We start from the raw sequence: 59,593 nt of genomic DNA, 5'->3' as shown, positions 1-59,593 counted from the left end.
TACTACAGCTAATAAACAAGACATGCGACACAAAGTCAAACAACGCAGTTGCCTCAATGCCAAAAGGAAAAAAAGGACAGGAGTAAAAAGCTATTAACTTACTATTACCAACTTAGGCATGCATACCGTGTGCGCCAAACATAAAGAATGCAAGGACAAAAGTCAAGAATGAATCAACATCAACATCAAAGTCTTTCAGTCCCGAGCAGTTTGGGTTAGGCTAGAGTTCCCAACAGGAACCACTTAAAAGTCAAGAATGAATATGGTACAAAGAATCACAGAAGTAAATTAAAAGTTGAATCCAAGTTATAAGGCACCATCCAGTCAATGAAGCATAATGAGTAGTGGAACTGATTTTACAAGATTCTCTCGGTGATCGAACATTAGCATCAAATTTCAATTTTGCATATTTAAAAAATTACAGGATAAAGTTCAGTCCTAACGGAAAATTGCCAAGAAACAGCCAATTTAATTGACATCTTATCAACTCATATTGGTCGCTACACACCTATTCAACTAAGGTCTTCACCATGAGTCACGAGAGCAACACGATTGACTCAAAGAACATATAACAAATATTGGGTCAACAACTTAAACACGCTTCCTCATATGGAGACTTTTGACTTAGCAGATTCCAGGGGAATGGAGTGGTACCAGCAAAGCACCTTATCGGAAGGTCATGCTTGGAATGAAATCGATGACTGATGAAACTATAACCAAGCAGCAGGGAGCTGATAATCATCAGAGGATAAGACTGTGACACAATATTCTGCTGGGATTCAGAAAGAAAAAAAATGACTGGGACAAATCGGCTGGATTGAATTAATGCAGCAGGCAACAAACTCAACCAGTCATGATCGCATCGACCACCGAAGCCTCAAATACTGACCATTGCGGGAATAAAGCGCACGGCCTTGCCACTTTTCTATGGGGACAACACGACACGACTAACAGAAAGGGATTCAAGCAACTTGACTACTTGAGTCGACGAGCAGGAGCTAGCTACCAAACGTGCCTGTAACCATCGAGGGGCAGGAGATCAGGACCGGAGCGCGGGGATGAGAAAATTGAAGGTACCGCGAGGAACAAGACCATCGAGCTTGACCAGGACCGCCGCCGCCGCAACGACCCCCGAGCGCGTCCACGCGAGCCCTTCCGAGCGCTCGGTGTGCAGATGGAATGATGAGGGGACGGGAATAATAGTCACTCGGTTCAGCGGACGAACCGCGAGGAGGTAGTGATGTGTGATGGTTACTGACCGGAGCGGGCGGCCTCCGCAACTCGCGCCGCCGAACTGCCGTTCCATTGCCGAGGGCGTTGCCTTCAAGGTGTTCGTGTTGGTAGTTGCGGCTCGAGCGGCGGCAGCGGGCTAGCCGGCAACGGCAACAGAACTTCCGTGCAGAGTGAGAACTCAACTGAGAAGGAGATGGTGGTCCTCCTGAAAACGGTCAGCGTAGGCTGTCATGGGCTGCTCCCGTACATGTTGGCACGAGCCAGCCCATGAAAAAATTGGAACGACCAGGCGCGCCCACGGCCCACCGGCGTGAAAATTGGTTCTCCATCTTCGATTATTACAGTGAAGCTCTGCAATCTGCACTCTGTACACACCCAACCCAACCAATAATTTTTTTAAAATTTGCTTAAGCATCCGCCAAAGATTTTAACCCATAAGAAAGGCTATATCTCTGTAATTAACATCCTTTTCATCACATACTTATGCTAATATTTGCCCTTCCCTATCCCCCCTCTTTTATGATGCAAGTGCAACCAGGGTCAAGTAACAGAGTTAAGAAAAAATATCGTTAAGCCTGCAGCGTGCTAACCTGTAACGCACCCTTTGGTCATCAGGTTATTTTTTTGACAAATTACAATAGCTCATGTGCTAAATTATTGCTAGGAGCTGCAGGAAGCTGATGGACTACTGTCCAAAAAAATCGAGCGAAACATTTAAAAGGAAAGAAAATAAAAGCCAAATCTTCTTACTGATTTTGTCAAAAACTCAAAAGTCAACAACAATGGGCTTGCCTGGGTAATCACCTCGAAATATCGACCTGGATGACCTCAGCTCCACATTGATCTTGCCCTGGTGGCCAATATTGTTGTGGATCATGCTCCCAGATTTGGAATTGAGGTCAGACGTTCACACCCAGGGAGATTCAAAATTAATAAACTTAAAATAAACAATATTCTATCTAATACAGCAGATTTATATAGAAATTATAGACAAATCCTTATGGCTTGCATTGCTATTTGCTAGTTGATGACTAACTTACATGGTATCCCTAATGATTTTCAGAATTTTATAAGAGGCATCAACAGTTTCCTATAAGATCACAATTACAGTCGCAAATGGTTTCTACATGATTAACATCATCTTATAACTGTGTAGATAGCATACTGACAGAAAAATTAAACCATGTGCTTTCAGTATTTAGACAAAGCATACCTTAAAGATTTTGAGAACTTCAGCCATTTCATGAAACAACTAGATGACATTTAACAAATCCTATCCAGGGTTGGTATTATGCGTACTATAAGCTTGGCCTTTTCCTCAATAATCTCACTGCTAATGTTCCAAAATCCAGAAGCAGGAAGATCAAAATAACCTACATGACAGGACTGTGCACAGAGAAGATTAGAAGATTTTTAAGCTGCAAGGGCAATATGCACCTTAGAGTTAGTTATTCAAAAGGAACTTATCCTCAAGAGCCAAGAAATTGTTTGATAAATCAAACCTGATGCCAGGGTTTAAATCAATCTGTGCATTATAAGGGCTAAATTATTGAAGTGCAGAAGAATTGCTTCTAGCTAAATTGAAGACATGAACTGTGTACTCAGTTAACGAAACCACGGTGCAGAACGAAATAGAGAGCACTCGTAACTGATCATTTCAATTCATCATCAGGGGCGATTGCATCACTGATCAAGCAAAACAACAATCTTGCCATCTTTGTGCAATTTCGTGTCAAATAAACAGTTGGTTTCAAAAATAAAAGAACAAAGGAGAATGTCTCACAACAAAACATGTTGGGGGTCTTTTTTGGACTTTCATGTGCACTCGTCAGGTCTGCAAAACATTTAGGGGGACAGCCAACAAACAGGTCAATGTAGTTATCAGCAAATTCAGGGTTGCCAGAATTTTAGCTGACAAGCAAATTATCAAGAGTTATAGGAGTAAAAAAACAAGGAACCAAAACTTTTATGTATCAATAGTATTACTCTTAAGACAATGCAATGATTTTGGCCTCTATATGAAATGAATGTCCCACAGATGCCCCAGATCATGAGCACTATTGAACCCTAGATTTCTAGGATCAAATATGTGCCCCGATAGTCATCAGATCCATGTGGAATTTGATATTAAGCAAGAAGAAACACAAAACACATCTCCTGTCTTGATTCCTGAGCCTTGCTCTTGGGCACTCCGACATCACGGCACCTCCCAAGTTCAAGAGCCCATTTCCTTGCCTGCACCCATCTCACCACTTCATCCGATCCCTTCTCCCCTTCACACCAGCCATGAATGTATGTTGTTGTCTGAAATAATCAAAGCCATATAAGCTTTCTGATAAGCATTTTATCTGTCATGTGTATCTCTATGCACAGGAGGAAATTCTTTTTGCAAATTTAACCTTATTAGAATGTGCAATATTTGAAGCTCCACTGCCCATTTTCACAATTTCTGAGCAAATTTCTTTGGAAACATACTCACAAATTCACAATATAAACAATGCCCAAATATACTGCTAGCCTTCACAAAGCACTAGAGCAGTATAGCTGCAGCCTGCAAAGATAAGAATTTCTCCTGGCCAGGCAATGCATGGAGGCATTCTAGGATCCAAGAAGAAATACCGTATGCTATGAACCTACAAATGCAAAAGACATGACAATTGACAACCATGCAACAGAAACCATAATTACTCCAGAAATTTCACATTTCACCGCACTACAGAAATCTCACAGTATTCAATTATGCAACTAGCAACCACTCCACTTGTGTCAGAATTGTCATTCAGTTCATCACCACATAAAGTAGCCAAAAAGCACAGCAAAATCAAAGTAACAATACAATTGAACAGAGGAACATATTAATAGAACAGGCACCATTGCCGTTCCAGATCCATTAGGGGGCAGCATATCGAAAGCACTAGCACAATTAACCCAACTACATACTAGCCATCCATTTCCATTTCCATCCAACAGTTCTGATGACAATATAATACTGCTACCAGATAAACTGTGAGCGAGCCAGTACTAGCACCACCACACCCAACCAAACTAGCACTAGCACCACCAAGCACGGCAACCTATCTAAGATGAGGTGAACTTGGTGACAGCCTTGGTGCCCTCGGAGACGGCGTGCTTGGCGAGCTCCCCGGGGAGAACGAGGCGGACGGAGGTCTGGATCTCGCGGGAGGTGATGGTGGGTTTCTTGTTGTAGCGGGCGAGCTTGGCGGCCTCGCCGGCGAGCTTCTCGAAGATGTCGTTGATGAAGGAGTTCATGATGGACATGGCCTTGGAGGAGATGCCGATGTCCGGGTGCACCTGCTTGAGCACCTTGAAGATGTAGATCTTGTAGGTCTCGACGCTCTTCTTGGCCTTCTTCTTGCCCTTCTTGCCCTCGCCGTCCTTGCCGGCGCTGGACTTGCCCGCGGGGAGGCGCTTCTCCGCCTTGGGCTTCTTCCCCGCCGGGGCCTTCTCGGCCGCGGGCTCCTCCTCCGCTGGCTTCTTCGCCGCCGGCTTCTTCTCCGCCTTAGGCGCCATCGATGCTGCGGCTGATTTGGGGGCGCGGCGCGGTGGGGCCTTTTTGGGGAAGGGGATGATGATTCGATTCGCTCGCAGAGGTGTGAGTGAGGGGGGGAGGAGAGGGGTGCGATCGGTTTATATGGGAGGAACAGGCGGGCGTTGATTGGTCTAGGGTAGGAGCCACGGATCGGTGACGCGGACGGGTGTGAGGCGTTGGTGCCGCTGCTAGTGGACGGCTGCGATGGATTTCTACGCGGATCGCTGACGTGGTCACAGTGTGGGCGGGTGGCTTGGCGCGGATTGCTGATGGATCACAAAGAACCTTTTGTTCCAAGTCTGAATCAGAATCAATCTTTCATGAGAGCGGCAAGAGGAAAAGGAAGAGAGGGAAGAGGACTTCGTGCAGGTCCATGCCTCCATTGCGTTTATAAGATTTTAGCTGCCATATTCATAGTAGTGGTAGCGTAGCTGGTGTCGTATCTTGCGATCATGCGCCATGTGTTGCGATCTTTTTACATGCTATGTAATGTGATAAATCTAGACATTTCATCGAGTTGTCATGTGGTGTTCTAAAGCTAGGTGTTGACATTTGGTACAGGCATTCACTACAAAATCTGAGAAATTTTTTCTCAAATGTGCAAAAAAGCGGTGTGTCATTGTATTAAGATAAAATAAATGCACACATCATCGTTTGTGCACGCTAAATAGATATCACAGTGACTAACTTTTTTCCACGAATAGGGGCGCCAATGTTCGTTAGAAAGTTTAGTCATTTAGAACATGATTCAAATTAGAACTTTCTTTACTACCCTGAGCAATCTACTTTGCCTACTTAACTCTATGAACGAAATTTAGTCTCAATTTGCTCTCCTCAAGTTGTTTTGAGGCTTGTTGCCAGTATTTTTGTTGCATACATTCGCAATGAAATCTAGGGATTTTTCCTCAAACGCGTATAAGAGTTGTATGTTATTGTATTACGAGAGAATAAATAGTACTGACTTACTAGGCCGGCTCCTCATGCAAAACAAATACCATGGTCCGCACAACCGACTCGTAATTTCTCATGATCAAGGGGTTTTATTAGAAAGTTCAGATCTTTTATCAGGACATAATTCAATTTTTTTTAAAAAAAACTACCTTCGAACAATCCACCTTATTTGCCTCAACCCTTTGAAGAATTTTCTCCCCTCAAAAGCTGTTAAGTTGGTCCAATTTTATCCCTAGCGAGACTTTACCTTTTTTTCATTTCTCTACATACGAGTTGGGTTTTGAGTTTAAGTTTTATATGAGTGGCAGAGAATATGATGTCCTTAAAGGATTTTTCATGATTACTTTTTCATGCAATGCCTCTAATCCCGAACATCCACAAAGGGCTCGTCCATAAAACATTAGGAGCTTACTGTTAACTCCAAAGTCCAAACACGAAATTAAAAGGCTAGGTTGAAATTGCAAATTTGAAAAATAACACGAAAAGTGGTTAAAGGAACGCTGATCACCGCGGTCTTCCAACGCGCAGCAGCCTGTTCCAGCCTTCCAGGCCACCTCCATGCCACGCCATGGCTGTCCACCCATCCAAACGAGAAACGACCAAACCCAAACTGCTCGCCCAACGCGGCAACGCCAACCTTGGGCATCCCATGGAACCAGGGCGCCGTGCCTTCCGCACATTCGCCAGCAGCCGGCGCACGGCCGCTTAATCCATCCTCCGCCCCGCTCGCAGCCGGCGTCGATCGGCATTCTGCCCGTCTCCGATCGACCGGCGATCGAGCGGAGGAGCCGTCCGGCGGCATGGCGCGATCCACCGATTGCGGCAGCACCCTGCAGAACGTGGCGCTGGACACGCTGTTCCTCATCATCCTCCAGACCGCCGTCGTCATCGCGCTCGGCAAGTTCATCCACCTCGGCCTCCGCCGCCACAACCTGCCCAGCGCCACCTCCCAGATCCTCGTACGTACGCGCATTCGCTTCTCGAATTGACCAAATAAATGCGAATGAGAATGCTAATAATCCGATCGCGTTCGAGTTTTTGCAGGCGGGGATCATCGTGGGCAGCATGGGCCTGCACGACGTGATCGTGCACGTGGACGTGCAGAACGCGGAGGACACCTACGGCGGCTACGTGTCAAAGGCGCGCATCTTCTACATGTTCTACGTCGGCCTGGAGGCGGACGTCGCGGCGCTGTGGAACGACATGCGCCGGGCCACCATCCTCACGTACGCGAGCGTCGCCACCTGCCTCCTCCTGGCCGCCTTCGTCTCCGGCGGCATGTACGGCAGCATGATGCACACCCCGGTGAGGTCGCCGGAGCTGCTGGCCGCGGTGCTCATGCTGTCCATCGCCGACACCGCCTCCGTCGACGTCGCGCGGATGGCCGGCGAGATGGGGCTCACCGCCACGCCCAGCGGCCGGCTCCTCGTCGGCTCGGCGATCGCCACCAACATCATCTGCATCGTCGGCGAGGGGGTCTTCTCGTGCATGAAGCTCGCCTCCGGCCGGACCCCCGGGTACAGCGCCCCGCAGCGGCTGGGGCTGGGCATCCTCACGCTCGTCAAGGTGGGCGTCGCGGTGCTGCTGCTCCGGCCGGCGGTGGCGTTCATCAACCGGCGCAACGCGGGGCGGCACCGCGTCGGGAACTGGGAGCTGGTGCTGCTGCTCGTCGCCGTCTACAACATCGGCAGCTTCCCGCAGCAGGTGGGGTTCGACGGGATGCCGGTGAGCCTTCTGCTGGGGCTGGCGTTCCCGCGGGAAGGGCCCGTGGCGAGGAGCGTCATGGACGCGCTCGCGTACCCGCTGCACGCCCTGGCGCTGCCCTTCTACTTCGGCGCCATGGGGATGCGGCTCAACTTCAGCGCCATGTCGGGCGCCATCCTGGTCCCCGCGGTCCTCCTCACCCTGCTCGGCCTGATCGGCAAGTGCACCGGCACCGTGGCCGCCGCCAGGTTCCTCAAGATCCCGGCCGCCGACGCCCTTCGCTTCGGCGTAATGCTCAACATCAAAGGCCACGTCAACATGATCAACATGAGCTTCGCCACCTCCGAAGGGGTAATGCATTTCTCATGTTTCGTGCACGTGTAAGATTGACGCAGCAACACGAAGACTGAGCAAGATTGCTATGGCCGTGCACGTGTGCAGATCTGGGCGCAGCAGGCGCTGATGGCGATGGTCGTCGGCAGCATGATCAGCACCATCATCGCGGGGCCGGTGTTCGCCGTGGTGTTCCGAAAGGAGAAGGAGGCGTACGACTGCAGCCACCAGACGCTGGAGCACATGGCCGACCCGGACCAGGAGCTGCGCATGCTCGCCTGCGTGCACGGCGCGCGGGGGACGCCGGGCATGCTCACCCTGCTGGAGCTGCTGGCGAGCAAGCCGCGCGCGCAGCCCGCCATCCACATCCTCCGCTTCTTCGACGTCGCGCGCAAGGACGCCGGCCCCAGTCGGTACCACAGCCGGTCCCAGGACAGAGAGCACAAGCTCATGGACCGCCGCAGGGACGCCACCACGCAGGTGAACTGGGCCATCGACGTGTTCACCTGCGCCACCGGCCTCGTCATCCGCCAGGCCGACGCCGGCGACCGCGGCAGCGCGGCAAACGCCAAGGCCGTCCGCCGCTGGACGGAGGACGTCCGGCCGGGCCTCCTGCTGCTCCCCTACCACAAAGAACAGCACTACGACGGCACCATGGTCTGCCGGCGCGAGGATCGCCGCGAGCTCAACATCAGGGTGCTCGAGCGCGCGCCGTGCACCACGGCCATCCTCGCCGACCGCCCGTTCCGGAGATGCGGCACCAGCTTCCAGCTGCCGACCAAGATATCCACGAGCACGGAGGCCGCGGGGAACCAGGGCGACGAGAAGGTCACGACCCACGTCGCCGCCGTTTTCCTCGGGGGCCCGGACGACCGCGAGGCCGTGGCCCTCGCCTGCCGCGTCGCCAAGAACGAGTCCGTCCGCCTGGCAGTCGTCCGCTTCGTGCTCTGCGAGAGCACGCACAAGCACGACCGCGTGGCGTCGGCGAGCGCGGACGTCGACGGGGAGGTGTCGGTGGTCGTTCAGGACCCGGATGAGGAGTGCATGTCGGTGTTCCAGCGCGAGTACGTGGCGAAGGAGCGCGCGGCGTACGTGGAGAAAGCGGTGACGGGGCCCATGGACGTGGTGGAGGCGCTGCGCGGGATGGCCGGCGCGTACGCGCTGGTGGTGGTGGGGCGCGGCGGGCGGCAACCGGCGGAGCTGGTGGTGGGGCTGGAAGGGTGGGCGGAGTGCGCGGAAGTGGGCCCGGTCGGGGAGATCCTGGCCTCGGACCAGTCGCTGGAGATGGGCTCCGTGCTTGTCGTGCAGCAGAAGACAGCGCCCCCGTTACACCACATGGACCTGCCGGCGCCGGCGCCGCCGCCGACGCCGGCGACCTGACACGGCGCGAAATGCAGAACGGGTGTCACAAAGAAAACTCAGAGAAAATTAGCTGTGTATACGTAGATGATTGCTAGAAAACTAGATCAACTTTTTGCATGTAACAAGAACAGTGTAAAATTTAACAAAAAGAAAAAATCGGCCGCTGACTAAAACATACTCTACAGTACTATTCTCTTGCGCGCGCTCGTCTCCTTTCAGGCGATGCCTCCTCCTCCTGTCTTGTCTCCTAGCTCAACCCGCCATCTGACGTCTCGCGCCGCCGGAATTAACAACGGCATTGTTCAGCCGCTCGACCTCCATTGTGCAGGTCACATTCGGGTATGACGCGAGGTTACCACCGCTCACCATCTGCTCGACCGAATGTCCCAGTGCCTGTCCCCTCCTGGCCTGAATTTCTGATGCGTTTATGTGTTCGTTTGGCTGGTGCAGGGATGTGGCCCTGTACTCACTGGTTGTGGGAGCTTGTAGCGCAGATGCAGAGGATGAAAAGGAGCTTCAGCTGGTGTACCAAAGGAATGGCCAATCTTCCATAAAGGTGCTCACAGAGGGTTATTGTGGCGAACTGGTGATATCCTTTTATTCTTTTAATCATATATCATGTATCCTAATCCTAGTGTCAACTAGAGTGCTCAGATCAGTATTTAATGATCGTCATATATAATAATCCACAGTAGTCAGTACCCTTGCAAACTGATCATCTGTTGGATCCTTGCTTGTTTGCTGTTTGTCAAATTGAGCTTATCACGGAACTCTAATGCATGAGCTTGGTCAGGTCAAGTTGTACTACTCCTGGAATTCTGTATGCTAGATGGTGCTCAACTAACCGAACTTGACTATTTCTATTTCAGCTCAAGATTTCTTATTAGAATGGATCCTTAAGTTATAGGATGGTGTCCTTTTCAGCTGGTTTATTTCCTTTGATGCCAACAAGGCAGGAGTTTTCACCATTTCAGATAATTGTCTGAAGGCATTCAGCACATAATTTTGTCAACAGCCGCAACTGACAAAAACTTAGCTTTCATAGTTGCTCATGCTACCATGGATACATATATAATATCTTTCTTGCTGTGGAGTAATTTCATATCTTGCTATGAACTAAATTTTGCATTTTTAGCGTTTATTTATACTGGTATGCTTCTATATGTGACATATGTCAGCTATTTTTCTTAACTGTCCCTTGTATGCTGCAGGTTTTACCTACTTTTGTTTCTTCATTTATTCTCAAAAGTGGCAATGGACCCTGCTTGGATGTGCCTGGGCTTAAGTAAGAATTTATTGTAGCACATATTTACCCAAGCTCTCCTGTTTTGTGTTACTGTGATTTCATGACACTTGCACATGTATTCACTTGCTTATGTTGGCATTTGCTTGATAGGGTACTACTGATATTCTTACCCTTTGAATAATTTGGCCTGTTTCTGTTCTCCAGCTATGACCCAAAACTTTTACTGCACGGCCAACATTACATAGAAATATATGGACCAATTCCTTCACGAGCCAATGTAAGTTGAGTTGCACAACAACAGTGTTAATTTCGAAAGAATGATGATCTAAGAGCCCTGAGTTAAGATATGGTGTTTGATAGTGGATGTTCTAATAAACCAGGACCTTTCATGCTCTCTAAACTCTCATAAATTGACACACAGGAGGCTCGATGCCTTCAAATTCTGAGCAAACCAATCATATTTCCTTTTTTTTTAATTTAGCATATTTCAAATTATGTCTATTGTTAACCCCAGGGGGATTGACATTTTTCTTCTTCTTTATCGTCAGGTTACTAACAAATTAAAATAGCTGGCTTGCATGACCGAGGTATCCTCCAATGATATTTGATCACTGAATTTTTATTATTGTTCCTATATTTAATTTGCTATGTTGTTTTCCATCGTAATGGTAACAAGAGCTCTTTTACAGTGCACAATACCACCAGGTGCTAGTATAGAGTATAGGCTATTTTTTGTATGTGTAAAATTGTAATTAGCACGACATATATTATTCAGGGATTTTTTTCCGCACACTATTTTCCCGCACGATCTCACAGCGCTAGGCCGCCTCCAGCTTCTCCAGATGCCGCCGCCAACTCTTCCTCCCTTTCCAGTCTGCCGTCGCCGCCGCCGCCTCCTCCTCCTCCCTTCCTAGCCCGCTGCTGCCACCTCTGGCTTCTCTAGGACACCGCCGCCGGCTCCTCCTCCCTTTTCAGTCCGCCGCTGCCTCCTCCTCCTCCTCCCTTCCCAGCCCGCCACCTCCGGCTTCTCCAGGACGTCACCGCCAGCTCCTCCTCCCTTTCCAGTCCGCCACCGCTACTGCCTCCTCCTCCACCTCCCCCCTTCCCAGCCTGACACTGCCGCCTTCGGCTTCTCTAGGACGCCACCGCCGGCTCCTCCTCCCTTTCCAGTCCGTCGCCGCTGCCGCCGCCTCCTCCTCCTCCCTTCCCAGCCCGCCGCCGCCGCCTCTAGCTTCTAGGATGTCGCCGTTGGCTTCTCCTCCCTTTCTAGTCCGCCGCTGTTGGCGCCTCCTCCTCCCTTTCCAGGACCCATCCTCATCCTGGTGAAGATAGGAGCCCTTCCATTGCAGCTGTAAGTTGAGCTACCAAACGCATATTTTGTGACTGATTATTTAAATATTAATCTGCAATTACAGATGTCGTAACCTTTGTTAGTTAGGTTGGGATGAAGAACTTCAGTTCTGTCGGTATGCTTTGAAATGGTTGTGATACATTTATTTTTTTTCTTGCAGGTTCCGTAATGGACATTAGCTTGGAGGAAATTAAGGAATATAAGAGTATTGTAGATCAGACTTTTATATGGGAGGAAGATTTCTATAAGTTTTACAATAATTATGCATACCATAAAGGGTTCAGTATCAGAAAGGATAGAGTTAGGTACAAGATAGGCACCAAAGAGATGATACGGAGAAGATTCATGTGCTCATGTGAAGGATATAGGTCGGTTAAGTACTTTGAAAGGATGATCAAAAAAGACAGCCGCATGCCCTCACCCATTGTGGATGCACGGCTAGGCTTGATGTGGAGTGGAGTGAAAGTAATGGCATCTGGTATATGAAGCATTTTGTGGATGTCCATACACATGCCCTTGCAAAACCAGAGCATGCTTTTGTTTGCGGTCTCATCGAGGGCTGAATGATCCTCAGAAAGTGGAGGCAATCGAGCTGGGCTAGGTGGGTTGCGTCCATTTCAGATCATGGACGTAATGGAGACGAGCCATGGTGGTCCAGGCGAGACTGGATTTTTTTTGCAGGACTCGTACAATTTCTTTTGAAGAAAGCGACATAGAATTTGTGTTGAATCATATGCGTCATATGCAAGAGAAAGACCCGGAGTTCTTTTTCACATATAGTGTGGATGTACAAGGCAGGTTGAAGAAACTATTTTGGTCGGATGCACAGTCGCAGATAGACTATGGTGTTTTTGGAGACGTCACTGTATTCGACAACACTTACCGCGTGAACTGGTACAATCTTCCGTTTGTCCTTTTATAGGAGTTAACAATCATCGAAGTACAATTATCTTTGGGTGCGGTATATTATTGGATGAAACTATCTTGTCATATGTCTGGCTGCTTGAGGCTTTACTGGAGGCGATGCACCAGAAGCATCCAAAATCCTTAATCACTGATAGGGACACAACGATGGTGAGAGCTATTGTCATGCCCAATGTAGATCACAGATTGTGCAGTTGGCACATAGAACAGAACATGCTGAAACGATTCCGTGGTTCGAAGCTCAAGAATTTTAGAAAGTTCATATACCATGCAATGGAGGAGGGTGAATTTGATAGGCTTTGGAGAGAGTTCAGAGGTACCCATAATATCAAAGAAGATAACCTATGGGTAAATAGGATGTACGAACTTAGAAGGAATTGGGCTGTGACATTCACAAAAGGGAGACATTTCTTGGGCATGCAAAGTAATCAGAGGAGCGAGAATCTGAACTCAAGACTTCACAGCCATTTAGACCGAAAGATGTCCCTGGTTGATTTAATGGAGCATTACGAGTTCTGCCTATCACGCATTCATCGAAATGAGATTGAGCTTGATGCGAAGGTGCTGTGTTCTATCCCATTCACTAAGATTTTTGCTGATGTTCTTGGGAAAAGTGTTGCGCAAATCTTCACACCAAATATTTTTCAGAAAGTGAGCTTCCAGATTAAAAAATCAAGTAATTGGTCGGTGACAGAGGTGACATTGCAGAATGGGTGTTTGAGGTATGAGGTTTCATTGCAAGGCAACAACAAGCGTTGTTTTCACGTGACTTGTACCTGGGTCATCATTGGTTGATGCTAGATGCCATTGCCAGAAGCTGGAGCGGGAAGGAATTCCATGTGCGCATACTTTCTGCGTCATGAAGTATGCTCGTATAGAGAGCATCCCTCCTTGTTGTGTTTACGTGAGGTGCAGTATGAATACCAAGAGTGCTTTCCCAATGGAGATGCGTACCAACACGCATGTTTGGACAGAACAAATGGATCGTTACCATTCCCTTCGCTCAAAGAGCAATCGTGCTTTATTCAAAGTTTCTAGGAGCCAAGGAGAGACGTAGAGGGTAATGAAGTTACTTGATGATATTTTGAAAGAAGACACGCAGGAGCACGGGATGGAAGAGGAGACGTCATTTGGGCCATTGTTGGCTCATTTCTCAGTAGCCAACCAGCCTTGTGGCACCAAAGTACTTGATCCAATGAAGATTGTTTCGAAAGGTGCTCCTTGATCCAACAAGAGGTGGAAGGCAAGCCATGAATTCTGAGGAACTGTTTGAAAATTTGCAGGTTAGATAGTTAAAATTTGTATTTATGCACTGCTTGTTTCTAAGTTTTTAAATCCATGTGCCTAATGCATTCCATAGTTCTTGTGAAGTACTGTTTGAAAATTTTGCTGCAAAGTTCCAGTATCCTGATGGCACGTCCTACAGCTCAGTAGGTCCAACTCCTATCCATCTTAACACAGATCATATTGAGCTTTCTTTAGTGGTGCCTAGATCCATGAAGTCTATTGCAGCTTCAGGAAAACTTTCCAGTGCATAAGAAGTGAGCTTTCTTAACTCCTGTCCATCTTAACACAGATGATATTGATAAAAACTAGAGCAGCCTGGTTCTTAATTTCTTGATCAGAAGCATACAGGAATATAGGGAGGTAAAGGTAGCTAATCTTAAAGGGAATCTAGCTCTTTTGCAGGTATGTACATTGCATATATGGAACAAAGATTCATAACACTATATTTATATTCACAACAAACACAATTGCAATTTTTTTAACTACAGGTCTGGTACTGGGAGAAGCTGTCTATGTCTTATATGTACCCTACATTAGAACACCCTGGAGAGGACAAACCACTTATGCAATATTGGGATGAAAAGAGAGCCAAAGAATGATGCAAACTAGCATGCAACCATCATTTTGGGGAAGGCAAGGTAAAAGTAGATCGAACATTAGTAATCATCTCGTTACTTTATAGATACCCCACCAGCTACTAACAAAATCCTACTTTCTATTTTATATCAGATTGTATATGACATTACAAGTCGTAAACATAACAACTCATGCGAGATGAAGACGGGGCAGGGAGTCCTGGCCGCCGCCGGCACCGATGCGGGATGAAGACGGCGTGGGGAGTCGTGGCCGTCGCCGGCGCCGATGTGGGGAGTCGTGGCTGCCGCCAGCGCCAATGCGGGATGAAGATGGGGCGCGGAGTCTCCGGCAGCTCGGATGGATCTTGCGTGGACGACGACGCCATCGCCCCCCCGCCGCGCAATCGCAGCCGCCACCCCAGTGCGCGTGCGAGAGATGTGGAAATGAAGAGATGAGGAGGAAAAGGAAACAAGATAGGTAATTAAGACAGATTTGATATATTTCAACAATGCTATTTTACATATTTCCAATTATATCTCTATACTACCCATACTACTCATACATACTACCTATACTACAGCTTTATACTACCCATACTACTCATACATACTACCTATACTACAGCTTAAGGTTTTACGTACGAGTCCTTTTCGAACAACGTAAAATTTCCCAAAATTTATTCTGATAACACTGCTCCCTCGGCCAGTACTAGCTTGCCAGTTTCAAAATTTTCTGTTGTTTGAGTGTTATTAAAAATACCTTCCACAAATGCAATATGAGGTTTATCATACTTTTTAGCATCAACCATAATTCCATGCATATGCCCCTTGACTAAGATACTTTTCCTTTCATTATTGTATTCACAATTCTGCCTGTACTTATATGCACAGATACCATTTTTCCAGTACTGAAGAACAAAAGTACATTTGATATGCAGGGAAGACAGCTGTTCTTGAACTTGAAACACTAACCTGCCTTGAACGTTCTGATGGCGTCTTGTGTATGAATAGGTTAGCATGGCTTGTTGAACGTTTGAGCTGTATAGCATGATTGCAATAGGCGAATAAGGCATCGATGCCATACGTGGTGCAGGAGTACTATCTACTTACGTGGTGCTGGAGGCTTCTCCGACTCTTCCCAGCCGTTCTCATATGCAACTTACGCTGCCAATGAGGTTTCCAATGTTACATTTCCAGATTCCACGCCTTCTGCAGTATATGAAGACCGCACGCAGAATTCCCAGGCATGACACTTCATTCTATGCGTAAATTCTTTTTGCAGTTTTTTAAGTTGCCCTTTTTAGTTAACATTCAGGAGCGCTTAATATCTTTATATTTCCATTGCTTGTGTACACTTGTTTGAACACGGCCCTGCTTCTTTGTAGTTGATTTTTTTGGTCATGGTTGTTTCGTTTGTCCTACATAGAAGACATCTCAAGTACTAATAACTTACTGTATTAGGCATTTAGCAGTACCATTTCGTTCTGGACACAATTAACAAGGCTAGTCCAATTAGGAAATCTTGAAAGAGGTATTATCAACCTGTTCTACTTTAAGTCTCCATTGTTTCGCTCTTTTGGTTCAGACACTACTGTGTGGCTTATCAGGCTATTTTGATCCCTTGCATTCAGATCCTACTTTTGCAGAAGCTGCAGGGTATGCTTCTAGTCACAACTTACAGTTACAGCTCATTTTAGGTGTTTGTTTATTTAGATAAACTGACTTCCCAGCTCACTTTAAGCTGAGGATATTATTACAGTTTTGATGTTATTTGAAATGCTTAAGACAAACTTTCTTTTCATAATCTTCCTCTTACTTACCCAAATACCAAATCTATTGAAATGAAACTAAACTCTAACCTTTCATAACTTTAATTCCTTATCTAATCTTATTCAACTTAATCAATGGTGAAGTGGTGGTGAAGCTGTTGGCTGTTGATAACCACTAACCACTAACCACTGGTGCTGTTCACGTGCTCAGCACGCGTGAACAGTCAGTACAGCATATCCTCCTGCGACCTTAGCCCATGGCAAAAGTACAACATTTTTCTTGTGATGAAGCAATGTCAATTTCATGTTGTTTGGTTGGTAGCAGGTACTACTGTGCCAATTATGCTACCGCGTGCAATTTCTTTGTTTCTTAGGGGCCTTTGTGCTAATAGGTCGGAACGGCTGTCCTCTGCATCCTACTTTAACGTATCTGTATTTGTACGGGTCTTTGTACGGTATCCTTAACTATCAATACAGGTATGTTTGATAAAAAAAAAATTATGCTACCGCCTACCAGTTTCAGTTTCATGCTCTTTTTTCCAATGATCTGTTATACGTACAATTTTTCATTGCTGTCTATATGTGCTCTTGAGCTCGCACCATCATCTGACGCCTTGGGCTCAAGTCCAATCCAACGTACTCTGCATCAACTACTCCACCTTCCGTGCACGCCAATTGTGTTCTTTAGGCAGATTAACCTGAATCCAATCAAAATTTCCTTAGGTTTTCGCACCCAATGCCCGGCCTGTCCACGCTCGGGTTTGCCGTTCGAGCTGTCATGAGGTCGTTCTGCAGCATGCAGCCAGCAGCCGTGAGACGCATCTCCTGCCGGTCCCTTCACCAGGTTTACCCGGGAGAGACTCTGGTCACCGAGCAACTTCACGAACAGAGGTGCTGCAGCTTTTTTTTTCCTGAGCATGTTTCGATTTGAACCTCTTGCTCGGTGATTTCATTCCACGTTTTCTTTTTCAGTCGGAGTGTGTACTACAGAACTAGGGTGAAGGAGCGCGGTCTCTCTGGATACGTGCTGCTCGAGCACATCACTTCGCCACTGTAAAGGTGGATATAAACTGTGCTCTTGTTTACTTCACTCCCAACTCCCAACTTTGGCACTATGTAAAAAGAAGATTCTCCATCACATCAAACTTGCGGTGCATGCATGGAGTAATAAATGTAGACGAAATGAAAAACTAATTGCACAGTTTTGTTGTACTTTGCGAGACGAATCTTTTGAGCCTAATTAGTCAATGTTTGGACAATAATTCACAAATACAAACGAAACGCTACAGTGTGCTACAGTGCTGTAACAGTAATTTGGCACCTCCCAACTTTAACAACTAAACAAGGCCTGTATCGTGTGTGCTCTCAAGTCTCAAGTCACACGGCAGCGTCATCTCAAGAAAGGAAAACTGCATCAACGTCGTCTCACAGGAGTGAAGAGAAAAATGGGCACATCAACTCCTTTCAGCTGTTCGCTCTCGAAAACTTCTTTTCAGCTGACTTATGGATCGTGAATTTTGTAACAAAATTCCTGGGTAGGCATGCACGCATTCCTCGTGCAGCACGCTATTAACATCAGTGTGTGCTGCCGTTTATGTGCATCCCCAGACATTGGCAGTGTCCTTGTCTCGTGCCATGAAATCGTTTGGTTGCTCTTAGGACACCAGTGTGTGCTTTTTTTTAGCGAGACCCTATTTACCGTGACAAGGGTAACAATAAAAAGAATGCTGAAGAGAAGACATTAATCCACCCATTTCAAAATTTAGGTCATTTTAAATTTCTAAATTGATTTTGTTACGCAACTGGATATAACAAAAATTATATAAGCTAAAATAATCTACATTTTGAAACAGAGTGATATAAGCTAAAATAATCTACATTTTGAAACAGAGGGATATAAGTTAAAATAATCTATATTTTGAAACGGAGTGAGGGAGTAAGATCGAGCATGGATCCAACCAGCGAAAAATCAGGTGCTAGCCGCCGCCATCTTTTTTTTTGTTTTTGTTGCAGTACGACCGAGCCAAGTCAAGGAAAATCAGCGGTGCCGCGACTATTTAATTGACGTACAATTTTGAAAAGAGTGATAATTGAACTACGAAATTCTCTTCTCAAAGTCGATTCCGTTGACTCGAACAGGCAACCGGAAGATCTAAAAAAAAAGAAGGCAGCCGGACGTGGCGTGAAGCAACGAAACAGTAAACATGCCAACGTAGAGTAGGGTACGTGTGGTACTCTCCTGTCATTCGGATCGGGATCACTGATAGCTCGGCGTGCCCCACCTGTCAGTTACACGGAAAGCGACACGTATGACGTATCTACTCGGCGGCTGCTCCCATCCCATCCCTCCCCTGATCCCCTCCCCGTCGCCGTGACGCCGTCGACGTCGACGACTTGGTCTCTCCCTTTCGGTTCCCCTCCCACGTCACCTCACGGCCGCCACTCCTCTCTGCTTCTCCTCTCCGTCTCCTACAAGTAGCCTAGCTGCGGGGCTCCCGGATCGCCGGCGACCGTTGAGAGTGACGGGGCGCAGCGGACGACGAGCGCAGCGGCCATGGCGACGAGCTCCAAACCCGCCGCGGCTGTGGACCCCGAGGTCGCGCTCGCCCACAAGTTCCCCGAGGTAGCACAGCAGCCCCGCCCCGCCTCCGCCCCTCTTCCTCGCACGCCTTCCCCGTCCGCCTCCGCGTTCTCACGCCCCCCCTCTCCTATCCTCTCCTGTGCTTGCGCTGCAGGTCTCCTTCGACTACGACGAGAGGTTCGGGCCCGTTGCGTCCACGACCTGCTCGACGGAGCGCCTCATCACCCGCGCAGCCGGGCCTCCCGATTGATGCGTGTTTGCTTGATGATGCAGGGATGTCGCGCTGTACGCGCTCGGGGTCGGGGCCTGCGGCGATGACGCCGTCGACGACAAGGAGCTCCACTTCGTGTACCACAGGGACGGGCAGCCACACATTAAGGTCCAATTCCCCTTCGGTGAATCCCCTCCCGTCTCGGTGGCGATTGGTTGTTGCTGTCGTGCTCCAGACTCCAGTTTTGGCCCTTCTGTTGTTGAATTTGCATTGCAGTTATATGGTTTTGGTGTCTTATGCATACTCTATGCAGCATTATAGCCTCTTGGAGTTTCTGTTGTCCATATTCAGATTATACTGTGCCATGACGTTGAGTTTAGATTCTAAAGTCATATTAAACTGGATCCTGCAAACATATAGAGGTATTCTACAATTTCTAGATAGATACCTTGTTGCCAATGAGCAACCTTGTCTTACTAGCTGCTTTAGGTTGGAGTTTAGTCCTTGACTGACGTATCCATCTTATGTTAACTTCTGCAAGTTAGGTGGCTTAAGGTACCCCCTAGTAAACTAGATGAACAAGGAGACAACAGACAAGGAATTGTGTGCTCATTTTTTATGATCCGTGAGAATTACTAGATAAATCTGTTGTCTTATTTCTGCATGAGAACCAACAATCTGTTGTTTATGATTAATACATCAGCAAATGTTTACAAGGAACCTTTAGAGCTTCCGGTGATGAGAAAATGTTGAATTCATGTAAGGTGTGGTTGAAATCAATGAGGTCCGATCGTGTATGGATGAGAACAATAAGATGATTTTTAGCTTGTACAACACGCCTTTATTCTGGTTCTAGGACATTGTAATCCATAGAAAACAAAATTGTTTTGGTAACTTTCCGTGAATGTAAATGACCTGGGAATGAATTTAAGCAGCTATACACAAGAACTATGTTGAGCCATGCATGGAGTTTGTGTGACTCTCATCTGGAGAATATGTATCCTCAAAGAAGCAAAAGATGAATTTTTGTGTCCTTTATCTCTTTCATTCATATGTTCTCAGTCATCCATAAATTGTGGAGACATTTGAAAGGTTAAGTCCTAAGCCCTGTTTGAATCCACAAAGATTGTAGAATCCAGCTTTTAACAATCTACAAGCTCTGGGGTGTATCCAAATAGGTCCTTAATCACTACACTGGATAACGGTACAAGACTAATACATTTGTTTTTTAATTGAAATGCAGGTTCTTCCTACTTTTGTTTCTTTATTTCCCAACAAGAACAGCAATGGGCTTGGATTTTTTGATGTGCCTGGCCTTAAGTAAGAGTTACATAAAGCAATAGCTGTTGAGTCACTTTTTATTCTGTGTTCTCTTGCAATTCTTTCGGCTCTTGTTTTTATACATTTAATATTATGAGTAATTTCCCTTATTTTCTGTTCTCCAGCATCGATGCAAGGCTTCTATTGCACGGTCAACAATACATAGAGATCTACAGGCCAATTCCTTCTCATGCCAGTGTAAGTAGCTTCTCAGTTTTTCTCCAAAGTTTGTGTTAATGCCTTTGCGCTGGGAGATTATACATGACATAGGTATTTGGTGATTAAAAACATTATTTATGAGAGTTCAAGGCTTCTTGTCCAGAAAAGGCTAGATCAATTCCCTTGTATGTGTATTGACCAAGTGGAGTTTCAATATTTCATCTCATCTAAACTGGAGCTCTCGTGTTCAATTATTTGCGCATGCTCATCTGTTACGACTATGGATAGGTCAATAGGATAGCTTAATTTTGACATCATCCTCAAAATAGGATGATTAACGTTATGTTCAATTTCCTTGATTTATCCAGCTTTTCCGGGTCATGTGTAAATTATTGCTGTTAGGATGAAACATTCTTGAGAGCCTCCATCTTTGGTATCAGCTTAGAGAAACAATTGACTCCTGTCTTTATTGTTTAGGTTGTAAACAAGGTTAAAGTAGCTGGTTTGCACGATAAAGGTACTTACTCCCCACCCAACCGAATTAATATGTGATTACTTTTATTATTCACGCTCCTCGCTTTTTTTCATCCTTAAATAATGTGCATGTTTGCCCTATTTCAACTCTGTATCTAGATATGAAATATTTGACATATGGTTGAACTAGAGGGGCAACAAGGATGTTCCACCATTTTGTTATAGACCAACAACTGCCCAGCTTGAGATAAAAAGAACCGCATTTATTTTTTACTCCAATGGATGGCGGCACATATCATAAAGCTACAAACCATTTCCATAAAGTAATAATGAAGAACAATATACCATAATCCTGCCTGTGAAGCTCCTCAAATAACACCTAGTAATCATCATCTGATAATTTTGTGCCTCTTGCAGTTGAAAATTTCTTTCTAAGTGGAATGAAGGTTGCATTCTTTGCCCACTACATCATGTGTAACTATTTAATTGACCCTTCCATTTTATCCCTGGGCTTCCACCCATTCCTGCAGGAGTATTTGCTCAAACCACCAAAGTACTACTAAATACTGGAGTTTTAATAATCATAAATGGCATCCTTTGAACCATGTCACCACAGATATGACATCCTTTGTACTATTTTATCATAACTGCCAAAGTCCTCAGAGGGATTATATCGAATTTCATGAATTGGTTTCACAGTGCCACTGTTTTAATGTGCAGGGAAAGCAACTATTCTTGAGATCGAAACCACCACAAGTCTCAGAGAGTCTGGGGAAATTTTATGCATGAACAGGTCAGTAAGATGCCCATATTATTTCAGACTCCCAACTGATCACCATAACCTACAAAAGAGCAGTTCAGTTGTTTTACTATGTAATGCAGGAGTACTATCTACTTGCGTGGTGCTGGAGGGTTTTCAGACTCTTCACGACCATATACTTATGCTACTTATCCTGCTAATCAAGTTCATCGCATATCTATTCCAAATTCGGCACCTTCTGCTGTATATGACGATCAAACAAAGCAATCCCAGGCACGTTACTTTATTTGCTTTTGCAATACTGCAATAGCCGGTCTTTGTTGCTAATAAGGCACATTTCGTGTCTCACACTGTGATAACAATTTCTGTATGGTCTGTTATGATGAATTAATGTGTTCATCCTACTGGTTTCATGCATAGTACAATTCAGTGTCTTCATGCTTTCGAGTGTTCTGAGTTAACTCTTTGGTCAAGAATAGAAGCTACATTTTTGCTGATGGAATCAGTTTCTCAGTTTGTTAAGATGAATATTGTTCTGTGAAGGCTGATTTTTTTTCTTTGATGATTTGATCCAGGCATTATTATACAGGTTATCTGGGGATTACAATCCTTTGCATTCTGATCCTGATATTGCACAGGTTGCAGGGTATGCCCCTTAAATATGCAATTTCTTTTTGTATTTATAGTTCTGTTTGACATTGAAGAAATATTTGTGTTAGGGTTAGATGTTGGACTGAGATCTAAGAAGCTTTCAGTTTCAGCCTATTCTTTCTTAGTACTTGACCGAATTAAAATTTTACAACATATAGATGACTTAAAGAACCAGGCAACTTACTTTAAGAAATGCTATTAACAGTAGGTCTCTTGCTGTATTACTTTACCTCTGGAAAGAAGTGGCAACCCGTTTTCTAATACTCGTCCATGGTTACTTGGTTAGGACTTGCAAACGAAAACCAAGGAATCCTTGATGCCAGAATGCTAGCTTGGGCTTTTTAGGTCCCGAGTCATTTTCCTTCGTTCTGAGATGAACTACATTTCATTCCGATGCCCCACTAAAAATTTCTCCGTGCTCCTTATGCTCGATACGATGACATGATCTCCCCAGTGAAATCTTTCTGTTCTGTTTATTCACATGATCTGACAAAAGTGCTGCAAGATCCCCCACTTTACCTGGACTCAGCTTTCCATGCATGGAGCTTTGGTTCTTTTGCGAAGATTTTGTCTGATAGGTGCTTTTGCGCAGGTTCACTCGCCCAATCCTGCACGGCCTCTGCACCCTAGGATTCGCTGCCCGCGCTGTCATCAAATCTTTCTGCAACGGTGAGCCAGCGGCGGTGAAGAGCATCTTCGGCAGGTTCCTTCTTCACGTCTACCCCGGGGAAACGTTGTCCACCGAAATGTGGCTGGACGGCCAGAAGTAATTCCCCTGTCCCGGTCACAAGTTCACAACTGGACCCCCTGAGCCTGCTGATCTGATTTCTTGCTCACGAAAACGATTGGGTTTTGCAGGGTGCACTACCAAACGAAGGTCAAGGAGCGGAATCGTGCCGTGCTCTCTGGATATGTGTTGCTCCAACACATCCCCTCATCATTGTAAGTGCTGTATCATATTCGTTCGTGACAGATTTTATTTATTAATTGGTGCCCACTGAATGCAATAGTAGTGATGAGTTGAGAGCTACTACTCGAGGTGGGTTGCCACTGTAATGATACTAGCAAAGAATGTTGTACGGATCGGCACATAATACATTCGTACTGTACTGATAAGATACCCCTTATAAAGACCCAAATCCAAAAACATATTGATTTTGCTGTGTCCATTTTGGCGAGGAAGTTGATTTTACTGGTAAGTCTTTTTTTTTTAACGAACTCAGTGTGAAGGACCTTTGCTTGTTATTCTGTTTGCCTGTTCGGTACCAATATTCAAACTTCTACCCATATAGTATAAAAGAAAACGATATTGTTATAGCTACTGTCAGCTCGTGACCAATCAGCACCAAGATCGGCACTGTCATCATACAAGTTGCAACCTGTCACGTCGAAGGCAAAGCAAGACGTTGCTAGCAGGGTGTTGGTTTATCTCGGCTCGGCGATGCCTGAGACCTTTGTACGTCATACTCCAGCCTGCCTGCCGCCGCTGCTGCGAGTCGAGGGAATACGTGATCATGCTCTCTGAAAAGGCCTGGCCGTAAAACGAAGAGAATCTGGAGAAAGAATCTGACAGGCCACAGGTTTGCTCCAAAAGATAAAGCTTCTCTCACGCTCTGACCAGGTATCACGAGTCAGGACTCGAGCTCGAGTAGCAGCAGAGGCGAGAGGCTGGCTTCTTTTTTCCCGTTTAGGCTACTGGCATCACCGCATCAAGAGTAGCAGCTCATCTAATAAATAATAATAGGTACCAACTCACAGATGATATATTTGGAGAAAGAAAATGTATTAAATCTGTAGTCGGATTCGTCTTAAGCTTAGAGTAAGGTAACGGTAACTAAGAAAAACACATGGTCATTCAACCTGAACTTCGCGTGTGACGTTACATGCCCGTTTCTCACTTGAGTAAGATCAGCGTCATGCATAGCCTCGTCATCATAACTCATACTCCATCCCAAATTACTATTCGATTTGATTTTTCTATATAGCTTTTGATATGCATCTAGATATATACTATGTATAGTTATGTACTATGTAGAAAAGTCAATTCGGAACGGATGGAATAAGTCATAAGCATGTGGTGTCATCAGCAAGGGAGGTTTCTCATAAACTTTAAAGAGATTTTGTACGAGGGGAAGTACTGTGAGTGAGGTATTCGCAAAAGTGCCTTATGTCAAATGGAGCCTAATAACAATGCAGAATAAGGACTGTGATATGGGACCACCAAAAACAGTAAGGACCACTGTCACAAAAATATTCCAAGGATCGTTATTGACCTGATTCAGGGGTCGCAATTTTTCTGGTCTCTGTTAGTAAGTTTGGCCTTTTTTCCTAGTCTCATCTTGGGTGCCCTTTTTGTAGAGAGCAAAGATGACCCCGGTGCTGGGTTTTGTTTGGTTGATCCCAAAGAAAAAGAAAAGGAGACCTAGTTAGCTACAGGCCTACACGTACATCCCGCCTCAAAAGGAGAAGAATCAAGTTTATATAGGTTTGCTTGGAGCACTCGAGGTCAAATTTTGGGTATAGTGCTTTACTAAGGAGTACGTAGGGTGTGTGTATATACATATATGTCAAAGTCCTCCCCAAAGCCCAAAGCACCAGGGCTAACGTAAAAGTGTCGATGGCTCGATGCAAACAAGAGTACCGATCACTAACTTGCGGACTGATTCCCACAATGAGCAAGGAAAATTAACAAAGAATCCTGAACAGGTAGAGCGTTGAACTCCAGAGGTCAATGAAACTTCTGTTGCTGGTCCAGTTTCGAATCTTGGTACCGACTTTTTTAAGGCAAAATCAGAGGGACGTCTCTCCCTGTGGTCGAGGTTTTTTTTTTCTTTCAGCAAGCAAAATGCACGGATCTGCCAGTTTTTCCTTCCCTCTCAGAAGTACAGTAAAGCTAACGCTGACGCTTGTCGCTGATGCAGCTGTAATTTTGTTTTCCCTGGCACATGATGCAGAGGTGAAACGGAGAACCAAAGGGGCGTCCACGACGAGGCAGGCTGCGGCGCCAACGACGGAGAAACTGGGGTCGGAGACGCGCGCATGGCCAGCACGGCTAGCAGGCTGGTCTCTGGCACTCCGGCGGCCTAGCACCACGCTGCGGCAGTCTGCTGGGTGCTGGGCATGCAGTGCCGCTGGTCTCTTCACTTGTACTCCCCGTCCCAAATTACAATTCGTTTTAACTTTTTTAAAAATATAATATATAGCTAAGTGCATAACAAAAGCTATATATCTAGAAAAATCAAAATGAATTGTAATTTAGGATGGAGGAAGTACGTTCATACGTTAGTTATCATCCACCTGCCATGGTATAGAATGCAACACATGCCATATCCATCTCTGTTTCTTTATTTTCGCTCCTTTTTCTTTACACTTCAATAGAACAATAGTATCTACTGTAATGTGGAATAATGCATGGTCTGAGAATGCCGTTGCAACGGATGCTGTCTATGGCCTTGCTAATTTTGTCCTCAATATGCAGCAATCGCTCGTACAGATTAGACCGCGGGCACCACAACACATGGTGCAGCTATTGCTACAGTGTTATGTTCTACTCTCTCTGTCCTAAATTATAGGTTGTTTTAACTTTATTAAATTCATAGAATTTGTTATGCACTCAAATATGCATGCATGATAATATCTATACATCTAGAAAAGTTAAAACGACTCGTAATTTAGGACGGAGAAAAATACTATATTTCTACAGTCTCACACCTTACTTTACAGTAACCAGAAACAAATATAAAAGGAGGCCTGTGCGGCTACGGAAAGAAGCCAAGGTCTCCAGGTGCTAGCAATAGAATGCAGTGGTGGCTAGCGTCAGCTCTGTAGCCGTAGGGAGGTGGTTGCGGGAGCAGCTGCAACTGTTGCAGCAGCAGTGTGGAGCTCAGATCATCAGCTCGCCGCCTCGCCCGCCCAGCCCTCCCATCAAGCGATCCGTGGCGTGCCGGCGGCTTTTGGGCGACAGGCAAACAGCGGCTACAGGGTCCTACGCGGCTACAGCGGCTACAGGCAGTCGTACGTTGTCGCCGTGTCACCGTCGTCAAGGAAGGAAATAATCATCGCCGGCCGGTCCACAACACAAGGTTCTCTCGCGCATGGCAGGGTCCATGGCTCGGTGTACGCGTGGGGGAGGGGCACCACCGGTGGTTGCGCGCAATGTACAAACCGTAGTTAAGGGAGGGAAAAGAAGGTTCCAAACTTCCAATCGGCTTGTTTATCGGCAGTGAGGGGGCCCTTACCCTTTAGGATGGAGAGACGCATGATCTCGCGCAGCGCAGGTCGTCCTCTCATCCTTGTCGCATCTGGCTGGTAGCGCCAAGCCAGTGCCACCAAATAAAATCCCAGAGACGACGAGTAGGCAACACAGCCACACACACACACACGCTGGATTAAGTAGGAGATCGACGGGCGCGCACGCACGTGATCAGGAAGAGGCAAAGCATGCATGGCGCCACGGACGACGTCGCCGGGTTGTTGGTGCTACCTCCCCGTCGGCTCCGGCAATGATGCGTGCCGGCCCCGTGTACGCGCATGGCGGGCCATGGCGTCGACGGCTCGACGCTAATCCTAAGCCGAAATCACGCGTCGCCGCATCATTGCCCTCCATCTTCTTCTTTCCGATCGATCATCCACGCTAGCTAGTACTTTTTTGTCTTATAATATACTCAACGTTTATTATCGACGTGACGCCTAATGAGTGCACAGTGCCGGTGCCGGTGCCGTGCGTGCTTTGTTTCCGAGCGCTCTCCCGCTCTTTGTTTAGGCCTTGTTTGGTTGTCAAAGTTTGGAGGTGTCAAATTACTATTATAGCACTGTATCACACTGTAGCATTTTGTTTGTATTTGTGAATTATTATCTAAACATTGACTAATTAGGCTCAAAAGATTCGTCTCGCAAAGTACAACAAAACTGTGCAATTAGTTTTTAATTTCGTCTACATTTAGTACTCCATGCATGTACCGCAAGTTTAATGTGATGGAGAATCTTCTTTTTCCATAGTGTTAAAGTTGAGAGTTGAGGATGAACTAAACGGCTTAATTTGGTGGCTTGGTCACGGCCGCGTCCGCGCTGCGCTTCTCAGCGATCCCCATTCACAAATGATGCCCCGGGCTCGCATCCCGAGGCCGGCCCTACGGTCGTGCGCGAGCGCGCGGGCGATGATTGCTGTTTCTCGCCTGCTCGCTAAGCTTTTGCTTCGTCTCCACGGCTTTTCAGTTTCACCGCCCGGGCTCTCCATCGTGCGTGGCGTCGGCCGTGGACGTGGTCCGTGGCCGATCGCATCCTCCCTTCCCCGTGTCGTCGGCCCCTGCTGCCTCTCGTCACGCGGTCACGCCCCGTTTCCTTTCCTGCTGCGTGGTTGCTTCTTCGTCGCCGATCATCGGTAACCTCTTGCTCTGCTACTACGCTCTCAAGTCTCAACCGATCGATGGATTAATCGCAAAAACCAGACCCCAATCGGCTGCGGGCTCAACCAACCGCCGACTCCTCCTCTCCTTCCAATTCCAATCCCCTGGGTCAAACCCGGTCAACCTTTTTCCACGGGCAGCAATGAATGAAGCCGACGCGCGGGCCCGCGCCTCCTTGTCACGCGCGACCGTGGCCCCACCCGGTCACCTCCCCCGCCTCCGTAAATCCACGGCGCGGCCACGGAGAACGCCAGGGACACGCGACGCGCACACCGTGTGCCCGCCCCGCCCTTTTTTTCCCGGTTCGCGCCGAGCCCCACCAAACCAGACGCCATCTGCTTCCTGGATTTTGCGGTTCCCTTGTTTCCAGTTCCAACAGGTTTTACGTTACTGGTCGCCTGTCAATCGGGTAGATTTTACTGACCGCGTTTCACAATATTTCCTTTCCCAAATTCGGTTCAAAAGTGATCGAAATCGAAACGCGTCCTTAGCGGAAACCAATTCAACTCGTACCCTCATAGTACGAGGTTCAACAAAATCCCATCCAGTTCCCAATCCTGAGCGAGTTCAAGCCAAATCTCCAACAAAAGTTGAGATCACCGGTGCTGACATGACTGGACACCAAATACCTCAGCTGCTGAGCACGGTACCAGTACTTGATTCACGCTCACATCTGTGCCAAAGCGAGCAGGCACCTGTACAAAAGCTACATGGATGAACAGTAGTAGCGCTAGCACTTGTAGCAGTGCTTAAGCTGTTGAGCACGAACACAGGCATCATTAACGCCACCGCTAATCCACCATTCAAACGGGATTAAAAAATTGGTTAGGGGAGCTCGGAAAAGATAAACAAATAGAGGAAGCAGCGCGCAGTCGGAGGCAGTGAGCTCGCTTCGCTTCTCCTGCAGCTGTCCGCTGTGCTCCCCCATCGCTTTCCCCTTCTCCCTCCCCCCTCACCCAGATGCGATTCCGCCTCCACCACCGCCCCCGCGCCTAGCCGAGCCGCCGCCACCCACCCCACCCCGCCGCAATGGCGAGCGCGTCGGAGGACGAGGCCGCCTCGGACCGCTGCTGCGGGAGCTACAGCCCCAGCGCCGACGTCAGCGAGTCCGAGACCTCCAGCGACTGCTCCGCGCCCACCACCCGCCGCTTCGCATCCTCCTCCTCCGCATCCGCCACCGTCTCCCGCCTCGCCTCCTCGTCCTCGTCGCTCCCCACGCCGGCGTCCGCCGCCGCCTTCTACCTCTCCAAGCCTGCCGCCGACCTCTCCGGTGAGCTCCCACACTTTGCGTAGATCTCACTCCAAAATCTCTTCTGGTTGGTTGTTCTTTCCTCTCACAGCAAGTTCTTGTTCTTGCTCTTGCCTTTCCGTTTCTGTGGCCCAGAGATCGACATGATGAAGGAGCGGTTCGCCAAGCTCCTGCTCGGCGAGGACATGTCCGGCAGCGGCAAGGGCGTCTGCACCGCGCTCGCCATCTCCAACGCCATCACCAACCTCTCCGGTAGGCTCCGGCCCGCCGCCGTGCTAGCTCTTAACCTGCATTCCCAAGATTTGTAATGGTTTGTCTTGGTGGTCCCCGTATGCGTGCCCAGCCACCGTGTTCGGCGAGCTCTGGAGGCTGGAGCCGCTCGCGCCGGCGAGGAAGGCCATGTGGACGCGGGAGATGGAGTGGCTGCTCTCCGTCGCCGACTCCATCGTCGAGCTCACCCCCTCCATCCAGGAGCTCCCTGAGGGCGGCGGCCAGTTCGAGGTCATGGTGCCGCGCCCGCGCAGCGACCTCTACATGAACCTCCCCGCGCTCAAGAAGCTCGACGCCATGCTCCTCGCCATGATTGACGGCTTCAAGGAGACGGAGTTCTGGTACGTTGACAGGGGGATTGTGGTGGAGGACAGTGGGGGGCCGTTCCCGTCTTCCTCCTCGTCGTCTTGCGGGCGTCCCTCGGTGCGGCAGGAGGAGAAGTGGTGGTTGCCGTGCCCACGAGTGCCGCCCAAAGGGCTGTCCGAGGATGCGAGGAGGAAGCTGCAGCAGAGCAGGGACTGTGCAAACCAGATACTGAAGGCGGCCATGGCGATTAACAGCGACGTGCTCGCTGAGATGGAGATCCCGGAAGTATACCTGGAGACATTGCCAAAGGTAAAAACACTTACAAAGTTACAATTAGAAATTCACTGATCCTAGCTACACCTCTTGTTATCCATGTGCTGCGCTTGCTACAGTATACTTAGATACGCCGGTAAAAAAAGGACCAATTGTGTAGAATCCTTGTGAAAGGGACCACTCACTTCCTATCATACATGCTTGTAAATGTAGGGCTCAGTTAATGTGTTTCAGTACAGCATGTAGAGTTGAAGACTTGAAGTGCTGAGCATCAGTTATGGCAATGCTTTGGGTTTTGCATGGATAAGTCTTGTCAGTCTAGCTATCCTCACTTCTAAAGTTCTATCTGAAATTATTTCCAATGCAAGCCCGGTACCTTTGGTTTTTATTGTCGTGTCAATTCATGCCTAGTGCAATTTGATGTGGAAGAGCTGAAGCAGCCATAGTTACATTCCCTGTTAGGTCACATTGAAGCAAATATGTCATGACCTGCAGGATCATCAATACTTTGTTCTTGTTACAGAATAATTCTAGTTACTAGCTCACTACACTCTTGTGTCTTATGTTATGAGTTCTCTGCATTTTTTCACATCAACTTGGTTTGTTGCATATTGCATTGCTAACAAGATGTTTTAGCACCTAGGCATCGTGCAATTAGCATTCTGGATAAAAAGGAGTCTGTCTGTGATTGAAATTAAAGTATTGTAGAACTATAGGAAATTAGATGAACAAATTCTGTCCTTAGCCGGTGAATAATTCAATTATGGACTACCTTTGGATTGATATCGTCAATGCATATATCAAGGCATTTCCTTCTCACTTTGTTGATGCTTGGTATATCTGTCATATGCAAAACTAAGGTCAATGCTGCATTTTCTTGCTCAAGCACTAGACAGATCAGTCAGCTTCCAGAAAACTGCCCTTCAAGTTACTGCTGATATCTCCTTTTTTGTGTGCAAATAATTCATATTTGCTTTTGCCCAATATGGCCTGTGTTTCCAGTTGTTAGCCACCGTTTATATTTCCGCTGGTTTCACCCATTGTAATGCCTTTTTCCCTGCAGAGTGGTAAATCTTGCTTGGGTGAGATAATTTACCGATATATAACAGCTGAACAATTCTCACCGGAATGCCTCCTAGATTGCTTGGATCTGTCATCAGAGCACCACACACTCGAAGTAGCAAACAGAATTGAAGCTGCTATCCATGTTTGGAGACTGAAAGGCCAGAAGAAGCTGACACCTCAGGCAAAATCGAAAAAATCTTGGGGTGGAAAAGTCAAGGGTCTTGTTGGGGATAAGGAAAAGAGCCACTTCTTATCTGAAAGGGCTGATGGTTTATTGCAGAGTCTACGATTACGATACCCTGGTCTTCCACAAACTTCCCTTGACATGAACAAGATCCAATATAATAAGGTAATATCCGTTCTCCATTGATTCAATCTGTTGTTAGAACTAGGATTCTTCTTTTTTTTTTTCCAAATCATGTTAATCAAAATATCCACCTTGTTTCATGCATCTCTTTTCCAGGATGTTGGTCAGTCCATTCTTGAAAGTTACTCAAGGGTTCTGGAGAGCTTGGCATTTAACATAATTGCAAGAATCGATGATGTGATTTATGTTGATGATGCAACGAAGAAATCAGCTGCTGCTGAGTCTGTTTCTATATTCAATCGTGGCATAGGCGTACCAGTTCAGAAGAGAATCTCACCAAGCCCATTCTCAATCCAGAATACACCGTACGCCTCGCCATTTGCAACGCCCACTTTCTGCTCCTCCACCCCAGTTACAGGCAGTCCTGGAAGGGCCCAGCCCCCATTAAACAAAAATAGTCTAGGAAAACAGGAGATCAAAGTTGAAAAACTATTTTCTGGTGATCTAGAGAAGGTCTGGACATATGCCGGAAACCTGAGCGCTAGGAAAGACGCTGGAGATGCTCCCGAAAGGGACTGAAGGTGCGGCAAAGGAAGGCCAACAGGCATCAGCAGATCCTGTTATGGTCGGTAGCTAGATTTTTCCTGTACAGAAGCAGCATGAGTCATTTTTTGTGCTTTTGTAGCAAGCCAATGATTGTGTATTTCTCTACTTAAAATGAATGGATGGCATCTGATCTGAACAGAACAACTTCTAGTTTCAGTTGTAGTTTTTTTCTGGGTTAGCTCTTTGCGTTCACTCATGTTTATATTGCAAGGCAGAGTTCAGCGGCAAGTGACTGAATTCCTGCTCCTGCTGCTAGATGCTGCCTTTTTGTCGCTGAAGGTGTTGTTCAACATTACCTTCAGTTGCAGTGGAATGTAAGCTGATCTTGTATTCTGATGCCTGATACTCTGCTGCCTGTTAGTTTTTGTAAATGCATCTAATGAATTTCATCTGGCCCCCTTCAGTGCCTTTTGTGTTGAGAGTCGGTCAGTGGTCACATCTGCTGAGGAACTGAATATAATTGTCTGACGCAGCACATGTTACTTGTTCACTGCCACTATGCTAGTATTCAGATCTGATCTAAGTGGCAAATGGTAAAATGACGCTATTTGTTCATTGCGGGTAGTCAAATGCTCCAATCCAATTGGCAAATTGTCAGATCTCTGCTCTCTCTCTCTTTTTTTAATACTGCCACTGGTTTCTCCCGCTTCTGCATGGATGAAGTAAAGGACGCCTTGTTCCAGATTCTTACGGCAACGTTACCAACCCCTCGGGGAAGGGTGAAAGCAGCATGCTTGAACCGCAAATATACCAAGCCGCCTTCCCTGCGTCTCCGATCACCTCATCCGGAGCCGTATCTTTCCTTTTTCTTCTCCCTGCACAAGTCTTGCAAGTCGCAACCGGATGTTGCACAGTATAAGTAGTTGCACCGTTCTTGCAGCTTCCTTCCATCCACGTACATTTACCTCAGTAAACAAGCTAGTTTTTGACGGCAACCACGTAGAACACGAGGGAAGTTCTGCAGCTCTACAGACCAAGCACCGGACCGGCTCGGCAATGGCGTCCGCAACGGCGGCGAAAGACGCGACGCCGGCCGCTGGCGGCCCGCAGCTGAAGCTGCTGGTGGACAAGCGCTCGCGGCGCGTGCTGTACGCGGAGGCGCGCAAGGACGCGGTGGACTTCCTGATCGGCCTGCTTCGCGTGCCGGCGGGCCTCGCGGCGCGCGCGCTCGCCAGGCACGGCGAGCGCGCGCCGGGCTCCCTGGGCTCGCTCTACGCGGGTGCGCGCGGCCTGGACGACGCCTTCTTCGTCTCCGCATCCCCGGACCGCGACGCGCTCCTCAGCCCCGCGCTCCCCTCCGCCGCGGCCGCGCTGCTGCTCGGCGGCGAGGGCGCGCTCCCGACGCCGCCGCCGCCTCCCCCGCCGCAGAGGTACTTCCGGTGCGCCGCGTACACGGTCCCGTGCCGCGGGAACCCGACGAACGTGACGGACGTGTCGGGCCTGCCGTGCCCCGGGTGCCGGCAGCCGATGACCGTGGAGATGCGGTGGGCGCCCGGGGACGCGCACGGCAAGCTGGCGCTGGCGCAGGCGCAGGAGGCGCGCGGGGAGGGCGCCGGTGGGTACGTGAGGGAGGTGGTGACGTACTTGGTGATGGACGACCTCACCGTCGCGCCCATGTCCACCATCTCCGCCATCATGCTGCTCAAGAAGTTTAATGTTAAGGATTGCTCCGCGTTGGAGGAGATGACCGTCGAGCTCGGCACAAAAGAGGTGATCATCGCTCATATACTTGTGCTACATTGCACGTCCATTGTTGAGAGTCCCATGCGCAGGCATGTCTCTGACGACGAGTTCTGAACTTTTTGATCGGTGGGCAGGCCGTGATGCTCCTCAAGGCGTCGCTGCAGTCATCGACGGCGCTGACGGATGTGTTCAGCGGCGGCGTCTCCATCGACAGCAGGATTGATGGTTGATCAGTGAGTGGTGGAATGGGGTTCGAACATCTATCTCACCTCGCTGTGGAAGGGGCTCAAAGGAAGAAGTTGGATTGGAGGTCTGACAAATCAGCTGAAGGAAAATTATATAGCCGTCGGTATCAATTTGTGCATAAGTCATGCGAACAAATCAAGGCAGCAATGACCTCAAACTCCATGTCGATGTGTGTATATATGACTATTACTATTTGAAAAAGAAAATGCCAACAGACAATGCGGCAAAAAATGATCAAGGCCGCGATGCATGAATGCTGACATGACTGGACAAGTGGACATGCCCGTGGACGTGCCCCGCTATGCGTAGAGCCGTAGATGCAAACTATACGACATAAAAATCGATGAGAAAACTATTCGTTGTTGTTTTGGTCTTCCCATGCTGATTTTCTAGCTTCCCCTGATGAAAGGAATGTTACAAAATAATTTTTGCAATTGCTTTGAAACCATATAATCAACCCAAAGAGTAGTTATTGCTGGCATTTATCAAGACTATGGTAATATTGAGACCCTCCTTTATTACTTTGGTATTCATGGGCTGGATTAATGGACTGAGGTAGGATGAAAACATTAGGAGTGCAAACTAAGTTAATTCATAAAGCAAACACTAAACATGCAACTAATTTCTTCTTAATTTTAAGGGCATGTTTGGTTTCATGGGACTAAAGTTTAGTTCATCCTTTTTTACCTCTTTAGTCCCTAAACTTGTAAACAGAGAGATTAAATGGAGGACTAAAGGGATTAGTCCTCTAGTCCCTTGGAGGGTGACTAAAGGGGACTAAATGGAGGACTTGGGATGCAGATTTTGTGCATTGATTAGAGGTATTTTGATCTTTATTCATCTGCCTTAATGGCCTTTAGTCCCTGGATTCAAATAGGGTAGGGACTAGAGTGACTAAAAGAACCAAACAATACCTAAGGCTTTTAATAGAAAAATGGAGACCATAAGAGCGCCATGGCCCCTGCCAGGCCCCACTAGCGCTTTTTTAAGCCTAAAGGTGAAACAAAATAGGTACGATAAATCTAACTAATAAACACTACTAGAAAAATAACCTCTCATCCCTAACCTAGTACCGATTGCTTTTGGACCCGGTTTCAAAAATTGAGAGCCCTCGGAGGCCCTCTAGTACCGGATAGGGGCCTCTAGTACCGGTTGGAGTCCCCACCCGGTACTAAAGGCCTTTAGTACCGGGTGGTAGCTCCATCCGGTACTATGTACCGAGTGGTAGCTCCATCCGGTACTATTACCGGATGGAGCTACCAACCAGTACTAGATCCTCTCTCCTGCAATTTTTTTTATCCCCGCACAATAGCGCATAGTAGAGCACAGCGACACAGCAGAGCACAATGATCGAGCACTTAGATTTTTTTGGCCATCCTTATCTCCTCTCTTCCTCTCCTTCTCTCCTTCACTCTCTCCTCGCTTCCACTCCCTCTCCCCTCCACCGACCGGCTGGCTTCCTCTCCTCCACCGGTCCCCTTCATCTCCCTCCCTCTCTCTCAAGCTCCCTCCCCGGCCCTCTTCCCTCGAGTTCGATCTCCCTTCCTCCCTCCCCGGCCTCCCCTCTCCTCCCCCCTCCGCTCGCCTCTCACCTCGGCGAGGAGCGGCAGTAGGACGAGGCGCTGTAGCGACGACCTACGGGGCAAGATTCGGGAGCGGGCTTGGTGGCTTTGGTGGCGGTGGCAGGGAGCAGCGGCAGTGGTAGCGGGCTTAGTGGCGGCACGGAGGAGGAGGAGGAGGGGTCCGGGGGCGGGGAGGGGCGGAGGAGGAGGGGCGGCGTGGAGGAGGAGGAGGGGCTGGCGGACGGGGAGGAGGAGAAGGAGGAGGGGGTAGGGGCGGCCGCCAATGGTGGGGGAGACGGGGTGGGAGTGGGGGGATTTTCTTTCTTTTTTAATTTTTTAGCACCCTCTAGTACCGGTTATTCCAACCGGTACTAGAGGGGGGTTTGGGATTAGTACAAGAGGCATATTTTCTAGTAGTGAAACCACCTTCGCTGGCTAATCCCTGTGTCTTGGTACTTTACCCTCCCATTCATAGGAGTATGCATTCTAGTTGTCACCGGAAGGAGGTGTGAGTTGAGTAAGTCTTGTCAACAACACTTCGCACAACTAAATACTAAAGGCCTAACACACTGTTTACTTCTAGCTGCATAGGTTCCAGAGATGCTGAATGTCCTAATATGAATGTCGCAGAGGCTTACACATTTTTGGCACTTCAGTCGAAGCATGTTGAACTGTGTATAAATAATTTCAAACACTAGATCAGTAGTCTCCATGTCCATGGTGTCGTTAATACTGATCTGACCATCTTTTTAATTTTTCTCAAGAAGATCATAACATTTACCTTTCACTTAGCAACCCTTGATGTTCTTGCGAGATGCACCATTGAGGTACAATGGTGTTGTGATTTTCCAACTGGATTTGCAATTTCAAAATAATATACAACAATGGTCATAATGAAGGAGGTATTAAGGGCTAGAAGGGGGCATGTGTCCCCCCTCACGCCAATGAAAATTGCATCCGAAAAGGATGATCTTTATAAAAAATTATTTTAACCACATTTCTAAAGGAATGACTAGTGGTTCAACTAGAAAAAAATTAGATGGGAAAGCGATCGACGGAGATAGAGTTTGATTTCACTTAAGGGAGGATGTGAGACGCCCTGCTCTATCACCACAACGTGTTTGTTGTGCATATTTAATAAATTGAATAACATGCTGATTATGAATACCCATCCATCAACACGTGATGCATGGGCTAAAATTTCAAGAAAAATTATTAGAAGTTCATGGATAAATTGGTAATCCAATGCTAATAAAAATTGCTTAATTTTTCTATTATTTCTATTCATTTTATAAAAACAATACCATACGATACTTCATAAATGCATGCTATCATGTTGTGACAAATTTAGTTACCAATGCCTTTCCATCCATATTTATAGTCTGCCTTTGCATTGCACCACCATTTTTTATATGTGTTTAATTAAAACCTTATCATGTGTTATTTTAACTCTTATTGTAGCCCAAATGTGATGATTTAAGGAATCTAATTTTTGGCTTTCCAATTTCACTTTTATTAGTTGTTGGGTTTTTTCTCCACATGTTAAATTGAAATTCTTGTGCATATTGTACCTCTTATTCAAACCTTTGTTTTTTCATATTTTATTAGATTTACTCATTGTAGGTCGTGTAGTGCACTTTTAGTTACTATAGTGATATGAACAAATATTTTAGATTGTACTGCAACGCTGCTGAGAATGATGAGTGTACTAGTAGGCTTTGTTTGTACGGGAAATGAATACCTACAATCAAACTATTAATGCAAATATATTGTGTGTATGTATCAGCCAAAATGTATAAAATTAAACTAATGTAGTAAATATTATAACTTATTATCATCGTGATAGAGTCGGAGTGCCCGATCTTTCGGTGAGTGGAGATAAATTCGACTTGGAGGAAGTAGACCCTCACGATCCGACTACGACGAGCGAACCCGAAGCGCCAATGCAATCGCTGAACCAACTCCCGATGGTTACCAACCTCGCCGGTGCGAGATCAGCCTGATCACGAAGATCGATTCCTGTCCGCAATCGAAGAACGAACAAGAAAGAGAGGCGAGCAATCTAAATATCACTCGAAGGTGGAGTTCTGAATCACAAGGACAGCGCTTATTTGCGCGTGTTCAAGAGTAGCTAAAGCTAGATGTAAAACAAAACTCAAGTCGTAAACAAAAAGGACTCGGACTAAATAAAGGGGGCGCAGCCCCTGGAGTCCCAAGGGGTCACGGCGCCCAACCCTAGGCGCCCCACCTGGGCTGCCCTGTTGGGCCATCTTCTTATTCCGATGGGCCTTCGTTCCTTAACAGCATGATGAAGTTTAATTCTCTCGCACGGGCTCGAGTGATTGGCCCAACTGGATGAGCAACTGTAGGCGCCTGAGGTGGAGGAGCAACTGGAGGCGCCTGAGGTGCTGCTGGTGTAGATGTACTCGTGGTGTCCTCATCATCCTCCCCTTCTTGAACTGAAGTCGTCCTCGACGGCAACTCCTCATCTTCGCCCACATACGGTTTCAAATCTGCAACATTAAAACTCGTGGAAACACCAAACTCCGCAGGCAGGTCAAGGATATAAGCATTATCATTAATCTTGGTTAGCACTTTAAAAGGACCAGCAGCACGTGGCATCAATTTAGAACGACGTAAGGTAGGAAAACGATCCTTCCTCAAATGCAACCAAACCAGATCACCCGGTGCAAAAGTAACATGTTTTCTCCCTTTACTACCCGCAACCTGATATATAGCATTAGCAGCAGCAATGTTTTGTTGAGTTTGCTCATGCAAGCTAATCATTTGATCAACATGTGCAGCGGCATCTATGTGTGGGGTGTCCTCGGCATCAAGTGCAAACAAATCAATAGGCGCCCGAGGAATATAACCATAAACAACTTGAAAAGGACACATCTTTGTAGAAGAATGCGTGGCATGATTATAGCAAACTCAACATGAGGCAAGCAATCTTCCCAATGTTTCAAGTGTTTATCTAAAACAGCCCTAAGCATAGTGGACAAGGTTCGATTAACCACCTCAGTTTGTCCATCAGTCTGAGGGTGACAAGTGGTGCTAAACAGCAATTTAGTTCCCATTTTATTCCATAGTGATCTCCAAAAATGACTGAGAAACTTAGCATCACGATCAGAGACTATTGTATTTGGAATACCATGCAAACGAATAATCTCGCGAAAGAACAATTCAGCAACATTGCTAGCATCATCAGTCTTATGACAAGGTATAAAATGAGCCATTTTGGAGAAACGATCAACAACCACAAAAATACTGTCCCTCCCCTTCTTAGTTCTAGGCAATCCCAAAACAAAGTCCATAGAAATATCAAGCCAAGGGGAAGTAGGAATAGGCAAAGGCATGTACAAACCATGGTTGTTTAATCGTGACTTAGCTTTCTGGCAAGTAGTGCAGCGGGCAACAAGGCGCTCAACATCATCGCGCATCCGGGGCCAAAAGAAGTGGGCAGCCAGCACTTCATGCGTCTTGTAGACGCCAAAATGCCCCATGAGACCGCCTCCATGCGCTTCCTGTAACAACAAACGACGAACCGAGCTAGCTGGAACACACAGCTTGTTAGCGCGAAACAGGAACCCGTCCTGTATGTGAAATTTGCCCCATGGTTTGCCATGAATACAGTGGGCGAAAACATCTTTAAAATCAGCATCATCCACATATTGATCCTTCACAGTTTGCAAGCCAAAGATTTTAAAATCTAACTGGGACAGCATGGTATAGCGACGAGATAAAGCATCAGCAATGACATTTTCCTTCCCGCTCTTGTGTTTAATAATGTAAGGGAAAGACTCAATGAATTCTACCCATTTAGCATGACGACGGTTCAGGTTTGTTTGTGTACGAATATGTTTTAAAGCCTCATGATCAGAATGAATTATAAACTCGCGATGCCAAAGGTAGTGCTGCCAAGTATACAAAGTGCGCACTAAAGCATAAAGCTCCTTATCATAAGTAGAATAATTCAAGCTAGCACCACTTAATTTCTCACTAAAGTAAGCAACCGGTTTTCCTTCTTGTAACAAAACAGCACCTAGCCCAATACCGCTAGCATCGCATTCAAGCTCAAACACTTTAGTAAAATCAGGCAACTGCAAGAGAGGAGCATTGGTTAACTTATCTTTCAAGGTGCTGAACGCAACCTCTTGCGAATCACTCCAAGCAAAGGGAACATCCTTCTTTGTAAGCTCATGTAGAGGCGCTGCAATGGAGCTAAAATCACGAACAAACCGGCGGTAGAAACCTGCAAGGCCAAGAAAGCTTCGAATTTGTGTGACCGTCGTCGATGTAGGCCACTCCCGAATGGCATCAATCTTGCTGCTATCCACCTCAATGCCCTGTGGAGTAACAACATAGCCAAGAAACGAGACACGTTGTGTGCAAAACATGCATTTTTCGAGGTTAGCAAATAAATGGGCCGCACGCAACGCATCAAAAATAGCACGCAAATGTTCTAAATGCTCTTCCATAGACTTGCTGTAAATGAGGATATCATCAAAATAGACAACTACAAACAATCCTATGAAGGGCCTCAGAACTTCATTCATCAAACGCATAAATGTGCTGGGAGCATTTGTCAAACCAAACGGCATAACCAACCATTCATATAATCCAAATTTCGTTTTAAAAGCCGTTTTCCATTCATCACCTAATTTCATGCGAATCTGATGGTAGCCACTACGCAAATCAATCTTAGTGAAAATAATGGCACCACTAAGCTCATCTAGCATATCATCAAGGGGTGGTATAGGGTATCGGTAGCGAATGGTAATGTTATTAATAGCACGACAGTCTACACACATACGCCATGAACCATCTTTCTTTGGAACAAGTAACACAGGAACGGAGCAAGGGCTAAGAGACTCATGAATATAACCCTTGTCAAGCAACGCCTGTACCTGGCGCTGGATTTCCTTCGTCTCATCCGGATTTGTACGGTACGGTGCGCGGTTCGGAAGCTGTGCGCCGGGAATGAGGTCGATCTGGTGCTCAATGCCACGAAGTGGTGGGAGTCCTGGTGGCAAATCTTTTGGAAAGACATCAGCGTACTCCTGCAAAATGTTAGCAACCGCAGGGGGAATATCCAAAGATTGTGCATCATCAAGTGAAACGAGCACACTAGAGCATATAAGGGCATAGCATGGCAAAGGAGCATCGCGTAACTCATCAAAATCAGCACGTGTGGCAAGCAAAACAGGAGCATTCAACTTGATTTCAGAATTAATAGATGTCGATGGTTCAAGTTGTTTAGCAGTTTGAGCAGCTCTAGCAAGATCATCTTTAAGAATTTGTTCAGGTGTCATTGGATGTATAATTATTTTCTGACCCTTAAACATGAAAGAATAGTGATTTGAACGACCATGATGCACGCTATCAGTATCATATTGCCAAGGTCGCCCAAGTAACAGAGAGCATGCTTCCATGGGAATAACATCACAATCGACAAAATCAGAATAAGCACCCATGGAGAAAGGAACACGGACTGATCGAGTAATTCTAATTTTCCCACCATCATTAAGCCATTGAATGTGATATGGATGTGGATGCTTACGAGTGGGTAAAGACAACTTTTCAACCAGTGTGGTACTCGCCAAATTGTTGCAGCTGCCGCTGTCGATGATGATGCGAATCGACCGCTCCTGCACAACGCCCTTGGTATGGAAAAGAGTGTGTCGCTGATTCTTCTCGGACGGGGCGACCTGTGTACTAAGAACACGCTGCACAACAAGACTTTCATACCTATCGGCGTCGCCCGGGTTGACATGTACCTCCATAGCTGCATGGTCAGTGGCAAGCATCGCATGTCGAGTATCTTCAGAATCACTAGCGGAAGAGTACTCACCATCGTCACGAAGAAGCAAAGTGCGCTTGTTCGGACAGTCCCGAATCACGTGGCCAAATCCTTTGCAACGATGACACTGAATATCCCGTGTACGGCCTGTGGGAGGGGCAGCGCCTGTGGAAGGGGCAGCGCTTGCAGGTTTGGCCGTTCGCTCACACGGTGTAGGGGTGGGCGTGGGTGGCGCAGGGAGAGCGGGTGCGGGGTTGGATGTCGAGCTTCTTCCTGCAAAAGAGTTAGAATATGTCTTCGAGCGGCGTCCCTGCACTTCACGTTCAGCTTTGCAAGCATATTCAAATAATGTTGTCATATCTGTGTAGTCCTTATAATCAAGTATATCCTGAATTTCGCGGTTCAAACCACCACAAAAACGTGCCATAGCAGCATTGTTTTCCTCCAATAACCCACAACGAATCATGCCTATTTGTAATTCCTGGAAATATTCCTCAACAGATTTGGAACCTTGCTGAAAACGTTGCATTTTATTAAGCAAATCGCGAGCATAATAAGAAGGCACAAATCTGTGGCGCATAGCAGTTTTTAATTGCTCCCAAGTGGTTGGAATGGTATTGGGATGTTTGTGTTTATATTCACGCCACCAAATTAAAGCAAAATCAGTAAATTCACTAATAGCAGCTTTAACTTGAGAATTAGCAAGAATATCATGGCATGAAAATTTATGTTCAACTTCTAATTCCCAATCAAGATATGCAGCAGGATCATACTTGCCATTAAAAGGTGGGATTTTAAATTTAATCTTGGAAAAGGAATCATTACCACCGGAACGGCGTGGCACGCGACGGGCACGGCCTCGGCGGTCGCCATCGTCCTGGTCCGAGTCACCACCATAACCCTGCTGCAACTCTGCGACTGTAGTGTGCAATGCATCGAGTCTTGCCACAACTGAGTCGAGTGTGGCCTTAGCGGCCGTCTGTGCAAGGTCGAGCTGATCACACCGCTCGGTCGTCGAGGAGATCGTCGAGTCCAGCCGTTCATGAATCGTCTGAATGTCGGTGACAAGCCCTTCAACTTGCGCCCGTATGCCCTGCAGCTGGTTAGCCCCCGCATCGACATCATCTGCCATGGTTAGCGCAAATACAAGAACACAAGCGACGACAAAACAGGGGTGTAACGGCTCACAAGGCGCTCACACTAGTGCTGTTATCAAATTCTTATCCGTTCTTACCACGCACACAGGGGCGAATTGCAACCAACCGGTGGAACTCACGAAAGATTGGAGGAGTGATTGCCTGGAGAAACAAAATATGCTCGTCGTAGAACTATGTGGAGTTCTGGGAAGGCTGCACTCAAATGAAGGATTAGCACAATCAAACAATAATGCAAAGTTGAAAGATAGTGCCAAACACGTAACAAGAGTTGCTGGTAACAAGGAAAATCGAAAGAACAGAGGCAAGGTGGAGAGGGCGCACCTCTTTTTTTTTTATTTCTGTTTTTTTTTTCACAGAGGGTGCCCCAAAACTGATAATATGAACACAGAGGATCTCAAATATCAAATTGCGGCATACACTTTTTCCGAAAGTACAGGGGTATTCTCTCTCTCTCTCTCTCTCTAGAGTAAGGCGGACCTCAGAATAAAAAAAAGGACCAAGAAAGAGAGATACGGATTTGAAAGGCTGGCACGGAATGCGTGGGGGGGGGGGGGGAATTTACCCCAGAGAGTCGTGACCCAGGAGGAGTCACGGCGCGCGCAAAGGAAGGTTCCACCGAAACAAATCCGAATCACCTTCCTTCTCCCTGTTGGATTCTTCTTCGTCTTTTTTTTTTGGCTTCTTTCCCTCTTTTTTTTTTTGCACTTTCCTTTTTTTTGTTTTTTTGATTGCTTTCGATCTTTTTTTTTTGACAGGGGAGGGGCGATCGGAGTAGTGGGATGGCGCGGCGCGGTTGTCGCGGGGGGAGGTGCGGTGGGCGCGGCTGGTAGGGTTGGCGAGCAGCGGAACGGCGGCGGCGGCGAAAACTAGGGTTAGATGAAAAACGAGAAACAAGAGATTAAACACAAGTAACCAGCAACAATTGAACGAGTAGGCACACAAATTCAACAAAGACACTTATTGAAAGAATGTGCGAGGCTAAACGGTTGCTGGGACAAAGGATCTAACCTGGAAAAAATTTGTTTTGGTTTTTGTGGACTGTAGGAAGGGAAAAACACTCGGTAAAACTCACCGATCAACCTGGAAAGCTGATACCACTTGATAGAGTCGGAGTGCCCGATCTTTCGGTGAGTGGAGATAAATTCGACTTGGAGGAAGTAGACCCTCACGATCCGACTACGACGAGCGAACCCGAAGTGCCAATGCAATCGCTGAACCAACTCCCGATGGTTACCAACCTCGCCGGTGCGAGATCAGCCTGATCACGAAGATCGATTCCTGTCCGCAATCGAAGAACGAACAAGAAAGAGAGGCGAGCAATCTAAATATCACTCGAAGGTGGAGTTCTGAATCACAAGGACAGCGCGTATTTGCGCGTGTTCAAGAGTAGCTAAAGCTAGATGTAAAACAAAACTCAAGTCGTAAACAAAAAGGACTCGGACTAAATAAAGGGGGCGCAGCCCCTGGAGTCCCAAGGGGTCACGGCGCCCAACCCTAGGCGCCCCACCTGGGCTGCCCTGTTGGGCCATCTTCTTATTCCGATGGGCCTTCGTTCCTTAACAGCATGATGAAGTTTAATTCTCTCGCACGGGCTCGAGTGATTGGCCCAACTGGATGAGCAACTGTAGGCGCCTGAGGTGGAGGAGCAACTGGAGGCGCCTGAGGTGCTCCTGGTGTAGATGTACTCGTGGTGTCCTCATCACATCGCCTATTATTATCAATTACATATTATTAGTCATTGGTATGTGATTTGTTCACCGATATTATTATTAAGTACATATTATTACGTATTATACTATTTGGGTAATTTTAATAAAGATTAGTGTGTTACTTTATATTATTTTCTAGTGAAAGAAGTAGGTAATTGAGATACACAGTGAGGGTTTTTTTAGAATATTTACAATCACGGTGGTGGATAATTTTTTCAAAAAAAAGAATGGATTCAACAACTCATTAAGAATGATGATTAGAGTTGACCATTTTGATTTTTATGAAAATCCTAGGATTTATCTTTTGTGAGAATCTTATAATTTATTATTTGTGGGAGTTTCTTAATATTAAGATAACTAATTTGTGATAATGGTAAAAAGAAAAGTGGTTTGGACAAACTTTGTAATGGATGATGTATTCTTTGTCATTTCTTGAGATTCAAATGAAACAAAACCTTACATTGTATAGCACCGGACACGTACCATTCATATGTCCTAGTGAAGCAAAGCCAATTCTGAGAGGGTGCTTGGTTCTACAGAAAAACTTACATTGTATAGCACCAATTCTGAGGGGGTGCTTGGTTCCACAGAAAACCTTACATTGTATAGCACCGAACACGTACCATTCATATGTCCTAGTGAAGCAAAGCCAATTCTAAGGGGGTGCTTGGTTCCACAGACTAAAGTTTAGTCCCTGTTACATCGAATGTTTAGATACTAATTAGAAGGACTAAACATGAGCTAATTACAAAACTAATTGCACAGATGGAAGCTAATTCGCGAGACGAATCTATTAAGGCTAATTAGTCCATAATTTGATAATGTAATACTACATTAAATATGTGCTAATCATGAATTAATTAGGCTTAATAGATTCGTCTCGTGAATTAGCCTTCATCTGTGCAATTGATTTTGTAATTAGTCTATATTTAATACTCCTAATTAGTATCTAAGGCCCTCTTTGGTAAGGCTTCGGCTGCGGCTTCTCCACCACCAGAAGTTGAAGCCCTATCAAAGGGGCACGAACAAAATGGCTCCCGTCCAGGAGCTTCGGGAAATCCGCTCTCTGGAGCCCTTTGGTGGAGGAGAAGCTGAAAAAATTGGCTCCCCGCAGCTTCACTCTCGACCGCAGGGGCAACTGACCTTCTTGCCCACCATGACCCGTGGTGGAGGGAGGCAGCGCTGGGGCCGTCAGACGGCCCCAGCTGGGCCGGTCGATGGCGGCGCTGGGGCCGTAGGGTGTGAGGCGGAGTGAGGTGGCGCTGGGGCTGGCAGGCTGGTGGTGCTGGGAGCCGGCGCCGTGGGGCAGCGAACGGCGGCGCCAGGTGCTGGCAGTGGAGCGGAGACGCTGGGGCGGCGATAGAGCATAGAAAAGCAGGGGCTAGTGGATAAGGCCGGCTCTCAAGCGAATGGAAGCGATTGGATAAGGTGCTGGGGTGCGGCTGGTGTTGCCATTGCGTGAGGAAAGGAAGTTAAATAAATGAAGGAAAGAGAAAAAAAAGAAGGAGAAAAAAGAAAAAGGAAAGGCATTATGAATATTTTATATTTTTATTCATGTTACACATGTAGGAGAAGTCGTTTTGCCAAACATTTTTCCATCCAGACTATCTGAAGCTAAAAAAAGCTATTTTATCGAAGAAGCCACATTTGCCGCAGCCCTGCCAAATGAACCCTAAACTTTCAATATGACAGGGACTAAACTTTAATATGTGGAACCAAACACCTCCTGAGTCTTCGTGAACAGTAGCCTGATGTAGCGATTTTCCTTATGAGCCACTAACACGTGGGTCCGAGCGCTCATGGACCCATGCGTCGGTAGACGGTAGGTCATGTTCCTCCGCAGTTACCATATAAAACTGCTTCTGGTGTTAGCGGAGCATAGCTTCTCCACCGGCTTTTGTGAAGCCCCTACCAAAATGGCACCACCATGAAAGTCGGGAATAAGTCATAAAACGGCTTAGGCTCCCTTTGGTAGAGCTTCTCCATCAGTTTTTAGTGAAGCCCTACCAAAAGGGCAATTTCAAAACGGCTCCACCACCGAAGCTGGGGAGAAGTCGCAAAACGGCTTACACTAGAGAGGAGCTAAAAAAAATTGGCTTCACCGGCTTCTCCTCTCTTTCCAAGCATTAAGTGATTCTAAAATTACCCATATTGCCATTGAGAAGCCATTTTACCAAATATTTTGCAAAACGACTTCAGTTCCGCTAGAGAAGCCACTCCACCAAAGGAGCTGGAGCTGAAGCTATTTTAGGAGGGGCTGGAGCTTTATCAAACAGAGCCTAAGGAGGAGAAAAAAAAAGTGGTTTCACCAGTTTCTTCTCCTCCTCTAAATATTAATTGATTATAAAATTACCCATATTACTATTAAGAAGCTGATTTACTAAATATTTTTTCAAAACGGCTTCGGATTCAATAGAGAAGCCATTCCATCGGAGAAGCCGGACCTGAACCATTTTGGCGGGCCGGAGGTCTACCAAACGGAGCATCAATATACATGACACTGTAGCGCATGATCCGATCCATCCATTTTTAAACAAATGGCGGTAAGTCAGAGATTCCACGGTGCCTGCCTCCGTATGGAATCCCTGGCAGGTGGGCCCCACCAACCAGCCGTGTGAGTCCCTCTCAGTAGTTGGAGCTGTCGTGTGATCCACTGCAAAGGGCAGTACCGCCGAGGTACCACCTCCCCGCTCGCGGACCAGCCGTTGCCGTTCGGAAACGACAATGGCGGAGGCGACGCCGACGAGGGTGTTCGTGTACGGCACCCTGAAGCGCGGGTTCCCCAACCACCCCCTCCTCGTCGCCTGCGCTTCCCCCTTCGTCGGGGCCGCCTCCACTGCCGCCCCAGCCTCCCTCGTCATCGGCCCCTACTCGGTCCCCTTCCTCCTCCCCACCTCTTCCTCCTCCTCCTCCTCCGGCCGCGTCGTCTCCGGCGAGCTCTACGCCCCATCCCCCGCCGCTCTCGCGGAGCTCGACGCCTTCGAGGTAAGTGTCTCGTCTCCTCCTTAGATTCGCCCTCCTTACTCCACCGGTTTGGTTATCCCCGTTTCAGCCTTCTCCTTCGTCGCAGGGCACCCACATCGGCGTCTACGAGCGCCGCCCGATTACCGTCGTGGCCGATGGATCGGGCGAGGTGGTGGAGGCGGAGGCGTACTTCGCGCACCCGAGCTACGCGGAGGCGCTCTGGCGGCGCTGCGGCGGCGAGGCGGCCGAGATCGGGGAGTACACCGCGGACCATGCCAATAGGTACATCCCAATTACTGAGCGCATTACCGACGCCACTGGGCTCATCGATGCCATCCATAGGTTCCTCGCCACTGCCCCAGACAACTGACTTGGTGTTTATGGATTGGTACCCGAATCTGTCACCTGTTGTTTCCTTGGCTAGTGCTTTGGTCGCAGCTCTTATTTGGTGGAGCCTGCGATGAATTTTTAAATGTATTCATGCTGCAAATTTGCAGACACTCTTTTGTGCTATTCACAGTTGTTTTCAGAATCACTTAGTCCAAGGTTTTGGACAAACCAATCAAGGTTTGCAAACAGAGTCAGTTTGTCTATTCAGTACTGATTGTATACATTATTGGAATGCCAACTATTAAGTTTATCAAATGCAACATAGTTGTAGTGTCCTGAATTCTTATGCGCTTTTATCCAAATATACTTGGTAGTTTGTATCAGGATTTGCACCGACTTGTTTACTCATATTTGTTGAAATCCCACAGGAAAACATGTTGATGATCTTTAGCATTTAGTGAGTCCTCGACAGGTGCTAATTTATGCACTGCTTAATGCAAAGTACATCCTTTGGATCTGCATTCTCAAATAAGACGCTGACTATTACATAGGAAAGGTAGATAGAAGAACATTATGATCTTGTGTTAGTTGAGGAAATGGCGAGTCGTCCAAAACTAGCAGGGGCAATGACAGCTGACAGGGGGCTTCGGGCTGACTTGGTGTCTTTTTTTCTTAGCGAGGGGCCGAGGGCCATGTTTCATTGGGAAATGTTCAGAAATCTGAAAGAAGGAATACTCTGTGAAAACCCAGAGAGATGAGAATTTGGACAACTGAATTGCTAGTGGCAGAATTTGGACTGCAGAGCCGGAGTCGCATAGTCAGGGCTGTTCTCATTAGCAGTTTTTGGAGAGGCAAGTACAACTGTACTCCTTCTGTTCCAAATTACTATTCGTTTTAACTTTCCAGGTACACAATTTTTTATATGCATCTAGATATGTAGATAGATATATCAAAAGTTATGTACGTAGAAAAATCAAAATAAATAGTAATTTAGGATGGAGTAGTTTTTACAACGAGATTGAAATCCAAATCACTGCGGTCCTCTACCTAGATGGTTTTGGAGATTGCTGCACACTTGTTTCCAACAATGCGAAATCTGTTTTCCTTGTTGGTCAGCACACAATTAATTTGCTAAGCTAAGATCTACCTAAGCTTCAGCATCGAGCGAAACATATAGCAAAAAAGAGATATCCTGTGGTAAAAGAGCAGACTGGGATTTGACTCAGTGGTATGTTTGCAATTTTTTTTCTCTTTTTAAGTGCAGGGTACAAAAGTGCCAAAGGCGGTTAGAATTATCGTTGAAGGAAAAAATTCATGTGCTGTGCCGTTTGCATTTTTTAAGGGGCGGAGAGCACAACAAAATGGAGAATGTGCCGAACGCGGATAGAATTAGAAGGGAAAAGATCATATGTTGGGCCAGTCCAGCCCATCTCATCCCTATCTTTGGGCTGGGCTCGAAAGGACTAGGCACAGTAGTAGAGAAATTCCGTGTCTCGACAACTCTCCCGAGACGACGGCGAGACAAGGGGGGGAGGGAGGAAGGAAGGGGATCGCCATGGCGGCGTCGCCGCAGCAGCAAGGCCAAGGCAGCCAGGGCGGCTCCGGCGGCGGCGGGTGGTCTCCCGAGCAATTCTGGTCGCTGCTGGACAAGGCGGACCGCCGCTTCGCCCGGGTGCGCGATCTCCCCCTCCTCGGCCGCCAGGAGCCCGACGCGTTCGCCAAGGCCTTCCGCGCCTACACTCAGCTCTGGCGGATGCAGCAGGAGCACCGCCACCGCCTCCTCGAGGCGGGACTCCGCCGCTGGCAGGTTGGCGAGATCGCCGCCCGCATCGCCCACCTCTACTACGCCCAGTACCAGCGAACCGCCGACACCGCGCTCCTCTCCGAGGCGTTCGTCTTCTACCACGCCGTCCTGGACCGGGCCTACTTCCTCGACGCCGACCACCACCTCACCCCGGCCAAGCACCTCCGCTTCCTCGCCAGGTTCCTCCTTGTCGCCCTCCTCCTCGCCAGGCGCGCCCACACCGTCCCTCGCCTTGCCGCAGACATCCGCGCGCTCCTCGACGACTCCAAAAAGTCATTCCAAGTGCGTGCTAGTACAATTCTACACTCGAATTCAGTTGATCTGGTTAATTTAGCGATCGATTTGATTCAATTCGGACTCTTGCAAATCATGCTTCACCGTGCAGGAAGCCGAATACAAGGAGTGGAAGCATGTCGTGCAAGAGATCTTGAGGTTTCTTCGAGCTGACTCGCCATTTATGAACATGAGGCCGCTCAGGTACAGCTATGCATTTGATCTGCCTCCGGACAAGCTTCCGACCGTACCGCCTACTGTCAAGAAGCGAGGTCTTGTCTTAAGTGACGCCATACTATGCAGCTACTACCCCAACGAGGTAATGCTTTCCCATCTTCCTCACACGAATTTAACTTATGCTTTGGCCTTTTTTTGGGAAGTAAAGTACTGAAGAAACATTGTCATTACCGTTCATCCAGGTCAAATTTACAGACCTCTCCATAGATGTATTCAGAATGCTTCAGTGCCTCGAATGGGAACCATGTGGTTCATTTGCACTAAACAATGGTTACAGTGCCCACGATGAAAGTGGACAAAATCAACCCAATCTCCTGAAGGATCTAAGAGATGCCGCACTGCCTCCAAATCCACTTAAGACAAATCTCAATCGCCCTTCGGTGACACATTTCCTAACAGTAAGTTCACCTTTCAGTTTTTCTTTCTCATTTTCCACTGCTTCCTGGATGTATGCAATACTTGGTGTTATTTTTCCAACATTGTAAACACTCTGTATCCACTATACAGCAGTACACTTGCCAGTCCATTGCAATCTGAATAAAAGAAAACTACCATGTTCATCAGCATATTTGGAAGCTTTCTGATATATGCAATGGGTTGGTCCTGAGAGAAATCTATTGGAGTACTTACTCATGCATTCAAAAGTTAATGTTACCTCTGTAACAGCGAATCTGTTCTGCTTGTAATAATGTGGAATCGGCTAGTTGGAAGATTAAAAATTGCAGGGGCCTGAAAATATATTCTACTATGAACTAACTGATCTTAATTATTAGATGAGGAAGTATGATCAAAGGAACGCTGCTTTATTACTCCTCTTTCTTGTTTTTCTTATGCACCATATTCCTCCGCTTTGCTGGTGACATTTTGTGCACCCATTAGTTCATGACATGAGTAGTTGCATACTTTTGGAGAAAGCGCTACATCGTAGAAGCTTGAACATCAAACTTAAGTTAGTTTGTGCTCATGATTCTTTTAGCTGGACTTATTCAGCGCTGCCTATGCATTCAAAATTTTAGGAGAAAAGAGTTATATGCAGCCGTTATCGTTCAACCATTTAATTATATAAATAGTGAACTTATTTATCTAAAATGTGTATATTTAAATCCAGGTCCTGGCCACAAAATGCGAGGAGCTTCCGTCGAATGGTATCATGTTAATATATCTTTCAGCTGCAGGTTAGTGCCGCAGGATTATTTGCTTAGATGTTCAGTAATGTACGCTGTATGTTGAGGACATGTCAGTAAGTCAGTTAACATTCAAATATCTTTCAGGTGAGATGGGAACTTCTGGATGCTGTCCTGATACTGGTGAAAAGATTGTGAGCAACTTTAGTAAGTTTGATATATCCAGTACTAGTCATACCAGTTCAAAGGAAGACAAAGAACCTTGCCTATGGTTAGGCTGCCGAGAAACTGAGGGTAATTTTTTCATTTTATTTAAGTTGCCCGTTTTTTTTTTACTGTAGTTATACCCTTTTCAATAAGAAGTATATTGTTTGACATGTCCAAAACATCTAGGTTCAAATTGCATATACCCCGGTGATTTAATCCCATTTACAAGAAGACCCCTATTTTTGGTGATTGACAGTAGCATCAGCTATGCATTCAAGGCAGGTTTGTTTAATGTTTTTTCCCTCCCTAGTCCTGAGCAACCACTATATCGCCAATACGGGCTGGAATTTTTTTGTTCTTTTCTGTATGACTATCCATTGACAGCAGCCCACCTCAATTTGGTTGGGACTATAAGGCTGGATATCCATTGGTTAATGCTTTGTACGGAATAGTGTAGTTTTTTTGGGTAAAGCACACGTGCTCATGTCATATGCAAATAAACCAGATTAATTATGTGCAAAACTTGATGTTCTGTTCAGATTTGAATTTCTTTGTCAAAACATGTAACTGGTTAGTTGTCCAAATATGATCTGTGGTTCTTATTTCCATCTTGACAGGGCAGGGGCTTCTGTGCCCTTATTTTACTGTGGAACCCTGAGCTTTGTGTAATGTTGTTCTTATTTAACTGCCCATTCCATTTCTTACTAAATATTTGGATACTGCTGATGTTTTCTCTTCTATACTCTGGATGTCTGCCATCTACTGTTAATTATAATTGTCCTTTATAATCGCAGTCTATTCATGGCATTGAGAGGGGGGAGACAGCTGCCATGTTACTCTCACCAAGTTCCCGATCTGCTGCTGCGGGATTCAGTGGTGATTCAACTCGACACACTGGTAGTCAGTTTACTATGTTCCTGACAGCTCCATTGCAAGCTTTTTGCCTCCTGATCGGCAACAATGGGGCAGATATCAACAGGGTACTTATTTTAGTAATGTTAACAAATTTCTTCAGACATTAGGGTGTCTTTAAAATCCTTGACATGGATTTTGTAGGATGCTTATAACAAGGCTGAGGAGTTATTATCATCGTCCCTAAATGAATGGGCCACTACTTTAGTTGCATCATCTTCACTTCATCCTGTTTGGGTTGAAGTCTTAAGCGATCCACTCCTGAGACGGCTGCTTCTAAGGTGAGCTTGTCAAATTTTGTTACTATCCTACTCATTCTCAACATATCGAAAGTGTGGTGCTTTTTGTCTGGAACTAGGATGGTTTGATCTTGGTCTGCCTTTGCTACATGAACATCACTATACTCTGTTCGGTCGTAAGCGGCTTCTTGTTAAGTTATTACTTAGTTTACATGCTTTAGGAATGCAATATGTTGAGCTGATCTTCCAATAATCTGCTGATTGTATCTTCCAGTCTCCTGTATAGATGATACACATATTTGATGTGATGACAATTATTTTTTTGGCTGAAAACTCAATTCAACTGTTTCTGCAGGTTTATCTTCTGCCGAGCAACCCTTTCCCTGTTCAAACCAACAAGCGGTAAGGCAGAATTCCTCCCGACCTGCGTGCCTCCTCTGCCTGAGTCAGTCGATGCAGAGAGCATGCTCTCCCAAAGCTGTGTGATGCGATTCGCGTCACACTTCGGCTCTGCCAGCCAGTTCGCGCTTTCTGAGATTACCACTTGGCCTGATGCCGACGCCGAGGAGGCTGGTGCCATCGGCTCAGCTGGCAGTGCCAACAGAGGTGTGCCTGAGACGGTCGGAGATTCAGACATCTCATACTCGTCTACCTCATCTTTTTGATGGACGGCTAGGCGGCTCTGCGGCAGCAGCAGCGGCGCTACATGATCTGTTGCTAATTGTTGCTGTGCCGGGCGTGCTCTTCTAAAGCTTTTGCTATGTCATCTGCCGATGCGGACCCATTTTGTAACTACCGGTGCCCCTTCGTGCTTGATATTACACCTCAAGCAGAAGTAGGAATGGCTTATCTTGTTTCTTTTTACTGAATTTGTTAGTCGCTGGAACATTCTGTTATTTGTTACTGAGTTTGGAAACGTGGAGGGGCTGTGCGAGAAGATTGGAAGTTTGCATGGTTGAAAATCTTTTTTTATTGGTATACAAAACATCAATACATGATGTGCCGGGAACGAAAGCCAAAGCCGTGGTTGCCCAAGCGCCGGCCGCGTCATGCACCCTGCGGCCGCGCGTTCTCTGGTTCGAACGAACGCGACTGCGGCGTGCAGGCCGTATCTATCGATTCTTCTTGAATTTCAGCGCCGTATCCTTGGATTCTTGAATTTCAGCGCGCATGTGCCTGGCATTTTCCTACTACTCGCTCTGGCCATTCCATGCGTGCTACCGCTACTGCTCGACGCTGTTCGCGGCGAGCGACCCGCTGCCATCGCCGCCTCTCGCCGTCCCCGCAGCGGCTCCCGCTCGTCGGCAACCTCAACCAGCTGATCGGCGGGCTCCCGCACCGCTCTCTGCGCGCGCTCGCCGCGGCGCACGGGCCCGTCATGCTCCTCCGCCTCGGCCGGGTGCCGGCCGTCGTCGTCTCCTCGGCGACCGCGGCGCGGGAGGTGCTGCGGGAGCAGGACCGCGCCTTCGCCACCCGCCCCTCGTGGCTCTCCGTCCCCAGCAGGCTCCTGTACGGCTGCACCGACATCGCCTTCGCGCCGCACGGGCCGTACTGGCGCGCCGCCCGCAAGGCCGCCGTGCGCCACCTCCTGGCCCCGTCTAGGGTGCGCGCGTACCGCACCGTCAGGGAGCAAGAGGTGGGCGCTGCTCCGGAGGGTGGAGCGCGAATGCCGTCGCGACTGCGGCCTCGTGCGCCTGAGCGAGCTCCTGAGCGGCTTCGCCAAGGACGTGGCCGGGCGGATCGTGCTCGGTGTCCCCGCCGCCGGGGACGGTGATTGGTGGCGCGCCAAGGTGGACGCGCTGCTGGAGGAGAGCAACGCGCTGCTCGGCGCCTTCTTCCACGTCGGCGACTACATCCCGTGGCTATCGTGGATGAGCGCCGCCGACGGCACCGACGCCAGGGTGAGGAGGGCGTTCGAGAGGATCGACCGGATCCTCGACGAGGTCGTGGATGACGCCGCCGGCAGGCAGGTGGCGGAAGCGGGACGAGCAGGCGTCCACGACGATGCCGCCTTCGTGCACGTGCTGCTCTCGCTGCAGAAGGAAGAAGAACCCGCCGGCGCCGGGTCGGCGGCGGAGTGGCGCCTCAGCAGGGACAACGTGAAGGTCCTGCTGGAGGACCTGTTCGGAGCCGGGACGGAGGCGACAATCATCGTCCTGGAGTGGGCCACGGCCGAGCTGCTCCGCGACAGGGGCGCCATGCAGAGGCTGCAGCGCGAGGTGAGGCGAGCTGGCGGCGGCGGCGCCGACAGTTCCAACTCCCTGATCACCTAGCAGGACCTGCTGGCCATGGAGTACCTGAGGGCCGTGATAAAGGAGACGATGCGGCTGCACACGCCGGGGCCCTTCCTGCTCCCGCGCGAGTCCATGGAGGACACGCGTATCAGCGGCCAGGAGTGCTACGGCTACGACGTGCCCAAGGGTACCATGGTGATCGTGAACGCGTGGGCCATCGGCAGGGACCCGGAGGCCTGGGAAGCGCCGGAGGAGTTCCGGCCGGGGAGGTTCGTCGGCAGCGAGGTGGACTTCCGGGGCCAGCACTTCCAGCTGGTACCGTTCGGCGTCGGCCGCCTGATGTGCCTGGGGGTCAACCTCTCCATGTCCGTGGTGGAGCTCGCGCTCGCCAACCTCGTGGCGCGGTTCGAGGGGGCGCTGCCGGAGGGGGAGCGCCCGGGTTCACCTCGCGGAAGAGGGCTCCCCTCCGTGCCGTCACGACACGGAGCTGGCCGGCCAAAGCAAATTCTATGTAGTGATGAGGGCACATATATGGTGGGGACATGATCGCTAGGTATATTTGAACAAATTTCTACAAAGATTTGTCCACCTTTTGATGCTAAACCAAAACAAATCTCTGCACACTGAAGAATTATAAACTAGTAAACTACATTGTACCGGAAGTCGTTGATGATCGAAAATGTTTCAGCAAGGTGCATCAAAAGTCCGTACCAACAAGAAACTGATTGCATGGTGGGGGTGAACCTTTGTTCAGTAGGGACTGCCTCACCTCTCTCTCACCTGGTTCAGTACCTTGTGGAGCACCTGAAGGTGCTTCTGAGCTTGTTACAGATTTACAGGTGGTGAGTCGAGGTTTTCTAAGGAGGCAGCAGGTACATTCTGGGCGGACGGAAACCTTGAAGAGCCTGCAGGTTGTACCTCTTGATTCTGTACAGAACTTGTGGTTGCTTCTGCTGCATTGATATGTAAACATGCTACTCCGATGATGACCTAATCCACTCCACACACGAGGACCTCAATGTACTTGAATGTCGTCTGCTGCTTTCCCTACACCAGGACCAGCACCCTCCATGACGCTGAAACATGATTCAGAAGCCACCGCGTCGCGTTGTTCATGCGGTATGCGTGCCCTTCTGACTAAATGACCGGGAACAACTCCTCGGTCTGTTACCATCGTGGGGGTAGTCAGGCGTTTGATCTTGCCGAAAAGCTTCTCATCCTCAAGCTTTATATTATCGACAATCTCTGGCATATTGTAGACTGCCACTTCTTGGATGTGTTCCAAGCCATTCAAGGCCTTAAGGGTCCTTAAGCTGTCACAATCATACATGGCTAAGATGGAAAGCATTGGCATCGCCCTTTTGCCTATCACTAGCTCCTGTAAGGTCGACACTTCCTTAAGCTTCAGTTTTGTGAGGCTCGGGAATCCGTCATGGAAGAACAGTGTTGTCTCAATGCATGAAACAACTAAGAGCTCCATCTCAGCAAGGCGTGGCAGTAGAGAAAGTTTGTCCACAAACTGCTGTGACAGTTCTGATTTATGCAAATGGAGAACGGTAAGGTTTGGTAGGACATAGCGGTCGCCCAGCAAATCATTTGTTCCTTCTAGCTTACCATGCAGGATGAGGACCTGGAGACGGCGCATGCTTGAGGTAGTGAACATGTTAGTTGGAAGGACTTCACCTGATAAATTTAGGTATACAAGGAATTCCATTTTCCTCAGAGCAGCTGAAAGTGCAGTAATATGGGGTGCTGAAATGCCAGACAAAGACAGTGATCGGAGATAGATCATATTGTTCAAGGGGCACTTCTTCTCATCCCAAAAATCAGAAGGCACCACACCATTGAGTGTCATCAAATTATTCAAGGGAACCGAACAATTAGGCAAAAGCATTTTCTCAGCAAGCACATGCCGTAGCGCTTCAATTCCCCAAAATTCATCTACAGTTTTCCCCACATTTGTTCTCCTTACGTCCAGTGTCTGGAGATTGTCAAGCTTATACATGGATGAGGGGAGCTCCTCCAAGTTGCTGTTCCTAATGCCAAGGTACCTCAAGTGGATTATGCTTCCAATCTCATCTGGCAGCTTTTGCATCTTAAGACCATTCAGGTCGATGACTCGGAGGAATCTGGAGCCCTGTAAGAAGTGGAGTCCATATAATGTATTTGAGCCAACATTCTCTGAAATGCTACAGGCTCTCGAGCACAACTCCGCAAGGTTGCCCCATAATGACTGAGGTTGCAGCTCTCCAAAGCTTGAGCTGCTGCGTTGGTCTTCTGCAAAATCACAGAGAAGAGAGCGCAGCTTGGGGAACGCATTAGGAATGTGGACATATGCATCCACATAATTCTGTATGGCAAGGCGCCGGACTGTGTTTGGATTTACAACATTAGCTTGATGGTGGATTTCAAGGAAACAAGAGTCTTGTGCTTCAGACTCCATAAAGGCATGGAGCAGATTGTGAATGGATACTAGCTTGATGCATCCTCCAGCATCCTTCTCCATGACCTGGACTAACCCTCTTGAGACCAGCTCTTTCAGATAGTCAAACCCAACATCCTCCAGAGTTTCTGCCTTCTTTGGCACTATAAAACCCTCAGCAATCCAAAGACGCACCAAACGATCTGGGTAAAGAATAACATTTTCTGACACGGATGCAAAGTAGAGGAAACATGACTTAAGGTAGTGCGGCAAGTCATCAAAAGCCAAAGACCATATGCTTCTAACTGGTTTTGGCTGGCCATTGGACTCAAGTTGTTCAAAGACATCGTCCCACTCCATGGGAATTGCCTTTGATCGTAAAACTCCTGCAAGAACGGAAATGGCGAGAGGTAGACCTGTTGATATATTGTGAACTTTTTCATAGTAACCCCTGCTCCAATAATTTTGCGGAGGTTCTCTTGCACCAAAAACTCGTTGACAAAACAACTGCTCTCCGTGTTTCATGTCAAGATAAGGAAGCTCAATGGGAGCTATCTGTGGGTCAATGTGATTGATTTCCTTCACATTTAGATGTGTGGTGATTAAGATCCAGCTGCCATTGGTATCTGGCAGCACGTCGAACAATGAGTTCCAGTCGCTAATGCTAATTAAACCATCAAGAACAACTAGGTACGTCCTGTTCTGAAGGTTCTGTGAAAGCTTGAGTTCCTTATCGATGATTTCCTCGTCACCAGGAGCTTCTGGGACCTGTGAGCTGACCTGCGTGTACATAATCTCTACATAGTCCCTGAACCTGATATGTTGTGGAAGACATACCCAAGCATGCACCTCAAAGTGTTTCATGATATCTGGGTCGTTGTACAGCTGTTTTGCAAGTGTGGTCTTCCCAATGCCACGCTCCCCCAAAATTGAGATGACAGCTCGGTGAGAAATGTTTCCTTCTTTGTTCATGATACGGTTCTTGAGGATCTCAAATTCATCTTGTCTGGAGCCCATAACATATTTATCCTCGTACCTGCGGCATGTTTCAGTCAGCACTAATTTCAATATTGAAGTTATGAGTTTACAACCATATAGTTTGCTTTCAACGTGCAAAGTTGCATAGAGCAAAAGAAGAGTCTAATATATTGTGAAAGGGCCTCTAGCCTAGTGGTTAGAGTACTTGAGTAGCACCCTCCGTGGGAGCGAATTAAATGGGACTAGAATAAAAAACTATAAAAAATAGGTAGGGGCTTCCCTGCTGACTTCGGTCAAAAAAGAGTCTAATATATTATGTATTTTCTGAAGGGCACTTTGCTATGGTAGAAAGAGCAGTGACCGCTTTAAAATGAGAAGAAATTGTGTACTGGTAAGACATGAATGCAGGGTAAGACTAAAACAGGTTAAATTGAAGTACAAGAAGATAAAAAGAATGAACACTAGACAGCAGTGTACCACTCTGGATCTGCTTGAACTGATGATGAGCTCCAAATTTCAGAAGGAGAACTTTCAATTTGATATGTTTCCTTGTTCTGATTAAGTTCATCGATCCTTTCATTGATCTTAGCTATCTGTTTTGACAGCCCACGACGTACAAAAATCTGCACCAACATAGACATTTTAATTTGCAAACCATCAGCATAGAGACATGTGACCATCGGCACACAAACTAAGAACCGCGGAATGTGAACTGTACTGACTCACACGATTCGCTAAACCAAACCAAACCAAACCAGCAAATGCCTGGTTTTCAAATAAACAACCAAAAAGAGAGATTCTTAGATCACACATCTGTTTGCCCCAAAGGCCCAAAATTGTCACAAGTTGTTCAATTCTGTACTGATTCGCAAAGAAGAGCTGAGCTATCGAGACAGAATATCAGGAAACAGAGGTACGTGAAACAACAGTAGATAACCATCAATGGGAAGTAATTATTGTACCCACGACCGCGCTGATAAAGGTAAATGATGATTCGCACTTTGGTAGCCGATGAGCAGTTAGGGTTTAACTGGCGGAATTCACCTGCGTGACGAGGCCCTGGACGAGGCTGACGGCGTCGCGGCCCCAGCCCCAGCCCCACCAACTTCCCCGGCGGCGGCAGAGGTGGAAGGCCTCGACGCGGAGGTGGAACTCGTCGACGGCGTCCTCGACCTCGAAGGCGACCTCCCTGGTCTCCCGCAGCCAGAGCAGGAGCAGCTCGCTGGCGCGGCCGCGGCGCTGGCGGTCGGCCCCGCGGACGAGCGCCTGCAGGTAGGCCAGCTTCCGGCGCAGCGCCCGGATCTCGGCGTCCACGCGCAGCAGCGCCGTCGCCTCCGCCGCCGCCAGCTCGCCCAGCTTCGCCACCACCGACGTCACCCCCGCGTCCGCCATAGCTGCCGCCCCCGCCCGGCACCCGCCGCCTGTCGTCTGACACTCTCAGTCTGTCTTCGTGTGCGAAGGCCGCAGGCGCAATCAAGTTAGGTTGGTGAACGGGCCCTGGCCTACGTGATGTTATGGTGTGGTGTGGTGGCCGTTGGAGCGGGATCCACCAACTCAAGGACCAGAACAGAGCTGGGGAGATTCAGACCCCATGTGCACTTCATCTCAGCCCTACTTACTTGAGGCTCGAATTGGCCTTTGTACAGTAATTGGGCTACCTTTTGGGAGTTTTCAAGTAAACGGGCTGCCAAAGTTAGGTCCAAATTCAGCCTCTGGGATGTCCCGATTTCAGCCCAAACTTCGACACCTATTACCACCGGCCGCGCGCAGAACCCTAGCACCGCCCC

General features: G+C 47.5%; 8 protein-coding genes and 2 pseudogenes across 11 annotated transcripts; 8 read left to right on the top strand and 2 right to left on the bottom strand.

Moving 5' to 3' along the window:
- Nucleotides 1–4,086: 4,086 nt before the first annotated feature.
- Nucleotides 4,087–4,865, bottom strand: LOC117843631 (histone H2B.2). Its single transcript, XM_034724283.2, has one exon. The coding sequence runs from the start codon at nucleotides 4,762–4,764 to the stop codon at nucleotides 4,312–4,314; it is 453 nt and encodes a 150-aa protein (XP_034580174.1). The 5' UTR covers nucleotides 4,765–4,865; the 3' UTR covers nucleotides 4,087–4,311.
- A 1,216-nt stretch (nucleotides 4,866–6,081) lies between these two features.
- On the top strand, nucleotides 6,082–9,300 carry LOC117844362 (cation/H(+) antiporter 15). Its single transcript, XM_034725084.2, has 3 exons — nucleotides 6,082–6,693; nucleotides 6,779–7,789; nucleotides 7,880–9,300. The coding sequence occupies exons 1-3, from the start codon at nucleotides 6,535–6,537 to the stop codon at nucleotides 9,149–9,151; spliced, it is 2,442 nt and encodes an 813-aa protein (XP_034580975.1). The 5' UTR covers nucleotides 6,082–6,534; the 3' UTR covers nucleotides 9,152–9,300.
- Nucleotides 9,301–9,514: 214 nt separating this feature from the next.
- On the top strand, nucleotides 9,515–17,599 carry LOC117844361 (enoyl-CoA hydratase 2, peroxisomal-like; annotated as a pseudogene).
- Nucleotides 17,600–18,648: 1,049 nt separating this feature from the next.
- LOC117844851 (enoyl-CoA hydratase 2, peroxisomal) lies at nucleotides 18,649–25,875 on the top strand. Of its 4 annotated transcripts, none has more exons than XM_034725656.2 (12): nucleotides 18,666–18,908; nucleotides 19,021–19,043; nucleotides 19,140–19,245; nucleotides 20,321–20,397; nucleotides 20,523–20,595; nucleotides 21,034–21,073; nucleotides 21,751–21,823; nucleotides 21,913–22,063; nucleotides 22,366–22,436; nucleotides 23,034–23,207; nucleotides 23,300–23,383; nucleotides 25,396–25,875. In XM_034725656.2, the coding sequence occupies exons 1-12, from the start codon at nucleotides 18,840–18,842 to the stop codon at nucleotides 25,526–25,528; spliced, it is 1,074 nt and encodes a 357-aa protein (XP_034581547.1). In that variant the 5' UTR covers nucleotides 18,666–18,839; the 3' UTR covers nucleotides 25,529–25,875. The 4 variants fall into 4 exon arrangements, with proteins under 4 accessions (XP_034581551.1, XP_034581547.1, XP_034581549.1 ...); XM_034725658.2 differs by lacking the exon at nucleotides 25,396–25,875 and adding an exon at nucleotides 24,800–25,165 and having other exon boundaries at nucleotides 18,678–18,908; XM_034725659.2 differs by lacking the exon at nucleotides 25,396–25,875 and having other exon boundaries at nucleotides 18,686–18,908; nucleotides 23,300–23,610.
- Nucleotides 25,876–28,779: 2,904 nt separating this feature from the next.
- Nucleotides 28,780–32,325, top strand: LOC117845269 (rop guanine nucleotide exchange factor 1). Its single transcript, XM_034726240.2, has 5 exons — nucleotides 28,780–29,116; nucleotides 29,231–29,347; nucleotides 29,439–29,980; nucleotides 31,008–31,358; nucleotides 31,473–32,325. Exons 1-5 carry the CDS (start codon nucleotides 28,876–28,878, stop codon nucleotides 31,893–31,895), a joined length of 1,674 nt encoding a protein of 557 aa, XP_034582131.1. The 5' UTR covers nucleotides 28,780–28,875; the 3' UTR covers nucleotides 31,896–32,325.
- Nucleotides 32,326–32,635: 310 nt separating this feature from the next.
- LOC117845270 (uncharacterized) lies at nucleotides 32,636–34,105 on the top strand. The gene is made up of 2 exons (XM_034726241.2): nucleotides 32,636–33,632; nucleotides 33,740–34,105. The coding sequence occupies exons 1-2, from the start codon at nucleotides 32,766–32,768 to the stop codon at nucleotides 33,833–33,835; spliced, it is 963 nt and encodes a 320-aa protein (XP_034582132.1). The 5' UTR covers nucleotides 32,636–32,765; the 3' UTR covers nucleotides 33,836–34,105.
- A 12,617-nt stretch (nucleotides 34,106–46,722) lies between these two features.
- Nucleotides 46,723–47,716, top strand: LOC117843477 (putative gamma-glutamylcyclotransferase At3g02910). Its single transcript, XM_034724067.2, has 2 exons — nucleotides 46,723–47,067; nucleotides 47,153–47,716. Exons 1-2 carry the CDS (start codon nucleotides 46,807–46,809, stop codon nucleotides 47,414–47,416), a joined length of 525 nt encoding a protein of 174 aa, XP_034579958.1. The 5' UTR covers nucleotides 46,723–46,806; the 3' UTR covers nucleotides 47,417–47,716.
- Nucleotides 47,717–48,879: 1,163 nt separating this feature from the next.
- Nucleotides 48,880–53,134, top strand: LOC117843475 (uncharacterized). Its single transcript, XM_034724066.2, has 9 exons — nucleotides 48,880–49,462; nucleotides 49,566–49,772; nucleotides 49,873–50,088; nucleotides 50,799–50,865; nucleotides 50,962–51,108; nucleotides 51,208–51,299; nucleotides 51,816–52,001; nucleotides 52,078–52,214; nucleotides 52,528–53,134. The coding sequence occupies exons 1-9, from the start codon at nucleotides 48,932–48,934 to the stop codon at nucleotides 52,835–52,837; spliced, it is 1,893 nt and encodes a 630-aa protein (XP_034579957.1). The 5' UTR covers nucleotides 48,880–48,931; the 3' UTR covers nucleotides 52,838–53,134.
- A 141-nt stretch (nucleotides 53,135–53,275) lies between these two features.
- LOC117844360 (cytochrome P450 71A4-like) lies at nucleotides 53,276–54,952 on the top strand (annotated as a pseudogene).
- A 93-nt stretch (nucleotides 54,953–55,045) lies between these two features.
- Nucleotides 55,046–59,308, bottom strand: LOC117843474 (putative disease resistance RPP13-like protein 2). Its single transcript, XM_034724065.2, has 3 exons — nucleotides 58,851–59,308; nucleotides 58,284–58,429; nucleotides 55,046–57,864 (listed from the first exon to the last, which is right to left on the bottom strand). The coding sequence occupies exons 1-3, from the start codon at nucleotides 59,196–59,198 to the stop codon at nucleotides 55,422–55,424; spliced, it is 2,937 nt and encodes a 978-aa protein (XP_034579956.1). The 5' UTR covers nucleotides 59,199–59,308; the 3' UTR covers nucleotides 55,046–55,421.
- Between the last annotated feature and the right edge of the window lie 285 nt (nucleotides 59,309–59,593).

The sequence above is a fragment of the Setaria viridis genome, chromosome 2 (genome assembly GCF_005286985.2).
Source record: "Setaria viridis chromosome 2, Setaria_viridis_v4.0, whole genome shotgun sequence".
Classification (NCBI taxonomy): domain Eukaryota; kingdom Viridiplantae; phylum Streptophyta; class Magnoliopsida; order Poales; family Poaceae; genus Setaria; species Setaria viridis.
This window is presented reverse-complemented; position numbering and strand designations above follow the sequence as displayed.

Excerpts from the sequence above, each read along its gene's own strand:
- LOC117843631 (XM_034724283.2), bottom strand. The coding sequence starts at position 4,764 with ATGGCGCCTAAGGCGGAGAAGAAGCCGGCGGCGAAGAAGCCAGCGGAG.
- LOC117844362 (XM_034725084.2), top strand. The coding sequence starts at position 6,535 with ATGGCGCGATCCACCGATTGCGGCAGCACCCTGCAGAACGTGGCGCTG. Across the intron at positions 6,694-6,778 it reads GCGCCACCTCCCAGATCCTC|GCGGGGATCATCGTGGGCAG; the intron begins GTACGTACGCGC and ends GAGTTTTTGCAG. Across the intron at positions 7,790-7,879 it reads GCTTCGCCACCTCCGAAGGG|ATCTGGGCGCAGCAGGCGCT; the intron begins GTAATGCATTTC and ends GCACGTGTGCAG.
- LOC117844851 (XM_034725656.2), top strand. The coding sequence starts at position 18,840 with ATGGCGACGAGCTCCAAACCCGCCGCGGCTGTGGACCCCGAGGTCGCG. Across the intron at positions 19,246-20,320 it reads ACGGGCAGCCACACATTAAG|GTTCTTCCTACTTTTGTTTC; the intron begins GTCCAATTCCCC and ends ATTGAAATGCAG. Across the intron at positions 20,398-20,522 it reads TTTGATGTGCCTGGCCTTAA|CATCGATGCAAGGCTTCTAT; the intron begins GTAAGAGTTACA and ends TCTGTTCTCCAG.
- LOC117845269 (XM_034726240.2), top strand. The coding sequence starts at position 28,876 with ATGGCGAGCGCGTCGGAGGACGAGGCCGCCTCGGACCGCTGCTGCGGG. Across the intron at positions 29,117-29,230 it reads GCCTGCCGCCGACCTCTCCG|AGATCGACATGATGAAGGAG; the intron begins GTGAGCTCCCAC and ends TCTGTGGCCCAG. Across the intron at positions 29,348-29,438 it reads CGCCATCACCAACCTCTCCG|CCACCGTGTTCGGCGAGCTC; the intron begins GTAGGCTCCGGC and ends ATGCGTGCCCAG.
- LOC117845270 (XM_034726241.2), top strand. The coding sequence starts at position 32,766 with ATGTTGCACAGTATAAGTAGTTGCACCGTTCTTGCAGCTTCCTTCCAT. Across the intron at positions 33,633-33,739 it reads TCGAGCTCGGCACAAAAGAG|GCCGTGATGCTCCTCAAGGC; the intron begins GTGATCATCGCT and ends ATCGGTGGGCAG.
- LOC117843477 (XM_034724067.2), top strand. The coding sequence starts at position 46,807 with ATGGCGGAGGCGACGCCGACGAGGGTGTTCGTGTACGGCACCCTGAAG. Across the intron at positions 47,068-47,152 it reads CGGAGCTCGACGCCTTCGAG|GGCACCCACATCGGCGTCTA; the intron begins GTAAGTGTCTCG and ends CCTTCGTCGCAG.
- LOC117843475 (XM_034724066.2), top strand. The coding sequence starts at position 48,932 with ATGGCGGCGTCGCCGCAGCAGCAAGGCCAAGGCAGCCAGGGCGGCTCC. Across the intron at positions 51,300-51,815 it reads GCATCAGCTATGCATTCAAG|TCTATTCATGGCATTGAGAG; the intron begins GCAGGTTTGTTT and ends TTATAATCGCAG. Across the intron at positions 52,215-52,527 it reads CTGAGACGGCTGCTTCTAAG|GTTTATCTTCTGCCGAGCAA; the intron begins GTGAGCTTGTCA and ends CTGTTTCTGCAG.
- LOC117843474 (XM_034724065.2), bottom strand. The coding sequence starts at position 59,198 with ATGGCGGACGCGGGGGTGACGTCGGTGGTGGCGAAGCTGGGCGAGCTG. Across the intron at positions 58,430-58,850 it reads TCCAGGGCCTCGTCACGCAG|ATTTTTGTACGTCGTGGGCT; the intron begins GTGAATTCCGCC and ends ATGTTGGTGCAG. Across the intron at positions 57,865-58,283 it reads GTTCAAGCAGATCCAGAGTG|GTACGAGGATAAATATGTTA; the intron begins GTACACTGCTGT and ends AACATGCCGCAG.